Source organism: Salvia miltiorrhiza, chromosome 4, assembly GCF_028751815.1.
Source record: "Salvia miltiorrhiza cultivar Shanhuang (shh) chromosome 4, IMPLAD_Smil_shh, whole genome shotgun sequence".
Lineage (NCBI taxonomy): Eukaryota > Viridiplantae > Streptophyta > Magnoliopsida > Lamiales > Lamiaceae > Salvia > Salvia miltiorrhiza.
The window spans coordinates 11,758,224-11,824,812 of NC_080390.1; the positions used below are offsets into that span (position 1 = coordinate 11,758,224).

The following is a 66,589-nucleotide window of genomic DNA, read 5'->3' on the forward strand; positions in this document are numbered from 1 at the left end:
AAAAATCAACCTGGTCGCATGCCACCTAGATAAAGGAAAAAAAAAAAAACAATTGATAGTCTCCAACCAAACATGGTCAACCATGTTAAAGTATAGGCCAGGTTAGGTCTCTCTCTCTCTTCAAAAATGGATGAATGGTGCCATGACACTTGTCCATATTTAATTGGTTCAACATATTTTGTTAGAATAATTGATAAAAATTAATATATTTTTTATATAAAATATTTAAAAAAAATTAAAAATATTAAAATTTATATTTTTTCATTCTCTATAAATAGAGACCACTCTTGCTATATTTCGACACATCTTCAAATTCTTCCATTTATCCTCTCTATATATTTAAATTTTTATTAATTTGTTATTTTTTCATTTTAATTATTTTTGTAATATTTTAATTTATAGTATTTAATATTACTAAAATTATTACGCTTAAAAATAATAATAAAATAATTATATGTAATGTTTTGGTTGGGTTGGAATGAATATTAGTGATGTGGAAAAGAGAGAAATTAATTAAATATTGAAGATTGTTGGATGGTTGGGTGGTTGCTGATAAACATAGTCTAACCACCTACCAGTCATATGAGTTCTTGACTGATAGCTATCAAATAGTTGACTTTTATGATTGATGACTGTCAAATCGATCAAATGTGTAAAATTTTCACGAAAAATCAAATAAACCCATCAACATCAAAGGATAAAATGGGTTCTTCACATAATTTGGTCATAAAATACTTAAGTTTATAAAATATGACATTTTTCATATACAGCTCAAGGAATATGGCATTTTTGCCTATTAATACTCTCCCTAATTTTATCAGTCAATTTTTAGTTTTGGGAGGCAAACTTTTGGGCAATCGCAAGTTTATAGCTGAACCAATCAAAACTGGTTCGTTAAAATTCCTACGAAAATGTTGGGGGACAATATTTTTGGATAAGATAAGAATTTTTTTCTTTTCGAGACATTAATTACCTACTATGGAAATAAATGACCCTTTGAACGCATTCTCTAACCTACTTTCTGTGCACATACAAATAACAGTTATGAGCATCTAGAAAACAAAACAAAAACAAAAGAGAGACAATGTGCATTGTGGGTTGGCCTAGTTGTATATGGTTAATGCTCAAGGTCATCCTCAGTTTGAGTCTACTATTTTACTGTCTTTAAATTTCCTTATTTACTTATGTAATTTATATATTAATAAAAAAACACAAAAACAAAAGAGACAGATCTAGCAAACATCTTCGCGAAAGAATCACTTTCTCTATTTTAAAAATATTTTTCCAATCATAGAATAATTCTTGTATGATTAATTAATGCCAATCATTGGGAAGAAGTGTGAGACAGATCCAGGCAAGCTCTACATCATTTATACCAAATACCAGTCTCATTTATACCAAATACCAGTCTGTATCCATTTGAATTCCCGTGTGTGTGTGAGAAAGAGAGAGAGAGCTTAAAAAGCCTCAAAAGATATGAGAATGCAAGAATAGGCAGGGCATTTCATCTGTGGTGCACGATCTGTTCAAGTTTATACAGCTTGAACAAAATTAATGACTCAACTACTTTTGCAACCCTGCATTTCCCTCTCCCAAACTACGGCTCCTTCACTCAACACGAAAATGACACGACACAACACGACAAAGAGAGATATGGAAAAACTACCATATTCTTGCAATGAATGCAACAGTAACAAAGATGGCATTTTATCACATAATTCACATAGTAAAGTTTACCATCTCTAGCCCAATATTTTCCGGTAAACAAACACAATATTCATTACTAAACAGATGAATCATGAAGACAGCAATCACCAGAGAATTTGATACAGACTTAGCATAATCATCAGAAAAGTTTAAGCAAAAGATGGCATCGCGTTCCGAAAGTAACTTCAGACTTAGCAGTGGAGTCAGGCAGTTATACAAACAATGATCATGAAACAGTTCATTTATCCAAGATGACTAATGCTAAAGGATACAACTCTACAGGGCACAATATATGATGGAGGTGAAGCTATCTGATGATCACATTGTGCTAAGCAACTTAAACTGAGAGCTCAACACAAGTTCACAAGAGCAGAGTTATTGATCACATTGTGCAAAGCAACTTAAGCTTAGGGCTTAAAACAAAGTTCACAAAAGCAGAATTATAGATCATGTTGTGTGAAGCAACTTAAACTTAGAGCTAAAACAAGTTCATAAAAGCAGAATTATTGATATTTGAACTATCGGACTTTTCTTTGAAAGGACACAGTAAGTACATATGGATATCAAATGTAACTAAAACTAGAGAAGGAAAAAGAACCAAATGAGGCCACAGCATCTTCATTCGTTTGCAGAAACAAATGAGAAATGGTACACAGGGGATATATAGCTATTACCAGTCACCACCATTGATGTACTAAAACTCCACTCTTCCTTAGAGATTTGAACAAATCCAAGCACTGCCCATACGTTTTCTCATACTTTGCAGACCTCTCACCGGGGCAGCATTTCTGCCACCGGTTATAATGGCATTCGAGAAACAGTTCATCAATCAAGCAAATCGCTCCCGTTTCAAACAACCTAGGGATCAATTCGAATTCAGTCCCTTCAACATCCATCTTCATGACTACATAGTCTTTCTGTGTGACACTATGCTTCAACCAATCAGCAAAATCGAAGCCCTGAATCTGATCAACATTATCAGAGGATGTGGAGCCGCCTGCGGTCTGAACTGGTTGAATCCTACCCATCCCTCTACCCTTCTCTACTTCTTTGTGGCCCGGGTCCTCGTTGATCTCGAAGAACAAGGACTCATTCCTCACCCACGCTGCATAGGGCAGCAATGTGACCCCTTTCTTGAGCTTGTAGTCGCCATGGAAAGTCTTGTCTGCTTCAATGGCGTATATCTCGAATGTCTTGTTCTGCTTAGGGTATTGCTTCTTGAACCAGCTCACAATACTTGAACCGTAGCTTCGAGCTCCAACATCGACATACACATACCTTGGCTTAAAACTGATATCAACCATCGACCCCAAGTACTTAATCTTCTGCGCATTCCTCTTGAGAGTAATCCAAGGCTTTAACGGTTCTTCCTCAATCAATGGCTCTGCTTTCTTGATCAAATCCCTCTTATAACTCGGAACACTGCATTTATTTGATGAATCACCGCTAGATTTTCCCACCATAAACTCTTCTTCTCCACCAAATTTTTGTAGAACAACTTCTCGAATGAATGGCATTTTGGAATTCAATCCATCAATATCCCTACTCCTTACCAATTTACAAGAATTAAACAAACCAAGTAATGATTCAAAACTGTAAGTATCATTGGCACCCGTGTGGACAACCAGAAACCCTTCGGGCTTCATCGTCCGCTGAATCTCCGCCGCAAAATTGCCGAGCTTAGCTGATTTCTCCACTACGCCTCCGCCACAGAACACGAAATCGAAAGCAGAATCGCTGAACGGCTGCTTAAAACCCTGGCCCTGAACCACCAGCGGTTTGAACCCTTTCTTCGAGATGCCAATCGAATCCTCCACCCCCAATTCCCTCAGCGCGAATACGTCAGCTCCGGTCAGCGTGTCGACGCATAGGGTTTTGAAATTAGGGCTCAGAATGGCTTCGGACATCAGATCCTGAAAAATCGACGAGTAAAACTGCACCGATTTCTGGAAACCGCCCGTCGCCCATAGATCGGGAATCTTCTTCTGCTTCGACGGCGCGGACTCGCCGGAGCTCGAGATAGCTCCCGAAGAGGAGGATTTCGTCACCTGCGCGACGCCGGAGACGACGTCGATGTTATCCGGCAAGGCGAAGAAGCAGAAATCGCCGACGTCGCAGGATTCACCTCGGATTGTGACCACGTAAGCAAATCGGAGAGCGATCACAAACACGCAGAACAGAAACAGCCGTACCAGAATATTCCTCAGGAAGCTCGGCTTCCCCAAATTCGGCTCCATTAACGCAACAAACCAAAAAATCACCCCCAAAATTAATTAAAAAACGAAAAAATCAACCAATCGAATCTCTGTTTCCCCGGACGTATGTGTTACAGTATGAATTTCTTCCCAAGTAAAAAAAAAATTGGAAAAAAGTCAACGAAAAATATGGAAAAGAAAATTGTACAACTACCGGCAGCAGAAGCGAGCGGAAGTGTGGTTAGCACCGACGAGGGAGCGGGCGCCGCAAGGGTAAGGAAATGGTAAATTTGCAGAAGGAGGGGCAAAACGGGAAAACATGCTGCGGCGTTCCGGCACGGCGGCGAAACTTACTTGGACGAACTGATTGAACTTCTTCGCATAATATGATTCTTCTGCGAATTATACGGCAAATTGATTGCAGAAATTTTGAGTTTTTGGCCGAGAATTAGTGGAATAAAGTTTTGTTCGTGCTTGCGTGTGTGAAATGGAATTTTTTAGTGCGTTTTGTATGAGAAAGGAAAAGGAAGTTTGGAAGATAATGCGGGGCAGAAGACGACGGAGGTGGGTGACTGGACTAGCCGGTTGCCTATGCGTGTGAATGGGGTAGTTATCTGCTGCATCGTCATATTCTTACAATTATTTGTAATATTACCACATTATTAATTACTACTAACGATAATTAATTATACGTGGAAAATATTTACTTTATATAAAAATACATAGATAATATTCAATTTTAAGTGAAAGGAAAAATTCTTTTTTGAATTTGATAAATGAGAGTTGGTAACTCTAACGCTGGCAATTGGAAATATTTTTTGTCCGCCGATAAATCCATTAACTAGTACTCCCTCCGTCCCAATAATGAAGTCTCCTTTGTTTTGGGAACGGGTATTTAGGAGAGGTAAAGTTGATGTTAAATTAGTAGGGACCACATAATTAGTGTTTTAATTAATGTTATTTTATTTCTTAATTAAAGCAACTAATTCCCTCTTCCTCCTCCATCTGGAATCCGCCCCAAAATTCCACCGGCCGCCAAATTCCCTTCTTCCACCTTCTTCCCCAAATTCCACCGGCCGCCAGAAATCAGAAGCTCCTCCTCCAATTCCACCGGTCACCACCACCATCAGAAGCTTCCCTAAACTCCCTTCGTCTCATCTCAGAGACGCCGCCGGAGCCACCACCATTTTCCCCAAATCTGCAAAATCAAGCTCAGAAATCCACCGCACCACCGCGCAACCCTACCACCTCTGAGGGGCCGTCGTGCCGCCGCACCGCCTTCGAGGAAGAGAGTAGAGAGAGAGAGGCGGTGGAAGGCAGAGTACATACAGAGAGTCGCCTTTTGCAGAGGGCGGCGCCGCCGCTTGAAAAATGGGCGGCGGCTGGCTGCGCCTGCGCGGATGTGTCTGGGAGAGGGAGTCGGTGGAGGCGGAGGAGATCAGAGGGTTGAGGCGGTGGATGCAGAGGGTTGAGGCGGTGGAGAGATAGGAGGCGGCGGCGCCTCGTCGACGCCAGGAGAGGGCAGAGCCCTGGTCGCCGGAAAACGGACGGCGAGGCAGAGGCCTTGTCGCTGCGGTCACCGGGAGAGAAGAGGAACGGCGGTGGTGAGGCGGCGGTGGTGAGGCGTCCGAGAGAGAGAAGAGGTGAAGAGAGAGAGAGAGTGTCAGATTTGGGAAAGAGAGTGAGAGAGAGAGAGAGATTAAAGTTAGAAAGAGAGAGAGAATGCCTAATTAATTGAACTAATTGTATTGTAATTTATGCCAAAAAAGGAAAGGAGACTTGAATATTGGGACGGCCCAAAAAGGAATAGGAGACTTGAATATTGGGACGGAGGGAGTACTATTTGCTAATAAATTAGCCGGTCAACTGACTAGTAGAACTAGGGATGTCATTGGGGCTAGCCCACCTTTTTACGAGTCAATCCACTCAATTTCAGGTTATTTTTTATTTGGGTTAGTCGATTTATTTATTTTTCAAGTTAAAATTTTTTGACCTTAACCATAACCCATTCGATTTTGGGCTAGCTCGTTTGAAGCCGCAAGTTTACGATTTTTATATATGTTTAAATTTTTTTATAGACAATCATACTCTTATAATAAAAATATGTCGTATTTTTAAAATTAAAACATTCGCCTTGGTTTAGACTTAAAAATTAGTGTTATTTTAATGTAAATTTATATAATATCTCACTTTAACTTCGTTTCCGATAAACATTGTATATAGATTTAACATAAATGAATATTTTTCTTTAACTTTTATATCATAGATATTTGTTATTAACCGTCGGAAAAAAATCAAAACATATTCTACAAGCATCAAGATGTTATTATCGAATTAAAAAGTAAGTATTAAAGTTTAAAAATTAATTATTAAGAAAGTGTTCGGTTAATCGGGTCAACCCTATCGGACTCGGGCTATTTTCGGTTTAAGCCATTCGAGCTAAAAAAATTTTGAACTGAAAATTTTCAGCCATAATCCTTCTTTTTTATCGATCTATTCGAATTGATCCGTCGATTTTGAGGTTTTTTGACATCCCTGAGGAGAACTAATGGTTTTGTTTTGTTTATCAGGGTGTTACTTATTTCCATACTAATTTTGTTAATCTAATTTTTTTTTTTTTACTTTTCACCTAAAATTGGATATATCCTACATATGTTTATAAAAATAGGTAAATTATCCCTCTCTCTCTCTCTCTCTATATATATATATATATATATATATATATATATATATATATATATTATAGAAAAAAATATATCCTAGATTACTAATGTGAGTGTGTTTTCTTGTGGTAATAATAATTTTTTAAAACAAATTATTATATAAAAAGAAATAAGTGGTCTCCAATGAAATCGATTTTTATGGTGAAATCGGGTTTCAAATGATACTATTTCAATACACAAATAACATTTTAACATTACAAAGTGATATTTGTATGTTGAAGTAATGTTACTCCCTCCGTCCCACTGTAAGTGAGACCTTTTTTTTGTACGAGAATTAAGAAAAGTGTATTTTGTGTGTAGGTGAAAAAGTAAAAAGGTGTTTGAAGGGAAAAAAATTTACCCAAAAAGGAAAGAGTCTCACTTACAGTGGGACGCCCAAAATAGAAAAGGTCTCAGATACAGTGGGACGGAGGGAGTATTTGAAACTCGATTTCACCGTGAAATTGGTTTCATGGGAATTTTTGTGAAAAAAATATATATGTAGTTACATCCATTGCCACTTATTAATATTCTATCACCATATCCTAACTCCACTAATTAGATCAATATCGTAAATATTTTCATAAGAATTTGTATTTTGTCAAAATGTGCGTGAATTTTTGTGGTTTTTTTTTTTTTTTGTATGTGTTGGGTAGGTTTGAGATTACATTATTCATCGTATGTTTTTTTTTTTACTTGAGGAAGTTGGGAAGGAGGAACAGTGGGGTTTGAATTCGAGATCTCACTGTTCACATACAAGAGGTGGCACCGATTGGTGTCCCCTTGGGGACTATTGCATCGTATGTTAGATCAATTAGAAATTATCTATATCGATATATAAATGTAGTATTAGTGGAATTTAGTAGGGGATCTATGATGTTTGTTTTATATGGGGTGATAATTATTTTAGATTATGCTTTATTGATGTTTGAAGGATTGTATAGATTTGTTAATCAAAATTTTGCAGTTATACTTAAATGTCAAAATTACTTCTTATTATTAGGGGCTAGAATTTTAAATGTGAGAAGAGACTGCATATATCTATTGGCATGCCTCGATTTTTCTAGAATATAGTTGGTCATTATTAAGTTGTGTGAATGAGTTTATTCAAATTTATTTAACATATATGCTCAATTTAATCCGTGTATTGAACGATCGATTATTGCATGGATATGGACTCTCTTTCTGTTTAAGATCTTTTAAGTTATGTTCTAGAAAATTATTAATAAAAAAAGGATTAATTATAGTTTATATCATTAACTTTCAGTAAATTTCAATTTATAACCTTAACTTTCATTTATTTTTATATATAGCCTCTCTTTCTGTTTAAGATCTTTTAAGTTATATTCTAGAAAATTATTAATAAAAAAAAGATTAATTATAGTTTATAGCATTAACTTTCAGTAAATTTCAATTTATAATCTTAACTTTGATTTTTTTTTTTTTTTGTAGCCTGAACTTTGAAAAAATTATTTAATTAATAAACATGCATTTTTGCCTCTTGATGTGTCATATTTGATGTTTAGTTGTGAGGATTTTGTGTGTTTGATGGTTTACTTGAAACTATATTGGTTTATTGTCGAGAACTTGTTACTTTCTTGTTGATTGAATGAATTTTCAGGAATATGGAAGCTTAATATAGAAAAATGATGTGCATGGAAGTTGAAGTTCATCTCGATACGAGTTCGTGAGTACAAACGGATTGAAAATCGGATATCGAACAAGGGAGAATGGGCTAAAATAAAATTTATGCGCAAAACTGCCAGGACGCCGCGGTCACGGCCAATTCGACGACGAACGCGGGTTGAACGCGCGGCCGCGTGTCGGGCTGTATGTTAGCTCCATCTTTACGCATTTTTTGTGTTTTTCCGCTATTTTTCGATCCTACAAGGTTTTGACCAATATTTTGAGACCCATGGCATATAAATACTCCCCAAAAACATATTGAAAGGACCTTTTATCATATTTTTTTTCCTGAGAGCTGTAGAGACAGACGAAGAAGACCTGAAGAGCAAGAACCGAAGATTCACATATTTTTGTACGGTTTATTTGTTGAATGTTCATCTATTCCTTTGATATTTTTATTCTAGTTCATATGTCAATGTGTGGATAGAACATTTTTATTCTAAGGTTTAGGAAATAGACAAATTTGGATTCCTGACTTTATTTTATTCAATTTATCAAGATTTATTTTCCTTTTATGTTCTTATGCCTGTTGTTTGCTTAATTGATTGGCCACCAATTTAGCATAATCTTAGGTTTTAATTTGATATCGGGAGATGATAATTATTACCTGAACTAAGAACATATATAAAACATACTTGTTGATATTCAGGAGAGAGTAGAGATAAGTGCAAGGACATTAATCCTATGAAATTTTTGGAGTTGTATGTTTAAAAGTGATCAGGAGACGGTAGCCTTACATGTAATCAACTGTCTGTATGCAACGGGAGACTAGCTTTGAGATTGTATTAGGAGAATTTATCTTGGTCATTTGAATTGAATATGTTGGATATTTGAATCTGTTGAAACCTTTACTTTGGGATAATTTACTACCATTAGTTTTTCCCTGCAACTTGATTTATTTTTCTTTCTTGTTATTTATTTATGTTGTTCTAAAAATCAAACTCATCACTTCTGTTATCCAGATAGAAAATAACGTTTTAGGATAGTAATTAGTTTTAATCAGTCTCTGTGAATTCGACCTTGCTTGCCTATACACAATTACACTCGTACACTTGCGGCGTGTAAATAAATAAGCAAACATTAATTATAGCCACAATTGCACCAAAATTATGTATTTATATTAGTAGCATATTCTTTATCGTGATTACAGTTAAAATGATAATTAATTGCCACGGAATTAGAGTCTAATGTATTCTACACGAAAATAGGCTTTCAACGGTAGATAACACATCGCCATAGGACTACCGATGTAGCCAGAATCGCGTCAAAAACTTAGTTCAACGATGCCAACTTTCACACGCGATTCCCACTTCATCGGTGGTCCGATAATAATGGGCTATCTATCGCTGAAAATCTCATTTAGTGTAGAATACATTAGGATCTGATTTCGTGATAATTGATCATTGTTTCATATGTAATTTCAATAAAGAAGAGTTAATGTCATAATTTTGATGTGATTGTGGCTATAATTAAACAATTTTTTCAAAGTTTAGGCTATGTACAAAATAAATCAAAGTTGAGGCTATAAACTTAAATTCACTGAAAGTTAAGGCTATAAACTATAATTAACCGGTTGAAAAACTACTCTCACTCATATAATATAACGATGGGATCAATGATAGATATCACAAAAATAATAAATGACCCGAATGTGTTTTAAATCAGTATTTTTAAGATAATTCGGATCACAAAAATATCAGGATAATCCCAATATACAATCTTTAGGTCGAGAGAAGACAACGAGAGGACTAATTTTCATTGAATTTATAATTATGACTTTACCACGTCTTAAAATTAATTACTTCCTTCGTTCACAAAAAAATTATCAAATTATAAAGGGCATGAGTTTTAATAAAATGTGAGTGAAGTTGTATAAATCCTATAGTTTTTTTTTTGATAAGGAAAGTAAATATTATAGAACGAAAAGGCACCAGTAGTACCAAGAAGATTACAAAATCAGCGGGGATTCATAATTCGACATCCACCTATGAATCCCAACTCCATCATTAACAAAACCAAAAATTCTACCCCAACTCCACACTCTAGCTTTGATTTCTCCAAACAAGTTTGCACTCTCCCATCTTTTGTTCTCAAATCTACTCTCATTACGCATTTTCCAAATAAGCCAAGTAGTACAACACCAAAGAGCCATCAAGAGCTTCTTATTTCTTTTCCGGCCACTCAAACTAGTAAAGAACTGAAAGTGCAAGGACACGTCATATGGCTGCGCCATGCTAACTCCGAGCCATTGAAAGATTGCTTCCCATACCTTTGAGGTCTTTGGACAGTGGATCAACAAGTGGTTCGTGGATTCCTGCCGATGAAAACAGGCGTTACATCCCACCTCGACTTCACACAACATCACATTTCTTCTCAAGAGATTGTCACACGTCGGAATTCTGTTCTTCAAAATTCTCCATGCGGTAAGCTTGACTTTGTTTGGAATAGGGATCTTCCACACCTTCATACTCATATCAGTTTCCTCCACCGCCTCCGTAGTCTCGTTTGCTTGATCTTTAATAGCTTCATAAGCGGACTTGGTTGTAAAGCCTCTCCCGATGTCGCCACTCCATGTCCATCCGTCCTTGTTACCTGCACACAGATTAGTACCTGAAACAAGGCTAAGCAGCTCCGAAACTCCTTCTCTCTCTCTCTCAAACAACTCTCTTCTCCACCTTAAATCCCAACACCATCCAGTATCAGTCCATTCCCCAACTTCACAGATTGCAGCTTCTTTATTCGCACTCAACTGAAAAAGTCTAGGAAAAGTAAACTTCAACGGCTTTTGTCCAACCCACCACTGACTCCAGAATTTAAAGGTCTTCCCATCCCCCACCTTTGGCTTCAAATTTTGAACAAACCAAAAATTGCTCGCCCCTCCCGCCGCAGAAACGATCTTCGGCCACCACCCATCTCTAAATCTACCTTTCCCCGCGTTTTCCAGACCTGTCTCTCCCCACTCAACCTCACCATAAATGGACCTAACAATTTTAGCCCAAAGCATGTCCCTTCCAGTAAGGTACCGCCACAACCATTTAACGACAAGTGCCTGATTAAACCACTCAATATTTTTAAGCCCCAAGCCTCCTTCATCTTTTGAAGCACAAAGCACCTTCCATTTCACCCAAGCAATCGCACTTTTACTAGAACCCCCTCCCCACAGAAAATTACCAAGTAAAGCATTTAGAGAACTCACAATTGATTTTGGTAAACAGGTAAAAGAGAGCTGGTAAATCGGTATAGATTGAAGCACAGCCTTCACCAAGGTCACACGGCCCGCGAGAGAGAACTTCCCATTTTTCCACGAATCGATTTTCTTTCTCACCTTCTCAACCAAGTATTTCCAATCAGCAACCTTTTTGCCCTTGCTACCCACTTTAATACCGAGGTAATTGAAAGGTAAGGAGCCTACATCACAACCCAAAACAGCCGCCATCATCTCGATCTTATCCTCCTCGACCCCAACTCCGAAGAGACAACATTTTTTGAAATTCACGGCAAGCCCTGACAGTAGCTGGAACACTCTGAGAATCCTTTTAACTGCCACTGCATTTCTTTCATCATCCTCCATCAAGAAGACCGTGTCATCGGCGTATTGGAGGTGCGGAATTGAAATGTAATCATTTCCTACCTTTACCGGCTTAATCAGCTCCTTCTCAACAGCTCTCGTGATCAAAGAGTGGAGCCCCTCCGCTGCAATAAGAAAGAGAAACGGGGAAAGCGGATCCCCCTGCCGTAATCCTCTTTCTAAACACACCTCACCAGATGGAGATCCATTTACCAAAATATTCGTCGTCGCCGAGGAGATACAACCTCGGATCCATTTCCTCCATAATGGCTCAAAATCCATTCTTTCAAGCATTAAATCCAAGAAATCCCACTCGACGGAGTCATATGCTTTCGCGAAATCCACCTTGAAGATAATCCTCCCTTTTCTCTTCTTAGTAGCCTCCGCGATTGCTTCATTTAGAACCACGACCCCATCAAGGATGTAACGGCCGCCAATGAAGGCACTCTGATTATCCGAAATAACTGAATCCATGACCTGTTTCATCCTATTCGCCAAAACCTTCGCAATGACTTTGTAGAGGCTACAAATAAGTGAAATAGGCCTAAACTCCTCAAGTGAGCAAGCTCCTTCTTTTTTAGGAATGAGAACGATGAATGAAGAGTTACATCCCCGAGGGATTTTGCCATTGGAGTGAAATTCAGTCATCACCTTTAAAAAATCTTTCTTGATAATCTCCCATGACGCTTTCCAGAACTTGAGGTTAAAGCCATCCGGTCCCGGGCTCTTGTCACCGTCACAGCTCCAAATGGCCTCTTTAAATAATTGATTCTGAAAAAGTTTTGATCAGCTCTGCATTATTTGCTGCAGAAATTTTCCGAGCAGTGAAATCTACCGGTATCATAGGTAGGACGCGCGGTGTCTTCTTGAAGTGATTCTCGAAGAACGTTTTGACGTTCTCCTTAATGGTCTTTGGATCCTCGATCCAGCAGCCCCCAACATCAAGCCCTGCAATTTCATTCTTCTTTCTTCTCCCAACAATTGCTTTGTGATAAAAACTAGTATTCAGATCGCCCTCCTTGACCCATTTGACTTTCGCCTTTTGTTGGAGAAGACTACATTTTTCTTTGGATTTAAGGAAAATCTTTGCTCGTAATTCATTTCTCCTGATTGTCTCACTCTCCTCAAGACCAAAGGTGTCATCAAAAATGTCCAGCTCCTGAAGTTCATCCTTAAGATCTGTCAATCCGTGCTCAATGTTGCCATAAATCCTCAGATTCCACTCTTTCAACGCACTCTTCACCAATTTCAATTTCTCTTTGAACACAAAGCAGCTCCATCCTTCAATCTTAGCTTCATCCCAAGATTTCCTTACCAACGCGCAAAAATCTGGGTGGGAGAGCCAAGAATTGAGGAACCTAAAAGGTTTGGGTCCCCAGTTCTTGGTTTTTGTAGTCAGGAAGATCGGACAATGATCCGACACTGATCTCTGAAGCCCCCTTCCGACTGTGTCCGGCCATTCCTGCATCCATTTCTCGTTGACCATAAATCTGTCTAGTTTGCTCTTGCATCCTCCACCAGGTTGATACCACGTAAACTTTCTCCCCTGTGTTCTGATTTCCAGCAGATTACTTTGCCGAATAAAAGCGTCAAAAGACCTTGCATCTGCTTGATTAAAGACAGCACCTTTCCCCACCCTTTCTCCCGAATCACGCACTGCGTTGAAGTCGCCAAGAAAACACAGGCAAGAGTCTTTGTTTTGAAGAGCAATGAGCTGTAATGTATCCCACAAAGATTCATTTTCGGTGGTTCCCATGGGCGCATACACATTAACAAAACAACAATGCAGGCCTCCTTGTAGCAAAATCCCATTAACAATAACAGCCCCCGTCACGTTCCATTTACTAGTTGCCACAAACTTATCCTTGTTCCAGACCGATAGTATTCCACCCGATCTGCCTTCTGACTCCCTCACAGCCCAATCAAAATTACTCCTCCCCCACCACTTATCACACATTGAGGAACAGAAAATTTCCATTTTGGTTTCCTGAACAAAACAAAAATCTAAAGCATTTTTCCTAACCAATTCTCCGATATCACTCTGTTTAATGGAACTCCCCAAGCCTCTAATGTTGTAAGATAAAATATTCATTAAAAACCTGTTTCAATATCACCCACGACCTTCGGATGTCCTGCCTTCGCTCTTTGCTCCTTCAATTGCTCGATCATGACCGCGTCTTGGTGATTGCTCGACAAACCCAACTTCTTGGCAAAGAGCCATGTTCTTGTATCTTCATCTCTCTCCGAATTCTCCCAATCCGCCTCAGTAGATCGCGAGCCGCTTCCATTCTTGCCCATCTCACCCTCTGATTCAATATCAGCAATGAAATTGCCCCAAACTTGATGCTGATTTTCGGTGGCTTTTGATTTCTGAGTTTTCTTCCTCGAACCTCCTCCTCGTCTGTTCGCCGCCGTTCCTTTCTTAGAAACAACCCCCGCAGTGAGAGAATCTGGTACCCTCGAGGGATCGCACTCCTCCCCCTCAAGTTCATTTTGAAATTCCTTCTCTTTCTCGTTTCTACTCCCTTCACTGATCTCTCTACCTCTACTCTCTGGCTCATTTGAAGGCGATTTATCAGTCCCTTCGGAGGAAACCCGCTGGACTTGGCTCCCTTTATCTGTGCCAGAGTAATGTGAGAACGGGCCATTAGTTTCCACAACCTTCCTCTCGAGTTCCGAGACGCCGTTTTTTTAAGTAACCGAATCGTTTCCTTCACCGTCCTCTGTTTCCGACTCGACGATGAAAGCCTTCGCCGGAGACTGTGAAATATCTTGTAAAGAACATTCTGAGTCAGCATCTTCGTCCAAAGACCACACCTCCTCCTCCGGGGAAACGAAATTATAGGGCATTTCTTCCACCCGGATTTGGAACGAAGCACCATCGATTTTACATTTCAGTATGTTTCCGATGGAGTTGAACCCAGTAGACATCTGTATAAAAGCCACGTCCAGCCTCTCTTTCGTTCTTGTTTTTTCTTCAATTTTCAGAAGCAACCCGAACCTCGCGCTTGCCGTACTGAAGAAACGGGAATTCCAAACATGTAGCGGGACTCCGGTCCATTTAGTCCAGACAACTCTTTGATAGTTGATATCAACAGATTTCCAAGGCCTCCACCACTGCAACCAGAAGTCTCTCCATTTGTTGAGCTTATTGAGATTTTCCTCGGTCGTCTGCTCGTTGCTGCTTTGGATTAGGACCATGTTGCCACCGAGGGAGTTCAGCTTAAAACAACCTGCGCATTCACTATTTATTTCATCTCGAACTTCCTCCCAGAGAAACTCAGATTTAATGTAACCTGTAAAAGCCCCATTAAGCCAAACCAAGTCTTCTTCCGTCGTCTGGAACTGTAATGTTTCATCATCAAGTTCTTTATCATCTTTAGCACCTGTAAGAGCTTCCTTAAACGAGACACCTGCGTGCCTATTATACACCTTCATGGTGCATGGCTGTATCTGTTCCAACTTCTTTTCTTTGACGCTATTCTGCTCATTCCTTCTCTTTTCATCAACCTTTTCGAATTTAGGTTTATAATCCCTTTGGAATTTAGGCTTATAAACTCTAACCTTATAACTGCCAATCCAAAGTTTGTTTAGGTCCACCAGTAAAGTCTCAGACCTCTCCACCTTTTCAAATCGAACAAAGCCGAACGGTCTTCCCCAAAGATCTCTCTTCCTTGGGCAGTATACATCCACCGTCTTCGCAACCGTCTCGAACTTACGTCTGAGAAAATGAAGGCTGCAATCCTCTGGGATGTTGTTAAAGAAAAAGGTTGTAGTGCCATCACATTCATTCGAACTCCAATCTCTCCTCCCATTCAAAATGCTCCGATTCCAGCTTCTTGCCTGTTTTCTCTCGACATGTTTTGGACCAATCCCTCTTCTTCTCACCACTCTCCACTCTTTCTCGCTCTCTCTAGGCTCCATTGTAGATAAAATCACCTGTTTTATGAAGTAATCAACTACAACGAACAATACATCAATCTAACCAAACAACTGTAATGTAAGCTCTGTCCTTAAACTTTGCTAATTTCAGTTCAAGTCTTGTCCATTCGTTTCAACATGGCACATTCAATTCATTACAATTATCCTACAATACATTCAACCCCAACAACAACCCATCTGCTTGAAAACCTTCAAGGTAATTTGCTGTCTCAAGTACTAAATTCAGTTCGCATCCATATCAACTGCACATCACCCGAGATAAGGAAGTAAAACTTAGCTTTTGAATAGGAAGGGCTGACTTGCGAATGTGGACGCTGATATTTCGTAAAGAGTCGGAAGGCCTGGCTGGAGGCGCGTTCTCGCCGGACTTGAGGGCTGCGTTGGGCCTGGAGGCGTGGTCTCGCCGGAGTGGATAGTCTCGCTGGTCTGGAGTCGAAGGTAGCTACCGCAGGTTTCGCCGGAGGAAGGTGTCGCCGATCTGGAGTCGAAGGCAGGCTACTTCTGGGCGGCGGATCTGTGGGCGGATCTGGCTGATAACTGTGCGCGGTAGGGGAGGGCTCGGCTTAGAGGACGTGACCGGCAAAGACCTCAGGGCGGCGTATCTGGACGCTGATCTTTCGTAAAGAATCGGAAGGCCTGGCTGGAAGTGCGTATAAATCCTATAGTAATAGATAGAAATTACAATTTGTTTGTGAATAGATCAAAAAAGAAATTATGACACGAATTTTTTTTGGACGAAGAGAGAGAAAAAATGAATCCAAATTATTGGAATTCATTATATTCTTAAATTGTACCTCCTTTTAAATAAGCATTATATGCCGTCAAAATACACATACGAAGGGGGTGAATAAATTTTTTCTTTTTATCCATAATTATTGCATGAAAATTTCAAAAGATAAAGAATTTGTCATTATTAAGAGGACAATAAGAAATTATGTATAATTTCACCATAGAATTATGAAATACAAATTATCTTATGCGATCGTTGGCACCGTGTTGAATAGCATATTTACCCAGTATTTATTAAATATGAGTAATTTGAATATTCTATTGAAATATATGAATGATCCGTATCTTGCGAAGATCCGCACCGAAGACGTCTTGGTTTTGATATAAGATACTTATTTAAATACAAAATTCATTTCTTCCTAGAACATTTATTTGGCGTCCAAGGGAGCAATGCATACTACTCCCTCCGTCCCAATAATAAAGACACACTTTCCTTATTGGGTTGTCCCAATAATAAAGACACCATTCTAAAAAAGGAAATAACTAAGCAAAATTAAACTGAACTAAGGGAAACCCTAATCTAAATCACTAGTCTCTCACACGGTACGCCTCCGTTCTTCTCTCTCTCTCTTTTCAGCTGCCATGGCTTCCGGCCATCCTCAGATCGCAGCAACCATGGCTTCTCCAGTCATTTCCACACCGCCATCGCCGCCACTCCTATCACCTCCGCTCTCTCATCCGGCTCGTCGCCTCCCGAATTGAGAAGCTCCAGGAGGGGCTCTGCCTCCTCGAGAAGACCGAAATCCTCCATGGCTTCTCCAACCATATCCAGATAGCATCATCCATGGGCCATGGCTTCTCCGGCCATTTCCAGACCGCCATCGCCGCCACTCTTATGTCCTTCGTCCTCTCCGGCTCCGTTGCCTTCCCAATCGAGAAGCTCCAGCAGGGGCTCCGCCTCCTCGAGGAGGCCGAAATCCTCTGGTAAATAGCCAACGATGTCTTCGTAGTTGAGATCCATTCCGACGATGGTGCTAATTGACGAATTGTAGTGATAATTGGTCCTATTTCTGCCAACACCCGCATAATGTTGCAGAATCTCTAGGCGAAAATTGGGGAGAGCAAATGGAGAAATTGAGATTCTAGCTTTGAAATATGGGTGGTCGTGGTGGTGGTTCTTTGAGGAAAGGTGGGTGGGGGAGAGAGGGAAGGGTACTTGTGCTACTGGGGTTGTCTCTGCGGTGGCAGAGAGGGTAGCGGCAGGGCCGGAGATGGTGGTGGAAGAGTGGTAGTTCTTGGAGGAAAGGTGGGTGGGAAAGAGAGGGAAGGGGTACTTGTGTTGCTGGGGTTGTCTCGGCGGTGGCAGAGAGGATGGCGGCGGTGTCGGAGATGGCGGTGGAAGAATGGTTGCAGCTGGGCGGCAGATTAGAATGGATGGCGGTGGAATTAATTGTCTTCTGTCCACTTTTGTAAAGCATTGATTTAATTAGATAGGAATTAAATAAGTTTAATTAAACACACTACAATACTTTAATTCTCTAATTTACCTTACCTTAATCTCCGTGCCCAAATGAAGTGTGTCTTCATTATTGGGACGGAGGGAGTATTATTTATTTTAAAAAATATATATATAAATAAAAAAGGAGAAGAAAAAAAGGCCACCTAATAGTTTGGAATATGTGAGCGCATGACACTTCAATGGCTCAATCTCAATCCATCAAACGCGGATAGGGATAAGCTGGAAAGGGCAACTGAGTTGTCGAAAGTGACACCTGTTTATTACTGAAATTACTATTATGCCCTCCGACAGCTAGAATTTGAAATTTCGCGATTTCCGGTTTGCCGGTTGTGATTGTGAGAGAGCGCTTCTCGAATTTCCCAATTTAGGGAAACTGCTTTTACCGTTAATTTCGTTTGCTTTCTCAAAATTCAATAATTTTATAGATTCGTTTTAAAGGGCTTTTGAGGGCAAAACAGACCTTTCAAGAGCACGGGTAATTATATAAGCGTGCCGCGTTTAGATTAATTAATCCAAGGATGTAATTATTTCCAGCTTCTCTCAAAATCCCTTTAATTATTGTTCTATATTTGGATCGTTTGGTTTAATTGCATTAAAAAAAGTTACTTAATTGTACTATTTGTATTAAATTAAGCGCTTAGATGCTAGTTTGTATCAAAATGTTTATTAAAACATTCTCCGTGCTATTATAATTATTAGAAATATAATCATGATTGTATGATTCAAATATGTATGTTATTACATACAGTATATTTGATAATTTTAGAAGAATATTCATCTGTCTAGTTTTTGTATATTTCGAAACAATGATCAATTCGGTCCCAATTTGTACTGTAATTGGAGCTGGATTTAAATATATGTAAATCCATCAATTATAGTATAGCATCTAAATTTGATGTTTGATGCACCTATACATTACATTTACTATGAATTTAGTGCTTGTTTGGTTCAAATAGATGAAGAAAAAGGAAATGAAATCAAATAAATGAGAGGAATGGTAACAATAATTATTACTTTTATTGAGTGTTTAGTCTAACAGTGAAAATGAATCACTAGTAAGAGATTTTCTTTCTTTTATTTGTTCTCGATTTTAAGAGGTAACAAATTGAGTGATTAAATTTTCCTCAAGATAAAGGTAACGAGTTAATCATTACTCAAACCAAGCAACAAATAATTGATTCAATTAATTTAATCTCTTTCCAACCTCCAAAAAAGCCTAACCGGACATGGGCTTATAAATTTTTTGCCAACATAGGCAAACCTACTTCCTTTTTACAAAATAATACAAAATTACTCGTCATATTCAAAGCTTATACGAAGTCATATAGGCGATTCATTAATTATTATCACTAATTGAGTTGTTAAGGATTTCATTATTAACATTAAATTCCAACAATGATTATTTGGTAATAATGCTTATTCATAGGGATATGTTTACATAGAAACTAAATTCGTGATCCTATAAATAAACTATAGTTACATTTCTTATGTGATTCAAATTGAGAATCACTAAAATACATACTCCATCCGTCCCACCATTTTAGTCCCTTATTCCATTTTGAGATATCCCAAAAAGAAACGTGCCATTAATAACGGGACGGAGGGAGTAATAAATAAGGGTATAAAAGATAAAAATATAAAAATTAAATGCATTTTTTTAATATGTGTGAAAAGTGGGAGGAGACTAAAATGGTGGGACGGAGGGAGTATTATGTATAAGTTAAATATAAATATTTTATATAACGACTCCTTATATATACTATAATTTGCCCTTTTCTTTTTGAATAAGCTTTAAAGTTATTCCCATTTATCATGATCGAATGGTTTGCCTAATGAATATATACTCCTTTCATCCTTGAAATGCATTTTTTTTTAAATAAATCTGGTTTTTGAAAAATTTAATTAAATAAATATAAATAGAATAAGAATTTTATTTTTACTGTGATAATTTATGTGAAATATACTTATTAGAAATAAAAGTAAGAAAACAATTTTAAACACATATAGAAAAAGATATGAAAATGCAATTTAGGAACGAAGAAAGTAGATTTTTCTGTTGAAGTTAAATTCTAAAATTAAATTTGTTTCGGCCGATGAGGGCTAGCTCAAGTGATAAAGCTGAGGCACTTAAAGATTTACTTTTGTGAGAGATTTTGGGTTGTACGTACGAGTTACTGATTTGATCTTGTAATTCCAAAAAAAAAAGAAAAAATCGTTCCGCACTCAAAGGCACTAAAATTTGTTTAACCCGTATTTTCTAGGCTCTTTATATTCGTTTATTTTATGCACTTTGATGCTAGAAGAATACTTCACCCAATTATTTGATTATTGACGGTTTTGTTAGGTATCATTTTCAGCCGACCTAAAAAGAGAAGGTATCATTTTCAGTCAATTGTCAACTAGTATTTTCTTGAAGGTCCAAAACAAAATGTAAATTCATGAGTCCAGGATATTATAAATGTAAGAATTAATTTATAAAAATCTCACGCATTTTGAATCTAAGTAAATTTAATAAATTATCATAATAATAAGTCCTTTTTTTTCTATAATAGCGTAATTTCTCAAACAATTTTTTTGCCATGCAAAAAAGCATGTTAGTATTCTTCTCCTATTTAAAATGAGTGATATTAAACGATCACATTGTATGTGGTTGCTCATAAACTAGTTAAATAGGAAAAAAAATGAATTATTTAATTTATTTTTTAAACAATTTTTTAATTATTTTACTGTACTATTCACATTCTGATTATTTTTATTTTATCTTTTTATAATTTTTAAAGATAAAATAAAATACAAATAAAAATAGAAAAAAATAGCTTGACATACATTAAAATGATTAAATATTTTTTATTTAAAAATTAAAATTAAAATTAAATAAATCATTTTTTTACTTCACTAATCTGTGAATAGTTAGATTGTGATTGTATATATTTATTGATTTAAAAATAAGAGGCCTGGATTAAAAAAAAAAAAAACCAATCGGATGTAGGCGTTGGATTTATCGAGAGTGGGAGAGTTGTATACGGTAAGTAATATAACCTGCAAACAAATAAATTTGCGTGTGATTTAATGATTAAATTAACATTATAATTTTGACAGATCCAATTTATGTAAGTTCATTACAATTTCCAAAGGGCCATAATTACTTCAGAAGTATTCTATCTCGATTTCAACTGAAATCTTGACTTAAAATTACTTATGCCTCTTAATTGTAGTAATTAATACTGCACAAAGATTTCCGTGCTTAATTAATGACGGTCTCGTGTTCATTATCCTAAATTGCGTGAATCAAAATTTCAATGTAGTTACATTAATAATGTTTTTTTTTTTGCAAAGTACATTAATAATGTTTTACATGTAGGAGTGCAAGTAAAACATTTCACATGTCTAAAAGTAAAAGTTGATTTGGACATCAAACTATTTTCTTGGAACAATTAAATATCGAATGCATAATCAAGCAACCTTCTTTTTGTAAATGAAATAATTAAGCACGCTAACTTTGTATTAATGGTAGTTAATTCTCATTTTGCTAAACTTTTTTGTAGGATGCTTATTCGGTCAATCCATTAGATTTTAGACCGATCCTTATTTTTTATGACAAATTAACAGTATTAAATATAAAAAAATTAAGACCACGACACACAGAACTCGAATCCAAGACCTTTGGCCTTAGACATTAACTCATTATCGCTTGGCCAACACAAGCACGCAGACCGATTCTTACTTGTTTTCAGTTCGAGTTGATCGTTGGGCTCAAATTTTCTTACCTTTGTTTTAAAAAGGAAAAATTACGTTAAAATGCATAAATTTTGGGAGAATTTTGATTTTTGCACACATATTTTCAAATTTGAAGTAAAATATATTAAGTTTTCATTTTTTTCTAATTTTTTCCATAATTTAAAATTCCCCTTAACTTTTTTTAAAAAATTTACTACTACAACCTAACACGAGAAGCTCATAATTCGTACATATAATAATACATTTAGTGAACTCCCAATTCAATATGAAAATACAACTTTTCCTCGCAATTAACATTAATTCATAAGAAAATAAAAATAAATTTTAACAATTTAATATATTTTATTTCAAATTTCAAAAGTTGTAAGCAAAATTAAAATTTTATTTTCTTGTGGATTAATGTTTGATTGCGAGAGAAAGCTTTATTTACATATTGAATTACGAAGTTCTAAATTTAGGAGAATTCGCTTCAAAAAAAATAGAGGAATTTTAAATTAAGAAATTTTTTAAAAATTAAAGCTTAGTGTATTTTATTTCAAATTTTAAATATTGACTGCAAAATCAGAATTCGTCCAAATTTTGTGTATTTTACGACAATTTTCTCTTTTAAAAATAAAGCCATTAATTATAACATATGAATACATTATTCATCAATCGATACATTAAAGGATGAAATAACACTTGATTGTTGAAGATGTATTAGAGATATATATTTTTTTTTTGATAAATTAACAGTATTAAATAAAGAAATTTAAAGACCGCGCCACAAGGAACTCGAACCCAAGACTTTTGACCTTAGACATTAACCCCTTACCGCATGGCTAACACACAGCACGGATTTGGAGATATCCTTGATTTGTGATATGTGTGAGAGTATGCAATGTATAGAGATGCACTACTTCCGTCCACCATTCTTGATTGGTTTTGGTATTTTAGTTTGTTCATCAATTCTTGTTCCATTTTATTTTTAGTAAACAATTCACTCACAATATATATTATTAATTTCTTAAAATTTGTATATTTTAAAATGGATTAAGAAATAATGGACGGAGGGAGTATGAGACGATTCACAAACTGAGATATACAATGAAATTGACTTTCATTCTCATACAATTTTCAAGTAGCTATCAAATATTCAAATTCGAGTTACTAAAATCGACAAATCCTCAAGTTGCTTTTCTCTTTATGGAAAAGGACAAATTGGTAATTCCAACCGTTGGGACAGGCCATGTGTAATTCATGAAGAATTTAGTAATTTCCATGTGGGATCTCATAATTCAGTTTGAACTCTATTCCATTAATTTTTGGACGATTTTCAATTAAGACCCATCGCATTTATTTTTTTTATTTTTCTTGAGAGGACGTCAAATTTCAATTAATAACAAATTCGACATTCTCATTTTTTTCTGAAATTCTGAAAAGTGAGGCTACAATGCTAATTTGCTTTACGTTAGGACACATTATAAATTGTCCACATGCAAAAAAAAAAAAAAAAAAAAAAAAAAAAACACCCCAATTTTTTCAATAAAAATAAAAATTGTGTCTAAATCACAAACTGCTAAAAGATGGCGCATTGTTTGACAATTTATCGGCACATGATTTATTTCCTATCGTCATTCAAATATACACTCGTACCAAAAAAAATAATTAATTTCCCAAAATAAAAGCATTCAAATATAAGAATTCAGGGGATCAAGAAATGTTGTGGGATATGCAGAGCTTCTTTCACAAATCTCAACCTTCCATTCCCACAATTGCAAATATTCAAGACAGAATTCAACACAAACAGAGAAATCCAACACAACCCTTTTCACCACTACAATAAGGCCAAAAATAAAAATAAAAAAATTGAGTATTCATTCTTTACATAAAACAACACCATTACCGGATGTTTAACAAAATCGCATGCTCTGCTGAGAGATCAAGCACCATCGGGAGCAAGTGGGGTCTCGATGTTTGAAGGCATTAAGATGTTGAAGCCATCTGCCGCGGTGGATATGAGCATTCCCGGTATCTGGGGATGCCAATGAACTTCTTTCAAGTCCTTCTGGCCCTGCAGGGTTATGTAAACGAACGCGATGAGGCCATGTTCCATATATTTGGTGACTAGATTTTTATCTATGGCGTATGGAAGTGGTATCAATCAATCACCTGATGAACAAATAGAAGTTGTGGTGGCAAGTCATTGGGGGCGTTTACTTGTTCTTTCGTCTTGGCTTTGAACTCAGCCTCCTCTTCTTCGTCTCTCTCAAGGGAAAGGTCCCATATTCTGTGATCAGATATGGGAATTCGTTAAATTTAAGTTTTAAGAGGATTGATACGTATCTACTATCTAGAGGTTTCTTACGTTAGTTGATTGTCTGCTGAAGACACCGCCAAGGTGGAGGCCTCGTGTGGGCTCCATTCGATGGATGTAATGGGGTGCTTATGGTACTCAAAGTGCGCGACTACAGAGTCTCCTTCCTGTGCAAGAGAAGAAGGAAGTTACAAAGCACATACATGAGATATAGAGGGAGAGAGGTTAAGACCATTCAATACTTTGAGTAATCTTAGATCTCGGATGGAAAACGTCCCGTCATCGCTACCCGATGCTAGCATACAGCTTGCTAGGCTAGTCAAGAAAGAAGCAACAAAAAATTAGATACGTGGAAAGTTATAGCAGACCGATACAACTTAAGAAACGAAGTTATAAACACCTGTTCCACGTTATAACGTTCACATCAGCTTTGTGTGCTTTGATAGAAACTGCAGGAGACTTCCCAGCACGAGTATCCCAGATTGCAATAGTTCCATCAACCGAGCATGAGGCAAAGACATATGGTTCTGTAGGACTCCACTGCAAACAGAGAATTAAACCATTGTTACCGATGACTGCAAAGCTTTAATACATTTCTAGGATTATCATTATCCAGTGTCGGAATCGCAACTGCAAATATAATGTAAACCTGTAAATCTTCAACGCTAGCAGTGTGACCAACAAAGGGAGTAGAGTCAATATTCCATGTTGACTCGGATGCTGGTTCCCAAAGATGAATATGATTCTTGCAGTCCCCTGTGGGAATGGAGACAGTGAGGAAGTTAAACTTCAGAAAAGTGTTGCAAGGAACGAAATCTGCAGTGTCCAACCATAACTAGAAGTCATTTCGTAATACCTGAAACGAGCCTTCCAGGAACAACGGGACTCCAGTCAATGGCATAGCCTTCATCCTTGTGTCCAGCAAACTTAACTAAAGGAGCTTGATTGAACACGGTCGATCCTCCATTATTAGTTGCAGCGTCAGCTTCTCCCAAAGCATGTAAATGAGAGCTGAAATCCCACACCTGCAAAGCATCCATCAAGTTAGGTTGCATATATGAGAGAGCATAAGCAGAATCCATCACTTTTACACGAGCCAATGCTCTGTGTCCTTGAACTTAGTGTAGATACTGTTAGACAATTTCAAGTATACAAAAAGTGTACCTGAACAAGGCCAGTATCTGCCCATGAAGCACATATATGAGGATGTTGTGCCATGGCACGAATCCGGTTTACACCGCCTTCATGACTGACTTTGCGTACCTGTAGTTACAAAATGACTCAGAAGAGCGTGTATAGGTTGAACTAAAAACTAGCAATAATAGCATAACTACATAATTGTACCTGCAAAACTGGGGTCTTAGTTCCACCTTCCTCTTCATCATCCTCGTCACTATCACTACTGTCACTCTCCATGTCTGTATCTTCACTATTTGATTTCTTAGGCACTAAGTCACGCCTCTTTCCAGAAATGTTTAAGATCTTAAATATTCCAATGTAGTTCCAGGAGGACTTCTCTGCCTAGCAAAATGGGAAATGTAAACCTGATTAATGTAATAAATCAACCGTATAAATATCAAAGACCCAAGTCGTGTTGCATTATGGCATGCTCTGGAATTTGAAGCTCCTCGGAGTTCTACTCACAAGAATATAGAAACAGGAAAAGCTTTTTGAGCTACGAGTTGATGAAAAAATCGAAGAGCTTCTGGAAAAAGAAGAGCCCATGTAACTTTCAAACGTCCAACTTCTCATCAGCAGTCATCGAGAAAATACTGACAAAGTATAAGCCTTTATCATTAACATTTTTTTGGGCATATTGTATATTACATGACCAACATCTATATAAACTAACATATCCAGAGTGAGAGCTATCTCATCTGCTCAATTAAGCAACGAATCATTATAAACAGGGAAAGACTCAAGAATCACCTGTGTTCCAGCAACGGAATAGATGGTGTGTGGAAACTCAGTGCGCACCAAGCCCAAGGAATCGCGCAGAATATCAAAACTGGCTCAAATCAAACCAAACAATCTTGATTATGAAAAGGAACTAACAATGAAAATTGACGATGACACTACATTAGGACATGATATAGAAATGACTCAATAATTCAAGTTTTAATTACAACTAGGGTAGAGAAATTATCCACAAGACATCATACACTTCAATCAGTCACACGATCAAATGATTATATCACTATTCCTACATCAAAATTGCACATTTTTAACAGTGAATAACAGAAAGATTAATAAATCTCTCTCTCTCTCTCTCTCTCTCTCTCACACACACACACACACAAGGAGATAGAATGAATCACATGAAGCAAAATGACAAAAAGAAATGGGTAAATGAATATATTACCTCAAACAAGGCCATCCAATGTGAAAACCATGATAAGAATTGTAAGCAGAGAGGTCGCACTGAAGCTCCTCTCCCTCCTCCAGTGCGTCTACGCCCGGCTGCCACACTTTCGCCGGCACCGTCGGCCCCGAATTCGATGATGATCCTTCATCTTTCTTCGAGCCCTTTTACGATTCATGAGTAAAAGAACAGCTCAAATTGACGAACACAGCTACAGAAAAAAGTATTCAACTAGAGTAGAAAAGATTGGGTTTTTAGTTTTTTCTTTTCACCTTGGTTTTGCGTTTCGCCTTTTTGGGATTCTTCAAGCTCCGAACCATTTCTGAATTTGGAGGATTCGGACAATGGAGGAGAGTTGAGGAGAAACAGGATTTGCAAAGGGTTTTGCAATTAGGGTTTATCGCAGTTATAGTAAATTAGTAATGTAGAGAATCCCCAAAAACGTATATGATGGGCTTGGTCTATTGAAAGTCTACAAATAAAAAATTGGGCCTAATGTGATATTAGAAATTGGGCTAAATGTAGATTTTTTTTAAGGAAATGTTTCATGGTATGTTTTTTAAGAATGAAATTTTAATAGAGGGAAGTTAAATTGAACAAGCCTATATTACTTCCATGGTTTCCAACAACATGGATATAAATAAATAATTCAAATAAATTTAATTGTTGAAAATTTAGAACGTAGGGAACCTGGAATAGAAGAAAGGAATTTAAGATTTAGTATTCATAAATTGATGCATACAATATAAATTCTTAGAAAATTATAAATTGACTATTGAGTTGAATTACTTGGGCTTCTGTTTTCTTGGTATGAGCTCAGAGCTCCTCCAAATAATTTCGGCGCATTTTTCTATGAGGTGGTCTTGGATACATTCAGGTGTACGGTTGACCTGTATTTAGATTTTGATCTGTATTTTGACTCAAATCGTGTAAATGATACTATTCGATTATATAAATGACAATGTCTGTAGTTGACAATATTTTGTTATACAAATGACACTATAACATTGTAAATGACACTGTGTATAATTGATACTATTCAAAAATATAAATTATATTTCCTGTAATTGACACTATAAGATTGTAAATGACACTATAACATTTTAAATTGTTACAGTGTCATTTATATAATTGAATAGTGTCAATTATAAGCAGTGTCATTTGTATAACTGAATAGTTACATTTGCACGATTTGGGTCAAAATGCGGGTTTGAATTAACATGTAGTTCAAGATTTGGGTACGGGTCAACGTGGGTGTACAGTACAAGAGATTTTGCGTTTTCCTATTTGAGTGAAAGGCCTTTACAAAAATAGTTTAATTTACTACAAAATGGAGTATTTGTTTGCATTTTCTTTAATTGATTGGAGTTATTGATTTGATGCATTAAATCTTAAATCAACACATTTTTTTTTATAAAAGTATAATTCAATTTAATTTGAGATTACAAGAAAATTTGAAATGAAATCAAAATACGCACCCTCAAACTAGAGTTTTTTTTTCGTGCATCACATGGATGAAAAATTAGTTTGAGCTAAAAATCAAATTAATTTTTTTTAAGAAATTCAAACTAAACCAAACTATTCGAAAAAATTCAAATCGAAATATTCAAAATTTCAGAATAAAAATCGAACCAATTTTTTCAACTAGTTGTATTATAATTATTATTTTATTTTAAAAAGATCGAACGAGATCAATCAAATACTTAAAAAGATGGATCCAACTTTTAATATTTCAATTTGATTCAGTTCAAATTATTCAGATTTAGAAGATTTCCTCACCCCTGGATTTTGGAGAAGATACTTACAATTGTATATTATTTTATTTGATAGAGAATGTGAGCATGTTAAAATTAGTAAAGAGTAAAGCTAAAAAAGTTTATGTTAATCTTTTAGAGTTGACCGAGTGCTCAATGTCAAGCGAAGGGGCGTTGACACTGAAACATGAAACGGAATCTCGCGTGGCCACAAACTCCCCGTTTTCTCCGAAGCAATTATCGGATTGCATCGAAAACGATCAAAAATAAAATCAAGAAACTCATTTCCCAGACAAAGCATTGTCCCAATCAGTCGAATTTGAGAGAAAATCATGCCCAACTCCAATGACCCCACACCACAGCCGCCGCCAACCCCGGCCGCCGCCGATTTGGAGAGCGGCGGCGGTGGAATCTCCGTGATCGTGGAGAGGTGGAAGAGAGAAGATCTCCTGCAAAAGTGCTCATTGGCGTCGCGTGCGCTCGGCTTCATCTTCTCTTTCTTGGCCTTCGTCATCATGGCCAGCAACAAACACGGCGACTGGAGAGATTTCGACCATTACGATGAATACAGGTCAACCTTAAACACATGCATGTCTCTTTCATTTTGATTTTTTTTTTCGATCAATGAATTTTTTCAGGTATGTGGTGGCGGTGGCGATTCTGTCTACGTTGTACGCAGGTCTGCAATCATGGCGGCAAATTCACAAGCTCCGAACAAGTAAGAATCTATTTTCATGGCGGAATTTAGCTGCGGTTGATTATGGCGGCGACCAGGTTTGTTTGTTTAAATATGGATCAATATTCATCTTTTTAATGTGATTTTCTTTTAGGACGTGATAAATTTATTATGAAAAAAGTAAGAGATTATTTTTCTACAAAAAGGAATACCATATTTCCACTCTAATTCACTCGTCAGCCTGAAAAAGAGGAATGAAAAATGGGAAAAAACGGTAAGAGATTAAAGGTTTTGGATTCGAATTCCCTATGCGCGGTTTTTTAATTTCTTTATTTAATATTGTAAATTTATCAAAAAAAATGGAAAAAAAGAAACAAGGGATTTAGAGATAGAGAATTTTTACTTTTTTTTTCATGACAATTAAAGAGAATACACCATTAATGTAAATTTATACTCCCTCCGTCCCTGAAATAAGTTCATCTTTTTCCATTTTGGGACGTCCCCCAAATAAGTTCCTCTTTCTTTCTTTCTATTTTTGGACAACTACCCCACCATTAATAATACTTTATTTATTCTTACTTTTCACTTTTTCACCACTTCCAATACTAATTATAACACTTTTTCACCTTTTCACCACTTCCAATACTAATTACTCCCTCCGTCCCGCTAAAGTTGGCAACATTCGTTTCGGCACGGAGATTAAGAAATTAAGTGTTATATGTTTTAATAGAGTGTGGCCTACAATTGTTGACCAAATTAATGAGTAATTGTTGACTTAATTAAAATAATTTTGGCATTTTTAGAAAGTGGCCTACAATTGTTGACCAAATTAGTAAGTAATTGTTGACTTAATTAAAGTAAACTTTTGCTATTTTTAGAAAGTGGCCAACTTTAGTGGGACACCCAAAATAGAAATGTTGCCAACTTTAATGGGACGGAGGGAGTATAACATATTTTTCTCCACTATCAATACACTATACCATTTTCCTTAAAACCCGTGCCGTCCCCAAAGAGGAACTTATTTTGGGGACGGAGGGAGTAATTAAAAAATGAGGTATAAAATAAATTTTGCACGTTTTCCGATAATTACACTATTTCTTGTTCCTCTTTTTTCACTCAAATAATGTGCTACCTTCGTTGCACTAAACATGACTCGCTTCTATTTTGTATCGTCTAATTAAAGATGACTCATTTTCATAAAAGGTATTTCATCCGCTCATTATTGTTGTTCCAAAATAGGACCCGACCTTTTGAAAGATTATTTATTACTATGGAAATGGGACAACCCAAAATAGTAAGTGAGACAACAATAATAATATTTTGAAAAATTGTGGGCTCTACTATTTTTACCCAATTTACACATTATCTCTTTAATCTTCATGTCGAAAATAAGTGGGTTATGTTTAGTGGGATGGAGGGAGTAATTTCCAATATTACTCTCTAAAATTACTCCCTCCATCCTCTAATTTCATCCCCCTTTAAGACCAAGACACAAGTTTTAACAAAATAATTAAGTGTAACAAAAGTGAGTGAGTTAAAGTGATTAAAATGAAGTAAGTCCCACATTTTATGAGTCATGTGAAATAATTTTATTAAAAATTAAAAGAGACATGAAACTAGGGGACATAATAAAATGTCAAAAGAGGTATATATGAAATTGAAAGACAGAGTGAGCATCAGTGCATCACATAGAAAATGGAGAGATCATACTATCTCTCATTCGAGTTAAAAGAGAATTCAAATATAGTAAAATTCTCTCTTGTAGAAAATTAGAGAGAAAAATGAGAGATTTAAAAGGAGATTTCTCATGATAAATTTATAACAACAAAAGAGACACAACCTTACAAAAATGATTGGTATTAATGAATAATTACAACCATGGATTTGCAGATTGGTGCATACATGTTGATATCGGCAGCTTCAGCTGCAATACCTTTGACAAACAGAATGAGAGAAGGTGCAGACAACGTGTTCACAGATGCCTCGGCAGCTGCGATAAGCATGGCCTTCTTCGCCTTCGTCTCCTTGGCCATTTCCTCCCTCATTTCTGGATACAAACTCTGTAACCAATCGTATATATAAAATTTTCTTTGCTTTTGCAATTGGATAAATATTGGAAACTTTGATATATCATATGAGTAGTTGAAACAAATGAAAAAATTTCACCTAAAATTAATCAACCTACAGCTAACTAGCTGGGCTCACATTTAATTTACAACACAAAATGCCTTATTTCATTTCCACACAAAACAAAACTGTGATTTGGCTCAGTCTAGAAAGAGGTCGAAAAACGAGTGATCTTTGGGCTCTTCCTTGGCTGCTGCGGACATGGCATTGTCTCTCTGATTCATGTAAGAATTGTTTCCGAACGCGAAGCTGTCTGAATTCTGCACTGTATAAGCAGCTGCTTGTGGCCTGCTGGCCGCATAGCAGGCACTGCCCCGTGCTGCAGGGACCTCGTGGTTGTGCTTCCCCTCGTACGTTGTGATCACGGCTCTGTTGTCGTGGAAGGCCCGCTCCACGTGCTTCCTCACCGGGCAACCGTTGGAGGTACACTTGTAGTAACTCCTGCAGTGATTTAGGGTTCATATGTTAGATTTTCGCTTCAATATTGCCACGTGTCAATCATCTATGAATGCAATAGAGAATGTCTGACTGAAAAGGTAATATTGGTGGCTGGATTTGTTAAGACATGTTAATACCTATGATTAGGACACAGTGACAATTTTAAGAGGTTTAAATTTTCACTTCAATATTGTCACATGTCAATTATTTATAAGGGAAAAAGGCAATAGGGGATCTAAATTGGAGTTTGGTTGATGTTGATACCTAGGATTTGGGTTGCCCTTGACCACTTTCTGCCCATATTTCCTCCATCTATAACCATCATCAAGAATGTCGATTTCACTAGTTGTCTGCACCACCACTCGCGGCTCTCGAACCGCCCTACTCCCGCAGCCGCTCTCATTCTCATCATCCCCTTTCCTAAAAAAAACAAAAAACAAATCGAGTAAGAAAACTGTGAGCCTGCGTGTGGTGGTCTAAAGTAATATGGTACTGACCATCTCTTGGCAACGTGGTCGTTGGCATTGTCGTCGGTGGAGTTGGTGATGGACGTGGAGGCCTGGTCGTCGGAGACGGAGGGGGAGTTGGTGTCGAGGTTCCTTCGGGCGGCGTGGGGCTTGCCGTGGTTGTGGCTGCCTTTGTAGACGATCTCGGTGACGCAGCCGTCGAGATTCCTCTCCACTTTCTTCTTGGTGGGGCAGTTTGCGAAGGTGCACTTGTAGTAACTACGAGGATTCTCGCTCCCCTTCACTTGTTTCTGCCCATATTTCCTCCAGTTGTACCCGTCGTCTGATTTCCCCTGCTCTCGGACATAACTTCTTGGAACTTCTTCAACTTTTCTTATCCAACTTTCCTCCTCTCTCTGCCTCTTTACACAATCCTGTTCATTATTCAAATCCTCTTAATTAACTAAATACTTCCTCACTCTCCTTAACCATGATTTCATATTTGAGCTTTAATTAAAGACTGATGCTAAACAGTCACAATGTGGCCCTCCGCAAATTAATTAAATATTTTTTTTTCAATTTATTTTTTAAAATAAAAATAAGATTTAGTTATTTTATTGTATTGTTTATATTGTATAACTTTTTTTTTTTATTTTTATTATAAAATAAAATAATGCAAAAAAATATTAAAAAAATAAGTATAATATAGACAATGCAGTAAAATAATTAAATTCTATTATTATTTTAAAAAATAAATTAAATATTTCCCTATTGAACTAATCTGTGGGTGGTCGACTATATAATTTATTGTTAATTAAAATAGATGAAGCCACTTTATTAATGAATAAAATACATTAAATCATTTGATCATGACCATAGTTTATTTTCATTTTGAGGAGACATTATAAATAGGAGAGACCAAAATTGAATTTTATGTCGTGGGAAGAAGGAAGTAAATGACTTATGGGTCCCACTTTATTAAGTCTGTATGTGGATAATATTCCTATTTTTATATTGGTAGAAAATATCCAATTTTAAGTGAAGGGACGAAACATCCTTAAAATAGATAGAAATGATCAAAGTTTTGCTCATTAAACTTGATTTATTATTTATTACCTTCGAAGTGATGAGTGCAGCGGAGGGATCGGAAGGGCGTGTTTGGGAGTGGAAGGAGAAATCGGAAAACGCGGGCCCGTCGTCCTTGGCGAAGAGCGCGGCGAAGGCTCCGGTGGTGGGAGATGGGAGGGCCTACACAAAGACGGCGTTGAGTTAATTAATAAAGTATAGATGGGAAGAATTAGAGAAAGCTGAAACTTACATTGGATGATCCGAAGAGGGCGGGAGAGTCGAGGAAGAAGGAAGGAGAGAGAGGCGGAGGAGAGAGAGGCGGGAATGAGTATTTCTCTTCGTAGTGATCTTTGTTTGATGTGAGGAGATCGGTGAAGGAATTCATGTATTGGGATGTGGGATTGTAATGGAAAGAATTTAGGGCTGGGTTCAAGCTGCCACCTGAAGACGCCATCAGAGAGATTCTATAATTAGTATAGTGAGGGAGAGAGAGAGAGAGATTGGAGAAATGTTGAGGGAGAAAGAAATATAAATAGTTTGGGTGGAAATAGGGGAAAGTGGGAGGAGAGATGTTTCTGAGAAGGGAGGAGGCGAGAGGTTTGACTGTGGAAAATTGGGGGCTTGGTCAAACCTTGTGGCTTTGACTTTGACTGCCTCCCGGCGGCTGGAAATGAAATGCTTGGGAAGGTGCCACGTCGGATGCCTAAATTCGATGCTTTATCTTTTTGGATTCTGAATCCGCTCACCTCATTAATGTTGATTTGTGATTGGAGATCACACGCTCCAAATATGCACCGCAAACTCAACCATTACTTCAAATTAATTTGAATTTGGAGGGATACTTTAAATGACTCTAAATAAAATATAGTACTCCCTCCGTCCCAATATTGTTGGCCACATTTGGTTTCGACACGGAAATTAAGGAGTTATAGATTAGTATTTTAAGTGTGTGTAGATTAGTATAAAAGTAATAAAGTAGGAGAGAGAAGGTGATAAAGTATGAGAGAGAAGGTAATAAAATGATAAAGTGGGAGAGAGAATGTGATAAAGTAGGAGAGAGAATGTAATAAAGTGATAAAGTAGGAGAGATAATGTGATAAAGTAAGTGATTGAATGTGATAAATATTTCCATTTTAGGAAAGTGACCAACAATAGTGGGACAAACTAAAAAGGAAATGTGGCCAACAATATTGGGACGGAGGGAGTATATAAATAAAATAGAATTATTTTAGTTTTGAAATCGTAAAAATCTACTCCCTCCGTCCCACGAAGCATGACACAATTTCATTTTTAGTCTGTCCTACGAAGCATGACGCGTTTTTAAAAATGACAAAAAATTTACCCTTTTATTCACATTTTTACCTTTTCACCTACCACACTTAACAAACAAAATACCAATTTCTTAATTCCCGTGCCGAAAAGAACTGTGTCATGCTTCATGAAACGGAGGGAGTATATGATTTCATCATTTTACTGAATGAGTTTGTCATTTAAGATAGGCAAATTATTTTTAAATTGATCAATTTTCTTCATAAAACTATAATTATACAATAAATTTGATCTGTATAATAACTCAACCTCATTTATAGAATTCATATTCTCTCCCAAATATATTTTGGAGACGATGATGACATGATCTTATATTTTATGGAGAGGGTTAGGTTAACACGTTACTTAATTAGAGAATACGCATATGTTAAATTCATAAATCAGTAATGAAAAATATATGAGTGCTTTTTTTTATATATATCTTGAATTCAAAACTAAAATTTGTAATTTTGTATATGAAGCTACGTATTGTCCATCATCCAAAATAAAATTCGATTATGATTTTTCAAAATTCCAAAATACCCCATCCCCAATAAGAAATGAATTTGTATTCGAAACTATATATCTGTTATATTTAATTAATCAAAAGCTCCATATTAACTAATACAATTTGATGAATTGCTTGGCGTATAATAAGATTACAAATTTTAGTAATATGTAGTAGGACCGCATGTTCATGACGTGCATGCTTGTTTATATATTCAACTTTCTTTCTTTTTTAATTAATAATCTTTTCCGAATATTTCTGGCTGATAATATTAGCGAAATAAAGGGAAATAATAGGAATTGTTGTCGCCCACAAAGAGTGCTATATCACAAGAATCCAAGCATAATATTTGTCTCTATATCAACTGACTTGAAAAGAAAGACTTTTTTCTTAGTTTTAATTAGGTCATTAAATGTGTTCAATAATTCGATACCTGAGCTGAGATTTGACTTAATATGTTTCAATTGATTTTGATATCTAAGACTCGTTCTTCATTCGAGCCTTTTTCACTCGCAACAAAACATTTAAGCAAATCAAGAAAAATTAGTCAAATAAGAAAGCATCAATATCAAAGTTAGTCGTAGTATAGTAGTAATCATTTTAATCATAAAAATGCAATTAACTTCTTTGATTTCAGCATGACCAAGAACCAGTCACAAATTAATGATTAAAATGGAATCTTTAGCGATAGTTGTGCACGCACAAAATGTATTAGTCACATGCTTATCCAAATCCCTATTAATTTCATGACATAATGTACCACATTATATAAACAAAAGAGAAAAAAAATACTTAATTTTTTGGTTGCTCCGAATGCATTTGTAAGTTGATTCTTCTTTCCTGATGATCAGCCCAAAATTGAAGGGAATGAGAAAAAGGTGAATTATATGCTTCCAAAATTTGTAAATATTTAAAATTGAGTTAATTATAGTTAGTGTTTTTAACTTTAGGTAGTTTTCAAACAATATCCCAACCTATCTTTTCACTTAAAAATTCCTTTAATTTTTGGAAAATAAATTTATTTATATCACACGCCTTATAAAATTCAACGACAGAATAATGAACTATGTAACCAAAATTTGCATTATATATATATATATATGGTCAACTTCAATGGAGACCACTTCCTTATATAGAGAATAGAGACCAAATCAGAGCCATTGATCTCACAAAAATCAATGAATCAGATTAATCCGAATTCTTCAAGTTTAGGAAATCCCGTAAATTCCTTATTTTCCAATTCTGGGAACCAACAAACATTATTATGAACTTACGAACATACTAATGTTCGTCGATGTGTTCGTATAAAAAACAAATGAACATACTAATGTTCATCGATATGTTCGTATAAAAATAAATGAACATACAAATAAACATACTTATGTTCGTAAGTTCATAATAATGTTCGTTGGTTCTCAGAATTGGAAAATGAGGAATTTACGGGATTTCCTAAACTTGAAGAATTCGAATGAATCTGATTCATTGATTTTGGTGAGATCGATGACTGTGATTTGGGCTTCATTCTTTATATAGGGGAGTGGTCTCCATTGAACCTCTCCCTATATATATATATATATATAAAATTTTGCGGAATAAATGATAATAAACAATAAGAATTCACCTAATAATCCAATGAAGTGACCAATGGCAGACACATACGAAGGGACGAGGTTTTCCGCCCCCGCCAAACAATTTTTCTTTCTAATTTTACTCTTGGCAAAAATTGTCAAGTTATCAAATTTTTACATGATTTATTTTATGCAAAGGTCCCTATTATCAAATCAAATCATAAAAAAATTATCTTCTACAAATTTCAAATTCATAAATTTAAAAATACAATCACTATATATTAAAAAAGAAAATCTACATCCACCTCTAAAAGTGACTTAGCATTCCGTCTTTGAATTTTGTAAGATGAAACATAAATTAAAATTTTCCAAAATCAAGGATTTCTTTTAATTGAAAACGTAAATTATAGATATTTTTGAAAACGCTAAATTAAGTTGCACGTGCATGCTTGAATTACAACAATAGATAAATAAAACGGATGTAAATATTAACAATCTTAGTTCGAACTCACAAATAAATAATTACATAAATAGAAAATAATAGCTAAACATGATGTAAATTAATAATAGAGTAAAATTTTGAAGTAGCCAAAATGAAGCATAAAACACAATTTATGGCCACACATTGAAAAAACACAAAATTTGGCCATTTTTATTGATTTAGACGTTTTTACCCTTAATGAGGCGGACCGGGTAGGATCAGGCACGCGAGTCGCGTGCCGGGTCGGGTTAGGCGCTTATGGCACTATTAGTGCCATAAGTGCCAAGATTTTACTTTGGTTTTATTTTGGATTTTCGTTGGCACTTATGGCACTAATAATAGTCATTTTGGCACTTATGACACTAATAGTGTCATAAGTGCCAACGGAAATTCAAAATAAAACTACGTAAAATGGTCATTTGGGCACTTATGGCACTAATAGTGCCATAAGTGCCATACGTGCAGCACAAATACAGAAACAACAACATCATTTAAACTCTAAATGGAACATCTAAACCCCAAATGGATAATCTAAACCCTAAATGGAATATCTAAACCCTAGGGGGAAGCGTGCACTTATGGCACTAATAGTGCCATAAGTGCTATACGTGCAGCACAAATACAGATCATATCAGATCTGCCATGGTTGAAATAGAAGGAGGCGGATATCAGATATGCCGATGGAGAAGGCGGCGCAACGATTAGATCAGATCCACCGCCTCATCAGACTAGATCTGCCGCCGTCGCCTCATCCTCTACTCTGACGAATTCTGCCCAAGCGGCGCGGTGGAGAGAGAGAGAGGGATATGAGAAAGAGAGAGAAGAGAGCGACAGCTGCTGGAGAGAGAGAGAGAGGGAGGGAGGATCTCCTCCACCGCCACCGCCTCATCCTCTACTTCGTCGAATTTTGCCCAAGCCGCGAGAGCTCCGACGAATTCTCCAAGCTCGGCGCCTCTGCCGCGCAGCCGCTGGAGAGAGAGAGAGAGGGGGAGATGAGAAAGAGAGAGGAGCCGCTGGAGAGAGAGAGAGGGGGAGATTTCCTCATATGAATCTTCCTCCTCCGAATCATGACTCTCTTTAGGAGACTGTGATCTGTCCAGAGGGATGGATTCAACCACCTCAACAATCTAAATTTTGAAAGATGCACCATTAATTCTGCAAACGAAAGAGTTGTTAATCAAAGGGAGACCTGTAGAGATTTGGATGTAAGCAGCGTCCATTCGATTTCCTGATTTCGTAGACTCATGAACTTTCAAAACCATCCCCACTCTAGCGCCCACAATCTCAAAAAATTTGGGGTTCCAAGCTTGTAAAGGAACCCCAATCCATTTTGTCCAAATCGTTCTTTGGGAGCAGACGTCGACATAATTCCATGGTCTCACCTAATCGAACTGATGAGGAGTAATATGTGCAGAGCAGAGAAATGATATAAGCCAAAGGAACGGGCTTCATCTGAGAAACGGGCTCCCGCAGAGAAGTCAGAGGGATGGGCCTTATCAGAGGAACGACCTACACCAGAGAAGCCATTCTCGCCAGATCAACGGTCTTCGCCAGAGGAATCACCAGAAGAGCAGAAAAATCTCCCGCTTGAGGGCAATTTTACTATTATGCCCCTGACCACGCAAGACGCATGCTCCAGCAATGAAGTTACCATTTTACCCTTTACGTGTAATCTATAAATAGCTACCAACGTGTACCTTGAAAACTTACGCTATCTTCACTTATAATACGGCAGCAATCGGAATTTTGTGCGACCAACTTTACTTTCCTCTCTCGATTCTCAAATAAATAAAAATAAACATAATTAAAATAGACGAACAATACTAAGAAAATAAATTGCAGGAAATTAAAGTAACCATTGAACCAATAGGAAGAAACTCGTCTGCCCTTGCTTCCAAGCTCGAGCCGCAAATTCAAGAATTAAAGGGTGAAAGTAAACAAAGGAATTCAATTGCTCAAAGAACGTGTAGAATCAATTGCATGAAATTAAAAGCTTTCATGAAAATTAAAAGTCAACTCCTCAAAACCAAATCAAAAATTGCGGCTGCAGTATGTGTAAAAGTGAATGTATCCTAATTCTAATCAAAGTCAAAACATAATAACCTAGTCTAAAAGTGCGGCTCCTCTATATACTAAGGAGGTGATTGGTATGATGGAATGGAATGAGGGTGGAATGGAATGAAGGTAGGAATGGAATGAAGGGGGGAAAGGAATGACAAACCTTGGTGATTCCTTTGCTTGGTATGCATAAGGAATACAAAAGGAATGGAATTATAAAAACTAGCAATTAACCTAAGTGGCCGAACACCCATAATTAACGTGGGTTTCGGCCTTTTCAAAACTAAAGCCCAAAAAGCTTAATTAAAAGAGTATTAGGCTTAAATAAATTACAAGATAATAATTCCCAAAGCCCAATCTCTAATTCTCTCCAACATTTCGCCAATTCTTCATGCATTCTCGAATTTCCACCATCTCTTCCATCCATGAGCTTTCTCCTCCATCCAAAGCAATCCCTACGCCAAAAGTGTAAATAACGTGTAATATCAAGGAAAGATCAACGGCAAACGACACGAAAATAAATAACTAAATCACACGCATCACTCACGTCTGCCTCGGCTTTGCTGAGCCGCTCCACGGTACCGGCAATGTCGTCGTCGCGTTGTGTCGTCCGCTGCTTCTCTGCCTCCAAATCCTTTTCCAGCGCACCGTAGTCGTCGATGCACTGGACCACCTCCCCGACTTGGGACTCCAGCTACAGAGAAAAGAAGGGAAAATGTCAGGGCAGAGAAATTAAGAGGTTAGTAATAAAATCACTCAAACATGTTAAAAAATGCAGGGCACCTGAAGCACCAAGCGGCTGAGGGAGTTGGCCAACGCAGCCTTCTTTATCTTCTGCGTGGCTTCCCTATCCTTGGGATGTATGTGGGAGAGTAGGGTGTGAACAAAATCCCGCCACTTCAGGGACGAGATCGGCCTGGAGCCCGAGGCCCCTCCAATGCCTTGCCCCCCTCAGCATCCACGGAGATCTCCTCCGCTTCACCTGCCGACCCAGCTTCGGGGTCCACGAACTTGCTGCCTTTCTGCAGGCTCTCCTTGCGCCGCTTCTCTGCAAGGGCCAGAGTGGCAGCCTTTCTCTTTCTTTGGACTAAACGAGAGTCGGGAGTGGGGATGTTGTGGAGTACCTGGGAGAGGGTCACATCATCCTCAACATCCACCACTTGAATGGCGGATTTCCCTCTGGTCTGGCCAGAGCCATAGCCCCCTGCCCTCTGAACATAGACAACACCTCCATGTCCTTCCCCTTACCAGGGGGGAAGTGCTGCACATGAGTGGTCTCCTCGGGAACCACAGGTACCAGCCGGGAGATGTCCACCCCGGGGTCCACGGGCTGCCCAGAGCCCTGTCCCTCCTCGCCAGAGGGACGGTCAGATGAGAGATCGGCCCTGCACTTGTTTCTCCACGACATCCCTGCAAATAAATAAGGCTTTATCAGCAAAGGCTAGGTAATAAATAATTATTACATATCTGCTAACACCTATTTTTACCTATAGATCCAGGAGGATACAGGGGAAACAGTCCGGTGGCAGCTAAGGCCGAGTTATCCTCGGTTAGCTTCTTACAGGGGAAGGAATCATCTTCATTGAGGGAATTAAGAAAATTTATTACATTTAGGTCAAAATCAGAGGGTTTTCCTGGAGCGAGAGGCTTATACGCGGTTCGGGATTCATGCCACTGCAGCTCTTGGGCATCATACTGACGCCAGGAGCCTTGGTTGGTTTTCACATAACAATAACGGGATATGAATCCCTTGTCATGAGAGTTGAGGGAGCTAAGGAAGGTAGTGGGGTAGGTTTTGCGGGTGGCAAAACTGTATAAGGGGTGACCCTGCCACCTAATGGTTTGGGTCTGAAGAAACAATTTAGCGGTGTCTTGGACACTGTGGGCCGTGCAAAGAATGTGGAATGCGAATAACCTCCGAAGAGCGGAGGGAGCCACTTGAAAAAAGGGGATATGGAAATGATTACAGACTTGTACTAAGAGGGGAGGAGGGGGAAGCCTCAAGCCAGCATCCACCTGGGCTTGGAAAAGGGGGATCTTGTTCATATGGAGTTTGGTGAAAGGCTCCGAAGCCTTGGAATAAGGCTCGAAAGTCAGGCTTCCCGGGCGCTTACATCTATCGAACATTTTATGCATCGCCGCCACACCCAGGCGGGATGGATGAATGGTCTTGGGAGATTTTGGGGTGGAAGGTTGAGGCTCGGATGAGGCTGGGGAATCCTGGGGGGAACCAGGGTTGGAAGGAGGGGGAGAGTTAGTCGGAGAAGCTACAGGAGAGGGAGAAGGAGAAGGGGAGAAATCAGGCTAGGCGACGGAGGTAGAGGCCATGATCGTAAAAGACTAAGAGAAATGCTAGGGTTTCACGCTCAGTTAGAGCACCAACAAATCCAGAAAAGAACTATAGACTAAAAACAAATATCGGGAGGGGAGGATACGTGATTTACCTAAGACAAGACTGGAACGGAAGGATTGTGAGAAATACACCGGAATCGAGAACGGGGAATCGCCGAAAATCGCAGTCGAAAGGATTCGGAGAAAATTGGAGAAGATGAATAGTGGAGAGTATAAGTTTGAACCGCCTAAGTATAACGTACGCGGGCAACTACCAACACGCGGGATGAATGACGCGTGGCATCAGGGAAACAATCAACGGTCAAGGATTCCTACGGAGAGACGAAAAGACGCGAAGGTTAAAAAGTAACCTCGAAAAGCGGAAAAGTACACTGTAAAAAGGGCGGGCATTTAATGCGGATGACGTCAGCCACGCGGGCGAACACTCTGACTAGGTTACTCTGCTCCAGAGCGAACTAGTCAGACCAGAGGGGGGAGTAGCTGATGAGGAGTAATATATGCAGAGCAGAGAAATGATATAAGCCAGAGGAGCGGGCTCCATCAGAGAAACGGGCTCCCACAGATAAGTCAGAGGGATGGGCCTTATCAGAGGAACGGCCTACACCAGAGAAGCCATTCTCGCCAGAGCAACGGTCTTCGCCAGAGGAATCACCAGAAGAGTGGGAAAATCTCCCGCTTGAGGGCAATTTTACTATTATGCCCCTGACCACGCAAGACGCGTGCTCCAGCAATGAAGTTACCATTTTACCCTTTACGTGTAATCTATAAATAGCTACCAACGTGTACCTTGAAAACTTACGCTATCTTCACTTATAATACGGCAGCAATCGGAATTTTGTGCGACCAACTTTACTTTCCTCTCTCGATTCTCAAGCAACACTAGGTATAATTCATAGTTCTACAATAATCCATCGAGAAAATCTGTACCCGTTCAATTATACTTCACCATCGTGAAAAAGAGAGCGCAAATCATAATTTATTAGCGCAAGGAAGCGGACGATGGATGAAGCGGTAATTTTATTAGAAAGCAAGATGGTAGCCGATGGGCTAAACACTAGCTGATTTATTTAACATGGAGAGAGAGAGAGTGTGTTGAATTAATCGAAGTAGCGAGGGCAGGAGCAGGGGCTCATTCTGCACTTGGTGGGGAGCGAGCACATCATTCGCTGCATCTCTATCTGCCCCTGCGGCATTTCCATCATCATCTCCTTGACTGCTTGGCACCGGCATTCCGAGCTCACCTGCCTCAGCTCCTCGCAGCACTCTTCGAGGTGCTCCTCTCCGTAGCGGCGGCCGCTCCTGAGGAAGGCATCTTCATCCCTCCTCATCTTGCTCTCCGCCCACATCATGCACCTCCTCATCGACATCTGCTCCTCTACCTCCCGCTCGCATTGCTCGCCCCTAGGCCTGTAGCTGTACGCAGACGCGCTGCCCACCGCCACCAACAGGAGGATCAGAGCTGCCACCTGCTTGCCCGCCATTGCTATCTAATGTACGTTGCTTACGTGGTAATTATATAACAAGATTGTTGTTGGTTGTGTGTGGATGATGGTAGTGGTGAAGTGGGAGCGGTATTTATAGAGGATTTGAGGGATTTGCATGCCCCCAACGTGGTGGCGCGGTGCTGAGCTGAGGTGTCGATACGGCGGAGCGGAGCTTCCACGTAACTAAATTCATGCATATGGTGCCATTGCAGAGATCATATGTGGGATCAACTGAAAGCTACAACTCCATCCAAATTTGGCGCTTTTGGGATTAAGGGCTTTCTTTCCGTGCATGTGTGTATCTACAAATATACTACTGTTCTATCAATTGTATCTGGGTAACACCCAAACTTTTACTACTAGTTGTGTATTCTTATTTAACATGCATTGAATATAGAGTAATAAATTCATTAATTCTCGCTTAACATGCATTGAATATTGAGTCATAAAATCATTAATTCAGGCTGCAGACTTGGTGAAATCACTCTACTTCCCATCCAAATGGGCATTCATCAAAGTCTTTCAGAAGGTCTTTAACCGGAACGTGGTTGAGACTTTGAATGAGGACCAGATTGCCTCCAATGGTAGAAATCTTGAGGGAAGAAGCACATTCACTGTTAATTTCCTCCTCGAACTCTTCCCATACAAAATCTGATTTTACGAAACCAGTGTATGATTTGTGTAACCACTCTAGCTCCTCTTCAGAAGACTGGAAACTGATAACTTCATCGGCTGGCGGCATTGACTCTTTATTTGATCCGCCAAGAATTTACGCAAAAGATTTTCCCGCTTTACGTTTGCTGGGTGGAATCGGGAAAGACTTAAGCCTCATGTTATCACCTCCCATCGTTCCCAGGTTATGAAGCTCTTCCCCTTTCTTCGTAATCGTTCTTTGTTCTTCCTTAGAGGTTCTCTCATAACTAGGTATGTATGCTCTGATTTTGTAGCTACCTATCCAGATATTATTCATTTCAAGTAAGAAGCTTTCTTTGTTTAGAACCCTCTCAAATCTGACGAAACCAAAGGGTTTTCCTTTTAAATATCTTTTCTTTGGGCAGAAGATGTCGATCACCTTACCAACTTTGTTGAAACATCTCTCCAAGCATTCAACTCTTGAAGAAAAACGTAGCTGCGAATTTAAGGTTACTGTTCTCAATCCTATTTCCAGTTGTCCGAGGGTTAGGGATAAACCTATGGCTGGGATTTTGGGGGTGCCTTACCGGGAAACTCTCGGGACGGGAAAAACCTACCCCTCCCTCTCCTTCTCACCTCTCTCCATTCTTCCGACTCCTCTCTCACTGTCTCCATTCTCTTCCGACTCCTCTCTCACTGTCTCCATTCTCTTCCGACTCCTCTCTCACTCTATAATTTCTCTCTTAATGTTAAATCATCACCAAATTTTGACACTACATAAATCTTAATGATACAATGATGAAGAATGGGAGGATTGTGTGGTCGAAAAATAATTTCGAATTGATAGATTATGGATTAACTGCAATTAACCCTTAATTTAGGGGTTTTTGCAAATAAAATCACGAACAATTTTGAATTTACAATTTTAACGCGACTTTTGAAGTGTGGCGAATTAAATCATAACCTTTTCAATTTTTGCAATTTCGTCCTCTCAATTTTTTCCGGCCACCGGAGTGATGAGTTGGAGCTTATGTGGATTATTTTTTTTTCCACGTAATTAATTTCTGACAAAGATTAAAATAAAATCAAAACCTAATTCTTTTATTTTTCTTCTTTTTCGTCAAACTTATTTCAGTATCCCCCATTTTCCTTAAACTAGTACGCCCTCCCGTACGATGTACGACCACGATATATTTATTTATTTTTAAAATTTGAAATTATGTAAAAATATTATTATTTATGAATCAAATTAATTAATAACAAAAAATATATTAATTTAACTATTAGTATTTGATTTAAAATAGTATATAGTAATAATTTTATCAACTTAATGAGTAGGAGTATAATAATAATAATTAAATTTACAGAAAGTTTTTTGTTATTGATTATTATTTTCTATTAAAATTAAAATTAATAAATACTTTTATAATATTGGCTCGATATTTGTTGATAATTGTGCATTATATTTTTTAATTAATATTTTAATTTAAATATTTTTATGTATGCTTTGATAAAATAATTCAACAAATAAATATTATGTTTTTTTAATCAAAATAGAAGAGAAGATATATAAATTTTACAGGAGAAAGAGATACAAATAGAAATAATATAATAACAAAATAAGGAGAAAGAGAAAAAAATAAAGAATATTGTAAAAGAGATAGGAGGGAGAAAAACAATCACTTTAAAATTTTAAATTATAATAAATTATTTATTTCAAATTCATATTTAATGAATTTTAAATCAAATTGAAAATCTTGTCATAATCTTTAACTTAAGATACACATCAAATATATTTTTATAAAAGACGAAAAAGAAGTAAAATAAAAGAATTAGGTTTTGATTTTGTTTTAATCTTAATCAGCAATTTAATCTTAGTTAGAAATTAATTACGTGGAAAAAATAATCCACATAAGCTCCAACTCATCACTCCGGTGGCCGGAAAAAATTGAGGGGACGAAATTGCAAAAATTGAAAAGGTTATGATTTAATTCGCCACACTTCAAAAGTCACGTTAAAATTGCAAATTTAAAATTGTTCGTGATTTTATTTGCAAAAACCCCCAAAAATAAAAGAATTAGGTTTTGATTTTATTTTAACCTTAGTCAGAAATTAATTACGTGGAAAAAAAATAATCCACATAAGCTCCAACTCATCACTCCGGTGGCCGAAAAAAACTGAGAGGACGAAATTGTAAAAATTGAAAAGGTTATGATTTAATTCGCCACATTTCAAAAGTCGCGTTAAAATTGCAAATTCAAAATTGTTCGTGATTTTATTTGCAAAAACCCCATAAATTTATTATTTTATACTTTAACACTAAATTAAATATTCTATAAGCCATAGAAGAGTAAAGTATTTAGGGTTAATAATTTTTTATGTCCTGAACTTTTAGTGTTTTCATAAAATGTCTCAAACTTTCATTTTCTCTTAAAAGACTCTGAACTTTTAATTTTTTCCACAAACTGTTTCGCTATACAAAGTTCGATGACAGAAAGATGATAAAAAATCACAAACTTTCAGGATTTTCCAACAATAATGATTCCTAATATGATTTTCAAACAATGATGGTCCCCAAAATATTTCTTTCAACGAGATAATTCATCTTTTTGTCACTGAATTTCGTATAGCGGGACATTTTATGAAAAAAACTAACAATTCGAGATTTTTTAGTAGAAAATGAAACTTCGAAACATTTTGTGGAAAACGCTGAAAGTTCGAGACGGAAAACACTATTAACCCAAATATCTATATATTTGAACGTCCATCCGTAAATTTAACGGTAACCGAACACCGATTTAGGTGATACTGATATTTAGAAACATCGATACGACAGTCTTCTCCACCGTTTTGTCAAAAAATTGGTGGTCAGAAGAGAATCAAAATCTTCACTACAAAAAATTTGTTCTAACTATTATCATCAATCATCATAATTTACAGATCCAATACGTCGTTGTATCATGAGATCACCTACTCCTCCGAATCTACCAACTGTAGTTTCCAACACTTAGGATCCAATTCAGCCTGTCCAAAAAAAGGGTAAAAAAAAATGAAAAGCATGATCTAATCTTAGCTCACTAAAATTTTCAAGTGTTCTAATCTAAAATTATGTATGTGTTCTTGTTAACATGTGTTCAATAACAAAGCAGTGGGGGACTGTTGTCGAAGACGACGTACCTGAAGCACCTTTTCGCTCCACTGGAACGAGCAGCCGCGGGCCTCCAAATGCTCAAAGAGACGAGGTGGCAACAATGACTTGAACGACGCCTGAAGCTTCACCTTTGTCAGCCCGCTGCACGCCAAGAGGGCAGCGGCTAGTCCTCCCGGAGTCAAGCCCTCCCGGTGGAGGAGGGTCATGCTCTGCAGGCAGCTGATCCTCGCGAGCGACAGGAGCCCTAAGTCCGTAACGCTCGTGTAGGATAAATTTATCTGCACAGCGATCGAACATGAGACAAGGCTATATTATTATATGGCCGCGAATTTGATGACTGATAAGATATATGATTTGAGTATTTTTCATGCGGAATCAGCTTAAACGATAGAAAATATCCCAAACGGATTAACCTGTACTGTTTTTATCTATCTAGACTAATCTTCAAAAGCGAACACTTTGTATACCTGTTTGAGGTTCCGGGAGAAGTGAGCGAGAGAGATCATTCCCCCATCGTCTACGTTCCGACACTTCTTTACGTCTAATCTCGTGAGTTGCTTGCATCCGACAGCGATGGCAGCTAGGCCCAACGACGTGACAAGGGGGCATCCTCGACTCTCTAGCGTATTCATCTTCGTGCATTTCGATAAGGCTATCAAGGAGCTATCGGATATGGACGTACAATAGGCTATGTTGATCATTTCAAGGCCGGGGCAGCCACGAGCAATGGCTAGAATGCTCGAATCTGTAATCCCAGCTGATCTGAAAAGAAACGAGGAAGCTCGTCTCAGACAAGATCGACGTCTATATTGGTATGGAGCCACAAGAACGTTTGTTACCTGTATAAGTCTATCTCTTTGAGCTTCGAACACGAAAGGCCAATCTGCGTAGGGCCCTCGTCGGTTATATTCAGGCAGATCCCCAACTTAATGCTCGAGAGCTGCGAGCAGCTCGAGATGGACTTGAGGCCTTCATCATCTACTTCGTTGTCAGTGAGGTCGAGCTCCTCGAGAAGCTGGCAGCGCTGCCCTACCAAGACAAAAGCTTCAGCAGGGACCGAGGAGCAGGATTCCATCTTGAGGGAGACGAGGGAGGCGCATGAATTCGTTATGTGGGCGAGCGAGACATGAGTTATCTTGCGGCAGCAGGTGATGTTGAGCTTTTGCAAGTGTTTATGCTTGGTGACGAGCGAGGACAGCCCTTCATCTGTCACCCCGACACACTTGCTCAAGCTCAGCTCCTTCAAGGAGACGCACCAGTGCCCAACGGCCTTGAGCCCCGAGCACGTGACCTGGCAGCCATCGAGTTTTATGCATTGCAACGTTGAGAGGCTCTGCAAACTATCAGCAAGAGCAAGATCCACCTGAAAAAACAGAGGATGATGATAAGTTGCGTTTTGGAGAATATGTAATGAGGCAAAGAGGAAACGGCGTGAGAGACTCACACGAGAGCCATATGATAAGATGAGCTGCCGCAGACTTCCAGCAGCGCTGGTTAGAGAAGTCAAGCCAACGTGGCTCACATTCTGACAGCTCGACATATCAAGCGTCTGTTACGAACGAAGAATCATAGAAGCAAATTCAGAGAGAAATCTTTGTATCCTCACATCTCAGCATTCTCAAAATTTCAGATGTTTAGTAATGAAATATGTAGTCTATTAACAGAAAACACGAAACATTTAGCAACAACGACAATGCAACATCATCTGATCCCAGTTTTGAACGATTTCCACAAATAACTAGTCCGAAAAATAAGGTACCTCCAATGATTTGCATCCTAGTTTCGGGGCTGTGAGCCTGTCATCGTCAATCCCAAAACATCCTTCAAGAACCAGATCTTCGAGGTGTTGCAGCTCTAATATTTGTGACAAACATTTATTGGTGATCTGCATATATATGTGAAAATGAGACATCATCGACCTCTTACTTCATTGAGGGTCATAACCATCAAATCTCATTCACAAGGCAAAAATATTATAGGACCACATTATGATTAGTAGGCTATTGTCCATGAACGCTATGATAAGCTCGTATCAAATATCTAAAACTTAGAATCCCATACTCATACATAGAAATGCTCATGCCTTTGTAGCAACACAATTCATACAAGCATAACTCAAAAAACCTTAATCATCTAGATAGATAAAATCAGTATAGCCTAATCCATTGTTTACTAAGACACATTTAAACTTGAGGATATCAAAAACCCCTTGCTAATTTCTAATCATTAAAGCTAATTCTGCTCGAATTTTAGTACTACATAAACACAAAAACCTTAATGATATCAAGAATCATGAAGACTTAATTAAATTCGAAAAATCGGAGAATTGAGCTGGGCATTACCGGCAAGTAAGAGAGATCCAAACTCCTCATCTCCTTACATTTGACAGCAATCAATCCCACCCCCAAATCTCCCACACCCAAACACCATTTCAAGCTAAGCAGCCTCAATTTCCGACACCCCACAGCAATACATCCTATCCCAATATCAGTAATCGACTTACACCTCACCAGCCACAGCCTCTCCAAATTCCTCGCCTCCGCCACCACCGCCGCCGCCGAGTCCCTGAGCTCCGTTGCGTGCGACAGATCAATCTCGACCAAATTGCAGCAATTCGCCACCAAATTCGACAGCCCCGCGTGGGAGAAGAACCTCGACCTAGAAAGATCAATCGACCTCAGCATTTCCTTACAGCCGCCGGAAATCTCTCCGAGCGCGGCGTCGGTTATCCTCGGACACAACGAGAGATCGAGATTTGAAACATGGCGATATCGAATCAAAAGCTTCGGTAAATGCTCCGAGCGCAGGGGTTTCAGGAATCTCCGGTGACGGGATTCAATGGCGTAGAATGACCTGCAAACTAGAGAGAATGACTTCTTATCACAAGGGTTTTCTTCCAGGAAATCGAGGATTACGAACACTATCTCTTCGGATAAAAGATCGAAGCGGCTGAAGCTGGATTCTGGGACTGATTTTTTGTTCCTCATTTCTCCCGGGACTGAGTTTTTGTTGCGTATAAAGGTAAAGATCGGAACTTTTTTAGCTAAATGTAAGGATTATAACTCAGATTTTGTGGGGTTTAGCTCTGAATGAAGGAGGAGATTCGAAGCCGGAGATGATGAATATTGAATAGTAGTAATAATATGTAGTGAGAGAGAGAATCTAGGTTGATAACCACAAAATTATAAGCAGAAAAACAATTCTGGAATTTAGAAGTAACCGTTAACAGAAAAATGTTGGCATGGATAATATAAGCAGTTGTTGAGCCGAAGAGAAGAAGGTGAGCTCTGAGGAAGAAGAATACCGGAATTACGAGAATACCCTTTTTGGCATTTTCGCCAAGATGTGGCGTAGGGAGTCACCCACTTTTTCCAAAGACGTGTTTACCCGCATAACATATATTTTCATGAGTAAAAAATGGAGTACTTTTTAATACAATTAACTAGCATTTGCATTCCGTGTATGCACGGGAAAATATTTTTAAATTTTATATTTATATAAAATTAATACTAATTCAATTATTATACTTATAAATATAATAAAAAATTAATTTTAATTGAATGTATTTGAATTGAATATTAAAAAAATAAAAAAAAAATCGCAATTATAAAATTTGATATTATGAAAAATAAAAACAAAAAAATAAGTTAAAAAAATAAAAATAAAATACTAATTAAAAAGAATTAAAAATATATTTATTCAAAAAAGATGAGAGAGGAGAGAGAAATTTATAAAACTTTAATATTTAAACAAATTTAATTTTTACATTTTAAATAAAACATTTTCATAAAATATATCATATTAAAGCTCTTATCGTGATCTTTAATTTGATATGCATATTAAATATTTTATAATTAATCAAATTTCACAATTTTAGAAAGAAATGTAACAACAAATAAGAAGTTAAAGAAAATGAAAATAAACAGAAAAGTATATAATTTAAACATAAACCTTCAATTTTATTATAACTACAAAATTGTCACTCAATTTTGAAATTAATTTGAAATTGATTTTAAATTGGAAACTCCCTTTTTAATATAGTATAGATTCATCCATAAAAATGAAATTTTCGTCTTTCACGAAATTCTAATTCAAATGATACATTTATTGACCATAGATTTTCATGATAAAAGAATAGAGATTCGTTCTCAGAGTAATTAAGAATTCTCATTTGAATTATTTTATCTGTCTATATATTTATATAATTTTGGAAAACTATAATTTATATAATTGACAAAACATTATAAAAACTTAAGATTTGTTAAAAGAAAAAGAAAGATGGGCGAAATGGTAGTAAAATGAAAAGATTGGTTTGGGGGTATTAATGGTAATTGAAGGGGGGTTGACAGTGCCGTACGTGAAGGACAAAAAAAAGGAGGAGGGTAGTTTGGGAAAGAAGAAAGTGATAGTCGAGGTCCAGCTATAAGTAGAGTCGGTTTTATTTGGGGCAGCAAATATTTGAGGAAGGACATATCCAATGTGCGGAAAGGTACGAAACAACAAAATAGTTTTTTATTTTATCAATAAATTGACATTGATGCTTTGTGTCCACAACAAGAAAAAGATAATTATATTTAGGTGGGGGTGGGGTGGGTGGGTGGGTTGTGGGGGGTGGCCGTACTTATGAGTCATGGCCTAACTATTGATAAGAACGGAACACTTCCTCACATGGAATCAAATGGGCTGTATTCCAACTTTTCCTACACTCGACACGTCTCACATCTCCTCCCTCATGATCTTACCTAATTATATTTTGCTCCCAGAATATATAATACTCCCTCCGTCCTTCCAGCATCTAACAATTTCTTTTCGATACAAATTTTAAAGAGTTACTCCCTCCGTCCTACTGCAATTGACACTTTTACTTTAGACACGAAGATTAAGAATAAAAGATTGAGTGTGTAAAGTGGATGAAGACCATTTATTTAATGTGTGTAGAGAAAATAGGGACTACATACTATTTTTAGAAAGTGCCAATCAAAATGAGACAAACAAAAAAGATAAGTGTGCCAATTGAAGTGGGACGGAGGGAGTATTATTTTATGTGTTAAGTGTGATAGCTGAATTCCTTCAAAAAAAAAGTGTGATAAATGAATAAATAAAAGGATAAAAATATATATATTGAGAGGACATATAATATACTCACTCCGTCCACGAAATGAGTACCCATATTTCCTTTTTCGTCCGTCCACGAAATGAGTACCCATTTCCCTTTTTGGCAAGTGTACCCCACACATCTCTTTAATTAATACACTCAAAAAGTGGGACCCTTAAACTATTTACACTACACTCCATACATTTCTTAAAACCTGTGCCGTCCACAAATGGATACTCATTTCGTGGACGGAGGGAGTACTATTTAACCAGGGGGCTTAGCTCACCTGGCCACCGGATCCTCACTTTAGTGATGAGACTCTTCCCTCTGCTGAAAATATACTGCATTATGAACTACATGAATTTTAATAAAAATAATTATTTATATTATAAATGAAGTAAGAGCCTTATAATAAATATAATTTTAAACTAAATGATTATATAATAGAGTACGGATTTATCAATGATGAATTTATAATCTATATATTAAAATATAGAATTGTGTTGTCAAAAATTTCCTTCAAAAATCACATTAAATTGTTCATGGAATATATTAAATGGTATTTTTAATTAGTATTAGGTAGTAGTTTGTTTTTGAAAAAAACTATTGAATCTATATATTAAAGCAAAATAAATCCTAACATACGTGGCATCGTACAATCACTCCATTATAATTTTCCTCAATTCTCATTCATTCTTATTTTTTTTCTAAATTTTAATCAATTTCTATATCTAAAAATCATTAAAAATCTAAAAGTCATGATATATTTAAAAACTAAATATCTAAAAAATCATTATATAAATGCTTCAACAAAATAAATTATATCTTACGCGGCGTCGTATAATCACTCCATTATAATTTTCCTCAATTCTCATTCATTCTTATTTTTTTTTTAATCAATTTTCATATTCAAAAACTATTAAATATCTAAAAATCATTATATATCTAAAAACTATTGAATATCTAAAAAACATTATACTAATATTCCACTGATCAATAAAATTTTATTTATATCATTACACGAAAAATAGAAAATACATAAGTATTTGTAATTTTGAGCAAAATAAATCATATCCTACGTGGCATCGTATAATCACTACATTCTAATCTTCCTCAATTTTCATTCATTCTTTTTTTTTTCTAAATTTTAATCAATTTCTATATCTAAAAACCATTAAAAATCTAAAAGTCATGATATATTTAAAAACTAAATATCTAAAAAATCATTATATAAATATTTCAACAAAATAAATTATATCCTACGCGGCGTCGTATAATCACTCTATTCTAATTTTCCTCAATTCTCATTCATTCTTTTTTTTTTAAAATTTTTAATCAATTTTCTTATCCAAAAACTATTAAATATCTAAAAATCATTATATATCTAAAAACTATTGAATATCTGAAAAAACATTATACTAATATTCCACTGATCAATAAAATTTTATTTATATCCTTTGTTAGGTTCGGAGGGTCTCGAATAGGTGTATGGGAGGGGGAGGAATACACCTATAGGCTATTTTTGTTCGACGAATCAAAACGAAACTTCAAACACAAACTGACTCAACCTGTTTATTCAAAAGAGTTTTAACCAAAATAGGGTTGACGACTGATACTGAATACTCTTCAGTAAGGAATTATCAGTTAAGTCAAAGACTTTAACTGACACATGTAAAGCTTCAGTCGAGTTTGATAAACACAGATATGTTATGAATCTTACTGACTATCAGAGGATAGATCAGTTAGACTGATAACACACGCAGCGAAAAACTTTTATTTTGTAATAGCCTGTGAGTTAAGCACGTTGTCAGTCGTTAGGTTTCTCTTTGCAATTAATCAGTTTTCAGTTCAAGAAGATAAGAGCGCAAGTAAGAAAGTAATAATTAAAAGCTGTAAATAACACAGAGATTTTTACGTGGTTTGGAAAACACTTCCTACATCCACGGTCGGTTGATCAGACCAACAACTTCACTGGGCAAGTGCTTACGGGTGCACTGCAAACCGATGCTCGTGCTTACGGGTGCACAGCAAACCTGAACGTGTGCTTGCAGGTGCACACAACCGAGACGACTGAAGATACAATCTTCAGTACCAACACACCTTGTTGGATTTCTCACTCCTAGCACACACTGGGCACCAGGACCTCACCGAGACAGAACACCTGTCTGAACTCTTTTTCGGCACAAATACTCAATTCGATTGGTTGAATAGAGGTAGCATGAATTTGAGCCGATTTATGTTATTTGGGTAGCATAAATCGGCTCAAATGTTTTTTGTGTGTGCTACCCAAATAACATAAATCGGCTCAAATTATTTTTTAGAAGATAAAAATGACATTGCTTGCAATGTACAATTAGACATCTAAATCAGTTCTGTTAGGTCCGGAGGGTCTCGAATAGGTGTATGGGGGCGGGGGATAATACACCTATAGGCTATTTCTGTTCGATGAACCAAAATGAAACTTCTAACACAAACTGACTCAACCTGTTTACTGAAAAGAGTTTTAACCAAAACAGAGTTGACGACTGATACTGAATACTCTTCAGTAAGGAGTTATCAGTTAAGTCAAAGACTTTAACTGATACACGTAAAGCTTCATTCGAGTTTGATAAACAGAGATATGTTATGAATCTTACTGACTATCAGAGGGTAGATCAGTTAGACTGATAACACACGCAGCGGAAAAATTTTGTTTCCTAATACCCTGTGAGTTAAACACGTTGTCAATCGTTAGGTTTCTCTTTGCAATTAATCAGTTTTCAGTTACAAACACTCAATTCGGTTGGTTGAAGAGAGGTTTGAAAACTTGCCAACTAAACCACAAAGAACAAGTTCTTTGCAGTCAGTTTAACCTAGGCTTTGGATACACAATATTTGCCTAAGGTCTAAGAAAATGTATGTAATCAACAGTGACTAATTTTTGGCTTTGTGATTCTCTTCTTCGATTCAAACTTTAGAGAGGCTTGGTTTAGATGAGTAACAAATTTGGCATCGTTTCAGCTTATGTTGTTGAATCGGTGAAGATTGAAGTGATCCTCGAGCGCTATTTATTGGAAACGTCTTGAATAGATCCGTTGGCAAAGATGGTCTTCAAGATTTCTTCCGTTAGAGAGTAATTTGAACTTGGGCTGAGGCTTCTATCTTCGAGGTTCCTTGTTTGGTGAGAACGACTTCTTTGAAGAGCAGGAGATGCGACATCTCTGAAAAGGTAATCACCAAAAGGAATGGCCTCTGCAGAGAAAGGACGATCCTGAGATCTTTGCATTTAATGCGGCTGTACTTCTAGAGTGCGTGGCTTCCTTTGAACGTTGGAGGTTCATTCCGAGGAAGAATGTTTAACTGATACTTGATTTTAGTATCAGTCCGCTGAATCCACGTGGCACGCATTAAGTAATCAGTCTAAACTGATCCTTCGACTGATACTTCAGTCGGCATCTTCAGTCTTCAGTCTTCAGTCCTTCATTTTTCAGTCTTCAGTCTTCAGAACAACAACTAATACTAGAAAAAGAACTCTAACACTTGAGATCAAACAGTTCTAGTCTATTACAATTGAAACCTATTGATTTTGGTATCATCAAAACTAGGATTAGGATATTTCATGAAGTTCCCAACAATTTTCCCCTTTTTGATGATGCCAAAACCACACAACAGTTCTAAGCAAGAAAAAGACTGAATTCAAAGTACAAGTTATTAAACATGGTGAATACTATTACCCCTTAACAATAGAACCTAAAACTTGTACTCTGAAGAAAGAACGCGACAGTTCAACAAAACTGAACGAAGACATAACTGAAAAACATTAATCAGAGCCTGGACAAAAAATTATTGTCTTCAGGTTGAGATCAAAGAGAAGTTCTTTTCATTAAGAATAAAACTGAAGAGGCATCAGTTTAAATTACAGGAAGAGGGAAGAACATCAAAAGGAGCAGGTTCTAGAGATTATGGTTTCTGACCATACAAGTTGAAAACAGTCTTCCTGATATTGACAAAATCATCTGAACTGGAGTTTGTAGGCACGTTCCAGATTTTACAGATGGTTCTGACTTCTCTCTTGATGGATTCTCTGTTGACGCCGTTCTTGATTCTTGGAGGGCAGACTGTCGTCTTTAGGGAATTAGAGGTCGGAATTCCTACTTCTCTTTGAGCATATTGCATCCTCTCAACCATTCCTCTTTCAGGCCAGTTAACAAGAAAGTATTTCCATGCTTCTCTTTGGAAATCCCGATTCCTGTTAAGATTGGCGAAGACAACTCATTTGGTGTAGCTTTCTTTCAGCTTTTCCCACCATTCATTCATGTCAGTTGGTATCCACTGATCTTGTCTATCAAATCTATCCAGGTAGGATACCAAGAGTCCTTTGCTGACATACTGCTTCAATCTTTGTTCTTCTCGAATCATTTGTGGGAAAGGTTGTTGATGAAGTGATCGTTGAGAATCTTCACCCAGGTGGAGAGCCTTCTTGCCCTTGGGCTCTGGATCTCTGGATGATGAGCTTTCTTCTCTGGATCTCTTTCTGCTGTATTCTCTTGAGGCAAAAGGAGCTTGAACATAAGGGTTGGCAGCGTGTGAGATGACAGCTTGGGATTTGGCAAATGCTTGTGCCAAATCTGCAGGAAGGTCAGGTTCACGATAGTCACGATAATCTAAATACTCTTCCCCCTTTTTAGCATCATCCCTAGGGGGAGAGTTGACTTTCCTTTGAAGATCTTTGATATCACTGAGCATTGATTGGATGAGCGTGGAGTTCGACGATTCTCGAACCACGTTGAGCTCGCTTTCAAACTTGGCAAGTCGAGTAAAGATGGGACGGAGCTCTTCTGCAACCATGAGTTTGGCATCAGTTGCAGTCATGAAATCTTTCATGAACTCAATGCGCAGTTTTTCAATGTGAGATTGGAGATCCAGAAGATGTTGCTTGGACTTGATCTCTGCTTCCAGAACTTGTTGCTGCATCTCCTGGAGGTCCTTTTGGACTTTTGGAAAACCAGCTTGAAGTGGAATCAAGTCTTATTGGAGTTCAAGGTGAGCAATGTCGGGTTTCAGAACTTGACGGCGAAGAGTTGTAATGCGAACATCATGATTGATCATATCCTCTCTTGCCTGTTCTTCAACAGAGATGAGATACTTGAGGAATTTGGCACCGTAGATGTCTTGACGTTCTCTCTCGTGCCTGAGTGTCTCAATCTCGAACTGTTGATCAGAGATAACTTCCAACAAAGCAGCAATGGGATTTTTCGTGCCTTCAGGGATGACAAACTGGGTCTTGACGGGTTCTCTTCTTTTCCATTCAGTAATGTAGCCGTCTGTGTCATCGTCTGAATCATACCGAATAACTCTCGGTCGGCGAGGGAGTTCAATAAATTCAACCGGCAGTTCAGGGGAAACATGAGGTGCCCTGGGTTGCCTATTATAGGTTGAAGCTCCGTGAGATGAAGTCGTAGCATCAGAGGCTGTGGTTGGAGCAGGAGGCATGATTTGTTCGTCATCCGTGGAAGAAAAATGAGCAAAGTTGCGTCCTTTTCTGTTGTTGTGACCCTCGGCAGGAGTTGGGTCATCAGTGGATAGGATCGGTGGTGACGATGGAGGAGAAACTTCCGTGATGTCCTAAATGCAACCTTTTGGAGTTGAAGCCTCATTGTCTTCGGCTGATGGTATCTCAGCTGCAGGAGGGGAAGTGGGATTTTCAGCCTTATGAATGTCACCGGGCTTAGAGCATCCGCATTAGGGGTTCCTTGATAGCCTACTTGATAGCCTATTTGATAGTGGTTGTGTTATTGAGTAGGTAGTGCTGCATTGGGGTTCCTTGATAGCCTACTTGATTTTTTTAGTTTTTAAAGAGGAGAGAGAAATTTTTAAAGAGAAGAAGAAAATTAAAAAAAAAAGAAAAAAAAAAAAAGAAAATCACTCGAGGATACCCGATAACTCGGGTACTCCTCGAGGACCTCCCCCCCGCATTGCACTCCTCGAAGCCACTCCTCTCCTCGAGTGAGTTCGAGTACTCACTCGAGCACCCGCGATGCGGGTGCTCTTAGTATCTTCAATGATGGGATCAGTTGTCCGTGGAGTTGACTGTTCTGAAGAAGGCATGGCAGTGGTGGTGTCTGCCATCGGATGACTGGTTGAATCAGTCATCAACTGATCTTGTGGTTGAGCTGGGGAGGCTGGGTCAGCAAACTCAAGAAGAGCATCAAAGAGAGGTTCTTCAGACGGGTTCAGTGCGGAGGTCCCTGCATCTGGATCAGTGTAGAGAGATCCTCGCGAGTAGCCATGTACTTTGAGGTACTCCAGAGCAAACCTATCAAAGCCATAAATGACATCCCATAATCTGGTGAAATTGAAGATGCTGAACAACGTGGCTTCTTCAATTTCAAAAGAGTCTTCTGTCTCAAGACATTGAAGATCATTGACTTGAGGGCAGGAGGCCGTTTTGAGAAAAGTGTATGAAAGAAGTCTATGAAGATTCTGATAGACTTCTAGAGAGGTGTCGAAATCACCAAGGAGATGTAGCAAATGATTTTTGGCATCTCGTTTGGCTTCAGATTTCATGGCTGTAACAACTTGAATTTTCTCTGATGAACCAGAGCGATTGGGTTCTAAGGGAGACTGTAGAACATCTTTTCCTTTGGATTTTTGAGATAATTGTGTTTTGGGGACAACTTTGGATTTGGATTTGGATGTTGTTTTTGGGAGAGAGGAATGAGGACGGCGAGGCACATTTGTGGCAGGAATGGAGGGAGAGGGAATGGGGTGTTCAGCAATGGGAGATTCAAGGGGTTCCGAATCATTAGTTTCTGGAGAAGAAACAACAATTACCTTCGGTTTCTTGGAAGGCTTAGGTCCTCCTTTAGCCACTTTAAAGAGTCGAAATCCATCAGTGAATTTCAGCATTTCCGGCCAGTAAATAAGAGAAAAATGTTTCGTCCCTTGGATGATGATTTGAGAGACTCTGTTTCCCTGTCGGAGTAAGTTGGCAGGCTTGGAATTGCGAGGCTTGCTGAAGAGAAGATCGAGGTAAGCCTGTTCCCAGTTGTAAGGTCCTTCTTTTAAAAGAGCGGCTAAAATATTTTTCTGGGGTTGAGACGCTTTATCAGGGGTTCCCGTTGCACCAATCCAACATTTTTGAATGATCTTGCCTAGTAGTGAGTATCTAGGTTGTAGAAGAGATAAGACCAGGGTTCCTTCAGTAGACTCGTTTGGTTCCCTCATTGCCATTTTGAGAGTGGCATTGGCTTCCTCATCTGAGAGGGATGAGAGTGACAGACCACTGTTCGAGAGTTTGAACAGCTTTCTGACAATGCTTGAAACATTGAGAGTTTTCTCCTATTCATCCGAGAGATCTGATGATGTGTAGACTGTGATTGTGGAGAGGAGCTCGCCTGCTTCGTTGAATCGCAAATTCTGATAGAATTGTTTGATTGCAGCAGTGAGAAGATAATCCGCTTCTCTGGTTACAAAGGTCATCCATCGATGTTGAGTCAGAATCTCTTCCGCTTCTGCATGTTTCGGCTTGGTCTGGAACGATGGAGTGTCTACCGACTGTTCATATCTGATATCTTTGGTGGAGCAGTCGATCTTCTTAGTGCCAGACTTCTTTCCATCAGATTTGGCCAATTTTGTGAATCTGTAGAAGACAAGTTTTGCACAGGACAATCTCATAGTAGGGTTCTGTGGATTAGCGATTAGATTGTATGCAGAAGAGAGAGAGTGCAAAAGTGTTGATGAGATGAGAGAGAGACATGGTGACTAAGTGTGATCGTGGAAGATGAACAGTTACTTAGGGCAATTGAAAAGACATCGACGGTTTGAAATTCGCGCGCCAAGTCGAATTTAATGAATTTTGAAATTCGTAATAAATGCCCGTCAGAGGAATATCTTAAAATAAGAGATTTTAAATGATGAAGAATATATGGCGTAATCTCTTAAAAATGAAAAAGGGGCGGAGATCAAATCAAGCGTAGGCCAGAATAAGATATATTCAAAAGGAAATTTGAATAAGTCTTGTTCAGTAAGAAAAACATAGTCACCGATTTCAATAAAATATTATCTCAGTTTCTATCAGTTACAGTTAAGAACACTTCAGTCATACAAGGGTTATGTCCTGTAGATAAATTACAGTCAAGTTCCCAACAATCAGTTAGGATAAGATGAGTGGTTCAATGGAACAATAACTGTGGAAATTTTCTTTTCATAGTCTTATTGACTGGTCAGAAAGATTAGTTAAGAAGGGCGACTTCAACTGGTTTAAAAGAACTAAGTTCCCCCTTAGTTTGACAACCAGTTTAATAACAGAAAGGTTTACTTGAAAGGTTGTCAACGAGAAAAACAATTATATACGAAGATCTATCAGCTTCAAAGCATCAACAATCAAAGTTGCAAAACTAGATCAATTAGTCAATGAGCTTCAATTCAGTTCAAAGAGCATCATTTAAAAAATTATGAATTTTAAAGACAATTGACATCCTGCACCTTCCTTTGACTTCAGTCGATGCGAAGTCTCTTTCTTGTTTTCTTCTCTGGATTTTTGGATGTCTCTGCAGCTTCCTTCCCTTTTCTTTTCTTGTCTTCTTCTTGATTCTTGTGGTCGTGAGACTCAGGCATTGCGTCGCCTTCAGTCTGAATTCCCAATTGATGTTGAAGATTCATAACTGTTGATTCAAGGAAGGCAAATTTGACTCTGAGATCGTAAGTCTCATTTTCTTGTAAAAGCAGCCTTTCTTTTAACAGTTGGATTTCCTCATCAGAAGACGGTTTTGCTGACTTTGGAATTTCATCAGCTGAATCTTTATTCCTTGTGTTTCCATCTGTAGGATGAGCTTGACGGTTTGGAGACTCAAGGTGAGTTTCATCATCACTGTTGAGATTTTCCTTGAGAAGACCTTTGGAAATCAGATACTGTCCGAACTTTGGAGACCAGTCATGGATTGCATCCCAGAGATTTGTGACTTTAAATTTTTCAAAGACACTATCCTTGAGAGCTTCCATTTCAGTGTTTGTAAGAACTTCGTCAATTCCATGAAATTTGGATCTGGGCATAGTCTTGACAAAGATAAAGAAGAAGTAGCTGACGAGGTCTTGAAACTCTTCAGCATTTTCGGTTGCCATGATTGAAGGAAAGGTGACAGAGACACAGTGTTGAGCAAGGAGCATCAGATAATTTTTTAGAAGTGCAAGTGGTGTCACTGTGGATGATGAAGAACCATTGATATCAGTGGGCTCGACATACTTGACCTTTTTGTTGAAGCTTTTAAGACAGAATTGGAAGAATCTGGTGAGAGGAGGACGTAGCTCTTCTGTTGAACTTTCTTCTTTATCAGCTGTTGGTGACCTATTTGGTAGTTGTTTTTCTTGACAATGAGAAGGATCAGCAGAGGATGATGGTGGTTGTTGAGAAGATTCGCCAGCCGGAATCGGTAAATCCTCTGATGTCTTCTTTGCAATTTCCTCAAAGTATTCTTTGGATTGTGACAGAGGAGACTCAAGATCAATCTTGACTGGAGTTGTAAAACTATCGAGATTTCTTTTGACTGACCCTCGAGTTCTGTAGTGAACCTCTGTAGTTGAAACAGGGGTTTTACCGATCACACTTGGAAGCACTCTGACTGAGCTCTTTTGTCCTTCAAAAAGATGAATTGTTGAAGGAACCTTGGTGGCATTCTTCCAGAAGCATTGAATAGTCCTAGTGCTGTGAAGGGTGATGGAAGAAACTCTTGTTCCTTGACGCAGATGTTTAGAGGAATGAGTTTCCCCTTTTTCTGCTGCTAGAATTTGAAGATAGGCCTTTTCCTAGTTGAATGGGCCTTCTTGCAGGAGTGCGATCAACACCAGTTTGTGAGGTCTGGACATGTGATCTGGTGAACTAAGAATACCAAACCAGCATCTTTTAATTATCTTGGTGATAGGTTTGAGATGAGAGTGCAGCCTGGACATGCTCAAGACGTCTTTGATGTTCGTCGTGGAAGAACCATCTTTTTTCAGGGCTACTCTCAAAAGAGTGACAGCTTCTTCATCTGTGAATGTGGGAATTGGTCCTTCAGAAGGAAGTTGAAAGATTTGGTTGAAGGCCTTCAAGACATTGATCTCGACTTCAGTTGACTCCTTGAAATCTTCTGATGTGAAGAGTTTGATTCTTGGTAGATAGTTTCCAGTGGCTTCATCGAGCTTTAGAGTGTCGTAGAATTTCTTGATGGTTTGATCATCAAGTAGGAGGCTTGGTGTTGACTGCAAGAAACTGATCCATCCATGTCTTTTCAAGATATCATTGATCTTGCTTTGTTCAGGGAGTTTCTGAAGAGCCTCAGGAGTGATGATGGATTCGTAGCAGACAACTTGTTGAGAGGAGGATCTTGAAGATTTTGCCATGAGTGTTTGTGATATGAAAGGTTTCTGCAAAAATCTTAAGAATTTCTCACAAAAGATGAACTGTGGATTTCACGGTGAGTCAAGAAGAAAGAAGACACACTTTGATTTGATCTGAAAGAGTTCTCAGAGATTGAGAAAATCCTTTGCTGAAGATGAAACGATTTTGAAGAGAATATGGAAGATCGTGCATAAGGTGGTTTCAATGATCTTTTGAAATTCGTGCAAATAGAGACGTGACACGTGTGGATCAGTCCACTTGTTAGTAAAAAGGGCGGGATCGTGTGAACGTGTGACAACCCTATCTAGACGAAAATTCTAAAAGTCATAATTCAAATAAAGGAAATGAAATCATCATTACAAACCAGTCCTAGGAACAGTTTTCTAAGGTGAGAAGGTTAAGAAAAATAGTTATTAGACTTACAAGCAAATTGAGAGAAACTTACACGTCAGCCAATTTTGAATTTGGGCGTTTAAAGCAGTTGAAGTTCCCCCTTTAAAGGATGATTGATTCTTCTTTGAGCATTTCGGTTTTGACTGTTACTACACTTGCTTCCCTTGTTTCATCTTTCTTCTGATCTGTAGTGATGTCTCGTGGATCACCTTTTCGAATACTACTGACGTCTTCTTGAATTCTTTTTCTGCTTTTTCAAAAAGAGGTAGAAGTTCCTGCTTCTGAAACTGTAAGAGTTTCAGTTTGTTGAACAGTCTGCGTTATTTTGAATACTTCTTCTATCAACTTCGACTTCATCTGAGAGATAGTACATGACATTTTCTCGAATGTCTTGCACATAGAGAGTCTCTCTGATGATTTGCCTATGTTCCCTAAGGAAATTTTCAAATCTCATTCTAAGGTCTTGATATTCCTGTCGAACTTGATCAAATTCGTCAATTTCTCCTGGAGGTGAGAGGGTTGGACTCATGTTTTCTTCAGGGAAGATGTATCTGTCGTTGAGGTCTGAATCCAATGGCCCAATCTCAAGTCCGTTGACTCCTCGAAAGAATGTGTTGACATAATCACTGGAGGAGCCTTCCTTGGTCCTGTTCATGAGAGAAAGAAAAAGAAAAACACAGGAACGGAGAAAAGAACACAGAGCATGCAACCCAAGAAAAAGTCTTGAGTAGATTTTAAGAGGTGAAAATAACCCTTTGAAGGATCTAGTTCAATAGAACTTTGATCAAAGCAAAATTGTTTTTGCTAACAACCTGCTCTGATACCAATTGTTAGGTCCGGAGGATCTCGAATAGGTGTATGAGGGGGGGGGGAGAAATACACCTATAGGCTATTTTTGTTCGATGAACCAAAACGAAACTTCAAACATAAACTGACTCAACCTGTTTACTGAAAAGAGTTTTAACCAAAACAGGGTTGAAAACTGATACTAAATACTCTTCAGTAAGGAGTTATCAGTTAAGTCAAAGACTTTAACTGATACACGTAAAGCTTCAGTCGAGTTTGATAAACAGAGATATGTTATGAATATTACTGACTATCAGAGGATAGATCAGTTAGACTGATAACACACGCAACGGAAAACTTTTGTTTCGTAATAGCTTGTGAGTTAAACACGTTGTCAGTCGTTAGGTTTCTCTTTGCAATTAATCAGTTTTCAGTTCAAAAAGATATGAGCGCAAGTAAGAAGGCAAGAACTGAAAGCTGTAAATAACACAGAGATTTTTACGTGGTTCGGAAAACACTTCCTACATCCACGGTCGGTTGATCAGACCAACAACTTCACTGGGGAAGTGCTTACGGGTGCATTGCAAACCGATGCTCGTGCTTACGGGTGCACAACAAACCTAAACGTGTGCTTGCGGGTTCTCACAACTGAGACGACTGAAGATCCAATCTTCAGTACCAACACACCTTGTTGGATTTCTCACTCCTAGCACACACTGGGCGCACTAGGACCTCATGGAGACAGAACACCTGTCTGAACTCCTTTTCGGCACAAACACTTAATTTGGTTGGTTGAAGAGAGGTTTGAAAACTTCCCAACTAAACCACAAAGAACAAGTTCTTTGCAGTCGGCTTAACCTGGGCTTTGGATATACAATATTTGCCTAAGGTCTAAGAGAATGTATGTAATCTGCAATGACTGATTTTTGGCTTTGTGATTCACTTCTTCGATTCAAACTTTGGAGAGGCTTGGTTTAGCTGAGTAACAAATTTGGCATCGTTTCAACTTATGTTGTTGAATCGGTGAAGATTGAAGTGATCCTCGAGCGCTATTTATTGGAGACATCTTGAATAGATCCGTTGGCGAAGATGGTCTTCAAGATTTCTTCCGTTAGAGTGTAATTTGAACTTGGGCTGAGGCTTCAATCTTCGAGGTTCCTTGTTTGGTGAGAACGGCTTCTTTGAAGAGCAGGAGATGCGACATCTCTGAAAAGGTAATCACCAAAAGGAATGGCCTCTGCAGAGAAAGGACGATCCTGAGATCTCTGCATTCAATGCGGCTGTACTTTTGGAGTGTGTGGCTTCCTTTGAATGTTGGAGGTTCAGTCCGAGGAAGAATGTTTAACTGATACTTGATTTTAGTATCAGTCCGCTGAATCCACGTGGCATACATTAAGTAATCAATCGAAACTGATCCTTCGACTGATACTTCAGTCGGCATCTTCACTATTCAGTCTTCAGTCCTTCGTTCTTCAGTCTTTAGTCTTCAGAACAACAACTAATACTAGAAAAAGAACTCTAACACTTGAGTTCGAACAGTTCTAGTCTATTACAATTAAAACCTATTGATTTTGGTATCATTAAAACTAGGATTAGGATATTTCATTAAGTTCCCAACAAGTTCAAATATTTTATTTATCAAAATAAAAACATTAAGAATGTTAGGATGTGATCAAATAAATAGTATTTGTTATTTATTATTTGATGGGCAACATAGTATTCATAGTTGCCTAAGATATTATATTTCAAGGATGTGATCAAATAAATGCTTGTTATTTGATGGGCAACATAGTATTCATAGTTGCCTAAGATATTATGTTTCAAACTATAATCATTTGTTAATCTTAGTTAAATTATATTTTTGTCTTTATAAAATTAAATTAATCATTATATTATACATTTGGAAATGAAAAGTTATTGAATTATGAAATGCAATACATTAAGATATTTTAGTGGATTTTGAAAATAGCCACTTTGAAATAGTAAATTTAAAAATTGACCATTGAGATAAAAATTTAAAATTTTGCCACACTTACCATTTTACCCTTGTATATGGAGTAGAAAATTTAAAAATTATCTGCGCAATCACACCCAGTCGAATTCACAACAAGCATTCATTTTAGTTGTGAATTCAAGTAGTCGTGAATTTGAGTTTTAAAGTTTGAATTCATTACTAAAAATAGTGTTAGTCATGAATTCAAGTTTTAAAGCGTGAATTCACAACTATAAAATATTGTTAGTCGTGAATTCAAGTTTTAAAGCGTGAATTCACAACTAGAAATATTGTTAGTCAACTACTTGAATTCACGACTAGCAATAGAGTTGGTTGTGAATTCGAACTTTAAAACTCGAATTCACAACTAACACTAGCAATTTAGTTGTGAATTCATCAAACTGGTTGTGAATTCTAATTTTAAAACTCGAATTTACAACCAAAACAACTAGTTGTGAATTCGAGGTTTAAAACTCGAATTCACAACCAATACTAACGATTCGGCTGTGAATTCATTGAGATGATTGTGAATTATAGTTTTAGTTGTGAATTCATCGATCTAGTTGTGAATTCAAGAACATTAAGTTGTGAATTCATAGATCTGATCATGACTTGAAGAACATTAAGTTGTGAATTCATAGATCTGGTTGTGAATTCAAGAAAAATGAAAACTAGAACCCAACAAAAACAAGGAACCTACCGAATTTGCCAAAAACAAAATTGAATACAAAAGAGAGAGAAAGTTTTGTGTCATTGCGTTCATGAATTATTAATATTTCCAAAAGTGACAACAAATTAGCTCCAGTTGTAGCTCCAAAACTTCAAGCCTGCGTTGCGTTGCCCGAATCCAATCAATCTTATTCGTAGAGATCGAGACCAATTCATGTTTATCAATCAGTCGAAGAATTAACCTATTGGAATGGAGTGGCAGCTGGCGAAGAATTGAATCAATTCTCAGATCGGACATAGAATTGAACCACCCATAATTGATGTGGAATTGGAGTTGACGAAGAGTTGAATCAACCTCAATCAATATAGAATTGAATCACCCATAATTAATGTGCTTCATCCCAAGCAATTAGAGTGTGGAGAGTATCTTGAAGAATTGAATCATCGATTCATGCTTGATTGAAGAATTAAGAATTGGAGCATCTTGCCCCAAGCAATTCTCGAAATCACCCTCCTTGTGAACCGACCATCACCCATTGTGTATGTAGAGAGAGAGAGAGAGAGAGAGAGAGAGAGAGAGAGAGAGAGAGAGAGAATGAATTAGATGATTTTGTGGGTGGAAAAAGAGAGTGCTATTTTTATTTTATTTTTTAATTTTAATGTTAGGAGTAATTTTGTACTTTTACACAAAAAGTGGTCAAATTTTAAAGTTTTTATCCCATAGACAATTTTTTAAATTTATAATAGAAAATATGCTAGTTCTATACCTTACCTATATTTTAAATGCGTAAATTTATCTT

The 66,589-nt window shown here is 37.7% G+C and overlaps 6 protein-coding genes across 8 annotated transcripts; 1 reads left to right on the plus strand and 5 right to left on the minus strand.

Annotated features, from left to right (window-relative positions):
• Positions 1 to 2,195: 2,195 nt before the first annotated feature.
• LOC131022728 (uncharacterized) lies at positions 2,196 to 4,496 on the minus strand. The gene has a single exon (XM_057952242.1). It carries the CDS (start codon positions 3,942 to 3,944, stop codon positions 2,385 to 2,387), a length of 1,560 nt encoding a protein of 519 aa, XP_057808225.1. The 5' UTR covers positions 3,945 to 4,496; the 3' UTR covers positions 2,196 to 2,384.
• A 19,010-nt stretch (positions 4,497 to 23,506) lies between these two features.
• Positions 23,507 to 26,876, minus strand: LOC131022729 (protein HEAT STRESS TOLERANT DWD 1-like). Of its 3 annotated transcripts, none has more exons than XM_057952244.1 (12): positions 26,717 to 26,876; positions 26,445 to 26,608; positions 26,012 to 26,090; positions 25,427 to 25,603; positions 25,247 to 25,345; positions 24,939 to 25,107; positions 24,732 to 24,838; positions 24,483 to 24,622; positions 24,325 to 24,397; positions 24,134 to 24,249; positions 23,938 to 24,055; positions 23,507 to 23,839 (listed from the first exon to the last, which is right to left on the minus strand). In XM_057952244.1, exons 1-12 carry the CDS (start codon positions 26,762 to 26,764, stop codon positions 23,708 to 23,710), a joined length of 1,422 nt encoding a protein of 473 aa, XP_057808227.1. In that variant the 5' UTR covers positions 26,765 to 26,876; the 3' UTR covers positions 23,507 to 23,707. The 3 variants fall into 3 exon arrangements, with proteins under 3 accessions (XP_057808227.1, XP_057808226.1, XP_057808228.1); XM_057952243.1 differs by having other exon boundaries at positions 24,714 to 24,838; positions 26,717 to 26,869; XM_057952245.1 differs by lacking the exons at positions 26,445 to 26,608; positions 26,717 to 26,876 and adding an exon at positions 25,727 to 25,854 and having other exon boundaries at positions 24,714 to 24,838; positions 26,012 to 26,040.
• Positions 26,877 to 28,212: 1,336 nt separating this feature from the next.
• On the plus strand, positions 28,213 to 30,985 carry LOC131022731 (CASP-like protein 4B4). The gene is made up of 3 exons (XM_057952248.1): positions 28,213 to 28,769; positions 28,837 to 28,972; positions 30,765 to 30,985. The coding sequence occupies exons 1-3, from the start codon at positions 28,531 to 28,533 to the stop codon at positions 30,954 to 30,956; spliced, it is 567 nt and encodes a 188-aa protein (XP_057808231.1). The 5' UTR covers positions 28,213 to 28,530; the 3' UTR covers positions 30,957 to 30,985.
• Positions 30,977 to 33,460, minus strand: LOC131022730 (probable WRKY transcription factor 26). The gene is made up of 5 exons (XM_057952246.1): positions 33,204 to 33,460; positions 33,002 to 33,133; positions 31,937 to 32,319; positions 31,704 to 31,859; positions 30,977 to 31,442 (listed from the first exon to the last, which is right to left on the minus strand). Exons 1-5 carry the CDS (start codon positions 33,405 to 33,407, stop codon positions 31,142 to 31,144), a joined length of 1,176 nt encoding a protein of 391 aa, XP_057808229.1. The 5' UTR covers positions 33,408 to 33,460; the 3' UTR covers positions 30,977 to 31,141.
• An 8,865-nt stretch (positions 33,461 to 42,325) lies between these two features.
• On the minus strand, positions 42,326 to 42,709 carry LOC131023002 (2S sulfur-rich seed storage protein 1-like). The gene has a single exon (XM_057952540.1). It carries the CDS (start codon positions 42,707 to 42,709, stop codon positions 42,326 to 42,328), a length of 384 nt encoding a protein of 127 aa, XP_057808523.1.
• Positions 42,710 to 46,064: 3,355 nt separating this feature from the next.
• LOC131022732 (F-box/LRR-repeat protein 3-like) lies at positions 46,065 to 49,866 on the minus strand. The gene is made up of 7 exons (XM_057952249.1): positions 48,839 to 49,866; positions 48,256 to 48,381; positions 47,941 to 48,045; positions 47,336 to 47,859; positions 46,964 to 47,258; positions 46,523 to 46,774; positions 46,065 to 46,369 (listed from the first exon to the last, which is right to left on the minus strand). The coding sequence occupies exons 1-7, from the start codon at positions 49,481 to 49,483 to the stop codon at positions 46,316 to 46,318; spliced, it is 2,001 nt and encodes a 666-aa protein (XP_057808232.1). The 5' UTR covers positions 49,484 to 49,866; the 3' UTR covers positions 46,065 to 46,315.
• Between the last annotated feature and the right edge of the window lie 16,723 nt (positions 49,867 to 66,589).

Coding starts and splice junctions, on each gene's coding strand:
- LOC131023002 (XM_057952540.1), bottom strand. CDS start 42,709: ATGGCGGGCAAGCAGGTGGCAGCTCTGATCCTCCTGTTGGTGGCGGTG.
- LOC131022732 (XM_057952249.1), bottom strand. CDS start 49,483: ATGAGGAACAAAAAATCAGTCCCAGAATCCAGCTTCAGCCGCTTCGAT. Junction 48,046..48,255: donor TAGGATGCAAATCATTGGAG/GTACCTTATTTT, acceptor CGTTCGTAACAG/ACGCTTGATATGTCGAGCTG. Junction 47,259..47,335: donor AAAGAGATAGACTTATACAG/GTAACAAACGTT, acceptor GTTTCTTTTCAG/ATCAGCTGGGATTACAGATT.
- LOC131022729 (XM_057952243.1), bottom strand. CDS start 26,764: ATGGTTCGGAGCTTGAAGAATCCCAAAAAGGCGAAACGCAAAACCAAG. Junction 26,091..26,444: donor ATTGGATGGCCTTGTTTGAG/GTAATATATTCA, acceptor GATTTGAGCCAG/TTTTGATATTCTGCGCGATT. Junction 25,346..25,426: donor CTAAGACCCCAGTTTTGCAG/GTACAATTATGT, acceptor TTGTAACTACAG/GTACGCAAAGTCAGTCATGA.
- LOC131022731 (XM_057952248.1), top strand. CDS start 28,531: ATGCCCAACTCCAATGACCCCACACCACAGCCGCCGCCAACCCCGGCC. Junction 28,770..28,836: donor GACCATTACGATGAATACAG/GTCAACCTTAAA, acceptor GAATTTTTTCAG/GTATGTGGTGGCGGTGGCGA. Junction 28,973..30,764: donor TTGATTATGGCGGCGACCAG/GTTTGTTTGTTT, acceptor ATGGATTTGCAG/ATTGGTGCATACATGTTGAT.
- LOC131022728 (XM_057952242.1), bottom strand. CDS start 3,944: ATGGAGCCGAATTTGGGGAAGCCGAGCTTCCTGAGGAATATTCTGGTA.
- LOC131022730 (XM_057952246.1), bottom strand. CDS start 33,407: ATGGCGTCTTCAGGTGGCAGCTTGAACCCAGCCCTAAATTCTTTCCAT. Junction 33,134..33,203: donor CCCTCTTCGGATCATCCAAT/GTAAGTTTCAGC, acceptor GTCTTTGTGTAG/GCCCTCCCATCTCCCACCAC. Junction 31,860..31,936: donor GACCACGTTGCCAAGAGATG/GTCAGTACCATA, acceptor TGTTTTTTTTAG/GAAAGGGGATGATGAGAATG.